The following is a 58,946-nucleotide window of genomic DNA, read 5'->3' as shown; positions in this document are numbered from 1 at the left end:
GCAGCAAAAATTATATGAAAATCAAATTTCTAGCAAGCAGGATTTAAGAATCCATTTGGTCGAAGTGAGGGCCAAACTCGATGGATCATTTTGCAAAGAAATGATCCAACCCATGTCAAATAGACTACAAGAGTTCATAAAAAGCATAGGCGGCCCATCAAGATATTAACTTTTGTTTGCATTGTTTCTTTTAAATTTATTGGGAAGTGTCCCAATACTTTTTTGAGCACGTTTTTTTCATTGATTTCTATTATTTTGAATTATAACCATAATTGCAGTAATAGGAGTTTCGTTTGAATTATTGATTTATATATATCGAAATAATACGAGGGGTGATCCAAAAAAAGTTTACAAGGCAAAGGAAAAATGCTTTATTAACAATAGATACATGATACAAATGGTAATTAAGAGACATATGTAGCGGTCACTTCTCTACATAATCACTAAACCTGTTGAGGCATTTATCACTCCGGCTGGACCAATTTGTTTAACCCGTCTTGGTAATACTCAGGTCCAAGGCTATTGAGCCAGTTCTCGGCACCTTTTTGAACATCACCCTCTGATATGAACTTTCTTTCGGATAAGTGTTTCTTCAGTGCCGGGAAAACGAAATAGTCATTGGAAGCCAAATAGGGGCTGTATGGGGTGTGGCTCCAGACCTCCCACCTAAACGTTTCCAGCAATCTCTCTGCCCGCATCAAAAGAAAGACAACATTTCGCCACCTGTTGTCTATTCATTACTTCGGCCAAGTACACTTCAACGATTTGTCTGTGAATGCCCGATGGGGGCACATTCTTGGCCGATAGAAATTGTATCACGGTTCACGCCTCTATGTGAGACCACTTCTCTAGACGTTCTACCATAACTGTCGCTCTTTCAAGTCTCGGTATTAATACAATCTGCTTGAACGACCGGTCCAGCGCCATGTGTCTAAATCTGGATAACAATATACCCATCCACAATTTCCACTTTCCAAATACTGCTGCTTGTAAACTTTTTTTTCTTTTTTTGGATCACCCCTCTTATTTACTTCTTTATTTTCGTTCCTTTTGTATATAGAAGGAAAATATTACGATAAAAATCTATGAACTTATGGTGGGCCCCAATACTTTTTTGACAGACTGTTATCGTTAAAGGTCAAGAGTCAGTAGTGTGCAGATTACCTAGGTACTCTGCACATTAACTGATTTTCTCTATTTGAGAGTTTTTTTTTTTTTTTTTTTTCCTTTTAACTAGGTAATGTGCACTTAGCGGCTTCCGTATAATTTAGTTCAAAAATTATTTCTTTCATTTAATTACCCTGGACAGAGTTTCAAAAAAAATTGCCTCCAAATCTAAATGTACCACAAATAGGTGTACTTGTCGAAAAATCCATTTGCTCCGAGACTCAAACTGTCACCAATTTTTAGATTGATCTAATAAGTAATCGTATAATATAATCACATGATTCGGAAAGCCACTTCTTTAATTGTAATAAAACGTTAAATCGTTTGATTCTTTGTATTATAGATTTTCAATTGATCGATAGTTGATTCTATCTACGTGAATCAACGTTGTTATTTGCTCCATTGTATTGCCTTTCCTGAGATGCCGAAAAAAAAAAAAAAAAAAAACATAATGTCAATTTCCTTAACTGTAATAATATTTTAAACCGTTCGATTCTTTGTATGAAGTTTTTCAATTGATTTGATAGAATCTGTTGATCGTTCGCCTGTCTTAACTTGATTTTTTTTAGATATCACAACATAAATAAACATTTAATTTAAGCGTACAGAAACATTGTCATTGTTAAAGCAAAGATCTTATTTCCACTTTAACGAGTGCCTAATAGGTAATGTGCATATTATCTAGGTAATTCGTGGATTACCACGATACTTTCAGAAATGAAACAATTTAGAGAAAAACAGTTTTTTTTAAAAATTTAATTCAAAGCTTGCATTAATATGTTGTTCTATTGCGTAACGCTCCATTTTTACTCACCCTAAACAAACAGCCATCGTATGGTTTTTTAATAGGGTTGCTAACACTTTACTGCATGAATGGTGGCAAATTCAAATTGTACGTTGATTTTAGGGCACCCTTTACTAATAATAAAAGTTTCGAGTCTTCCCTACTTCAACATAATTTTATTTCATTATAATTTCGTAATTATATTGATTAGTCTCACAAGAGTTCTATATTAGCAGTACTTTCATATCCAAAAACAATCGGATATCATAGGCAAAATAATTATGGTTGATAGCTTTTCTATAGCTGCACTAACAAGCGAGTTCCCAGCTGTGATCTGTGATGGAGGCAAACTAAAATATGTAATTCCGACGTTTTTACTTTGGATGTCCAATCAGTGTTTTGGTAGCAGAGAAGGATTAAACGATCACTGTGTTCCCCTTTTTATTTTCACAACTCTTATAATAGGATATCCTTTCAGCTCCATAAATATGTCACATTAAATATATTGCGGCCTTAATTACTAATTTAATATTCCAGTCATTACAGAATAATGATGCGGTTTAACAACAGAAATATCATTACTCTGTACTATCTATGTACAAAAAACCGTATGATATCAGATGGCATCTTATTATGAAAGCAAGCAATTACGTACAAGGTGACAAGACGCGATTTTGTAGGCACAATACCAAATTTTGACCATCTATCCTAGATTTCTTGGTCAAAAATGTTAAATGATTACTAAATGAATCAATCTGTAAAAGAAAGGCTTCTTTTGTGATTTCTTGCTTTTATTTATAAATTTTGGATTTTATTCAATTTTCCTTCATTTCAGTTTCTCTGCTGCCCCTACATCTGCAGGAGTTCAGAGTGTACCAAATTCAAGTTGAAAAATTTAATTATTTAAGTTGACGATAAAAGATTAAAAAGTACCTTCTTAAAATATCAAGAAATATTAATTAAGATCTCGGAAGACGTCAGAGAGGAAATTCTGCAGTCATCAAATAATTCACCTAGAGAATTTCACAAATTTTCATCTTACACACTTCCATGAGTAAGAAAGACACCTTTTTGGAGTTATGCCTATCCGTTTGAATATGAGAAATCAAAAACGCTTTGAACTAAGATTATGAAATTTGGTACATGATCTTTCCAAATTTCTAGATTTTTAACAAATTTCGAAAGAAGTCATTTGAAAGGAAGTTGTCAGTCAAGCGGTCTGAATAACCCGATAAATAATGTTAACCTGACAAATACAGAATAAAATAATTTTAACCCGATAAATGCAGAATAGAATAATTCTAACCCGATAAATGCAGAATAATGCTAAACACACTGGTGTGCAAAACTTAAGCAACAATGTAAATTTTAAGCAGGTAGCCATGAAATTGGAGAAAATGGGTTATTGTGATCAGTACAATGAACACACAATTCAATAGAAAGGTGATGCGTATGCAAAGGTCAGGAGTAAAGCATCACAGTGCCTTTTTATACAATATCTTCACACAGTTAAAAGGCTTTTTGCGAAAAATGTCTGATTTGTTTCGAAGCTTTGAAGTTTCGTATAGTTACGAATTCTCAACGACAATACACTATTTCAATATTTTCAGAATTTAAAGAGTTAACCAATTCATTTTATCGGGCTTTACTTCGATATTCATAGTGAATTTAAAAAGATTCTTATGAAGGGCCCATACTATCTATAATAACAAATTTCTTGAATAAGCAAAATTTTTGAAACGCCCTATTTTGTTTTTGAGCATGGTTTTTGGCGAAGGAAACCTTGTTGCTAATTTGCACCATTAGGTTTAAATTGAGAAAACAAAATCTGAGAATATCGACCTGAGAATATAGACCTAAATATCTTGCTTTTCAAATAACAACTTTAAAATCAACACATCACAATGGAAGCTAGTATTATCTATCGTACAAACAAAACACTAACTTGCTGTGAAAGAAAGAAAAAAATTTATTTATTTTTAAAATTACTTTTTATCAGCAGTCGTATTGACAATGTTGTAAATTGACTTTAAAATTTTTTTTTATTTATGTATCCTACTGAAAACAACAGGCATGAGAGCTATCTTATAATACTTTAGACGCTAAAATTGGATACGTTGTTTGAAGGCAGCACACGTTTAAAATTCCAACTAAAATTAGAAAAAATTCACACTTTTACTTTCTTTAAAACAGAAAATATTCATGAAAATAATTCTTATTAAATATTTTGTCAGTCCAGGCTTCAAATTGCCTGTAGTCAGAATAACGCATATTTGGAAATATATCTGGCTGTCTGTAGGGCTATCCGTCGGTCTGTCAGAAGAATAGAAAAAAAAAAAAGTTTTGAGCTTGGCGGATGATATTTATGTTTGATGTACGACTTTCAGAGTTCCATACCCTATTATATATATAATCAGATATTAAATGAAATCCAATCATAGGAAGTCTATCAGTCCGATTACGTGTGAACACGATAATTACAAAACAAAGAAATAGTTAAAATTTAGTACATGGGTTTGATATCGCATTTAGATCCATGTCAGATTTCGAATTCTATCCGCCAAAAGACTATCTGTAGCTGTTTTTCGGTGTATACGTTCGCTGACATGAAAGTCAACACAACTCAAAAACACAGTACATAAATATATGAAATTTGATCTAATTTTATAAATATGTCAAATTTTGATTTTTTTTTCCAGATATTTGTGCATTAGTCTTTTGCCAATGATTAACTGCAGATCACTCTCTTATATAGTTTTTGTAATTATGCATTAATGGCAAACGGTTATACTTAAATATCATTTATATATATATATATATTTATCCATACAACGCCACTTACAATTATCAAGCGCGGATTTTCAAAATAAAAATCGAAGCACTCTTGGAGTTCACAGCCAGTTTTACGCGCAAAGAATGAAACAATCCTTTATTTTAGAGTATGCAAAAAGTAACGGAAGATCTGTTGTTACCAAATTTTGAGCAAATTAAAACTTTGGTTCAAATTCTTCAAAACTTCGTGAACAATAGAAATTACCTCATTTGTTAATGGAGGCCTTCTCTGCCTCCAGTACAGCACTCCTCCACAGCACAAAAAAATACTTTCGACATTAAAGATTCCCTTCTTTTGTCAATCTGAAAAAGAAAGAGTTTTTTTTTTTAAAAAAACATAATTATAGACACATAATAAAGAGATAGAATTCAGCGAACAAAAATACGTAAGCAGATTCAAAATTAGGGAGATTATGGTGAACTCCGAATAATTTTTATTTTTTTAATGCTTTTAAAGATGTTTAATGAATCTTTAGCATGAAAACTAATTGAGGGGTGATGATACTATTTGTTGAAAGGGATTGAGAATAAACAGACGGAAAGCATAATTTTCTTTACTCTAGTTGCAGAACAGAAGAAACAAATTATAACTCAGCAATCTACACACAAGAGTCTTGTCATTGCTTAAGATATAGTTAAAATCATGAGATCGTTGATAAAAAATAATGGGGAGGGTGATATTTTTTAGATCGATTTTTTTAAAGATAACCGCCGTTGATAACTAGTCGTTAAATTCAGATCAGTACACAGGGACAGAAGTTGAATCTTTTTTTTTTTTATTCATCTCGTAATACCAGCAAAATAATTTTAAATATCAGTAGACATTCACGCATTATTTCAGAAACTTACACTGCTTAAAAAAGTAGAAAGACAGTCGTTTTCTGTAAATTTTCTTTTATATTTTTATTCCGGCTAAGAGATTCTTTTGTAGGTTTTATTTACCAATGCTTTCTTTATTTTAATGTAAAAATGAAATACATACCACTATTTATAATTAAAAATGCGAAAATATATGATTCATAGTGTGTAAAAATAGTAGAAAGACACCTACTATTTTATTTTATGTGGTGGAATGTGTACGAGTAGAAGAGTAAATATATCCTTTTTTAAATCTATTTTTCTTCAAAAAAAAGTATTTTGTGAAAAATTTCACTGATGTTTTAATTACAGAATAAATAGATGTATAACCTTAAATGATTTTCAAAAAAGAGTCAGCCCCAATACAATTTCTTTAATTAAAAATCCAAACATAAACATAATAAGAAAGAATACAAGTAGGCTTAAAAAGTTGACGCCTCGTGAAGAAAGAAAACTTGCTCTTAAGCTTAAAAAGAGTAGTGTAAGTGTTGCAAAAGCACGAAATCAAGCAGGACTTATTCATGTGTTAAAGCAAATATTATACAACTGCATTCAAAAGTCCAAAATATCCTTTTTCAAAAAAACGGAGACAACATCCAAAGTGGAGGAAACATATATTAATAATCGTTTGTCTTGGGCTAAGGAACACATGTCATAGATCACAGAATGGACTTCTGTGATATTTTCAGATGAAAAAAGTATAACTTAGACGGTCCAGACGGTTATCAATACTACTGGCATTATCTGAAGAATGCAGAACAATATTATTCAACTAGACAAATGGGAGGAGGAAGTTTGATGGCCTGGTTAGCAGTTGGTTACATGGTTATGGAGGAAGAACAAGTTTGGTCTTTCTCAATGGTAAGCAGAAGCATATATACTACATTTATGTTCTGAATTCCGAGCTTCTCCCTTGTGGCTTCGAATTAGGAGAAGAACAGTGGATGTTTCAACAATATGGAGCCTCAATCCACAACGCCAATGGAGTTAAAAATTGGTTTGCTGCAACCTATGTGCAGGTTTTACCATGGCCAGCTAAAAGCCCCGATCTGAATATAGTAGAAAATATCTGGGCAACGCTTGCTCTTCGAGTACACGCTGGTGAGATTATTTGGATAATAGCTCTCTGAGTGAGTGGTATTAAATACCGCATGGGATAATTTTTGTCAAACAGAAATCCAATCTTTGTATGATTCACTTCCAAACAGAATATTTGAAGTCATGAAAGCTAATAGAAAGCGTATTCCTTACTAAAACCGCTTATATTTTGTTCTTTTTAAAATTGTCCTACTTTTTTTAGACGGTTTCAAATGAACGAAACCATTTTTAATGTCATTGATACTTTATCATGGTAATGACACTAATATTATTTTCGGTGAATGATCTAAAAAATAATTCTTATAAAAATAATTGCATTAAAAATAACAAAAATTCTTATTTTTTAACAATTCTTATTTTTTAACAGTTTTTATTTTTTCTTCTTTAAAAAAAGTAGAAAAAATAAGAATAAATGTTATTTTTGTTCTTATTATTCTTATTTTTTAACAAAAATAAGAACAAAAATAACATTTATTCTTATTTTTTCTACTTTTTTTACACCGTATACACCCGTCCTTTTCATTATGTATTTGCACAGTTCTCTTTCTATCATCTCCTTTGAAGTTTGATCTTTATTTTGAAATTAGAAATGATTTAGCTGCAAGTTTCTCTCAAATTTTTGACATCGCAATAATTTTGCGTAATGAATCAAATACTCTCGTAAAAAATGTAGTGTTTATTAGTAGAATCACATTTATCGTTAGAGTTGTTTTTATATATATAACATCGAAAATATTCCTTGCTTTTTGTATATCTTAAACCAGATCCAAATAAAAGACAAGAGAAAAGTCGCATTTATAATACAAACTATAAAGTAATGATGAATTTTTTAAAATTCAAAATTAAATTCATATCCAATTTACACAAAAATGAAAATGCAAGCTATGTTTTAAACCAAATATTTATGCTAAAGCTAATTTAACATAAGGATATCACGCAATTTAAGGTATTCAATAAACGAAACAATCAAAATCTTTATATCTTTGATAATAACAAATTGAATTTCGTTAAAATTATGAAAATCATTGATATAAAACACATAAAAAATATAAATATTTATTAAAATAATTATCAATATTTATTAAATTTAATTAAAAATTTTATTTTTATTAAAATTTCATGGAAAAATTTATTTTAACTGAATGAAGGGACAAAAGGTATGCCTAATTCACAATTTTCCATGACACCATGAAGCTACATGTGTTTCATTTAATCTGACATTTATATGTTTATTATCTGACATCATTAAATGAATAAAAGGAATAAATTAATATCATATAAGGAATAAATTGAGATCATATAAGGAATAAATTGAGATCATATATCTTGTGTATACAACGGAAATTTTATGACGTGTCATTGCAATGAAAATAATAGCTACAATACAACGAAATCAGTTGCACAAGTTTTATTTTTTATAAAACGAGCAATCAATCAAGTATTAATAAAAATAATTTCAATTAATATTTTTAACTAAAGAAAGTGCCCATCTAGACAGACTTATCCTAGTAACACTATGTCAGATCGGATAATCACAGATTTATTAAAGTAAGTTGTAGTAGAAATATATCGCGAATATTGGCAGAGTGCTGAAGAAATAAGCTATTTTTTTCTTCACATAAAGTTATATTGATGCAACTTCACAATAACATTAGAAATTTTGATTCATTACAAATGGATTTTCTTTATTCATAAGGTACAGGAATATTCTAATAAAAACTAACCAACAAAATCGGATTGAAATAAATAGTAACCCACTAACAGAAAACAATGCAATATCGAATATAAAATCAAAAATGCTGATAAGAAAATATTAGAAATAACCTTCAATTTGGTACATTAAGGGAAACATAAAGAAATAAATATAAAATAGAAATTGCAGACATGAGCTCCTTGAGTTTTGTAAGTAATGTATGCTAAATTTATATTATAATTTAAAGGATTCAAATATAAGAAGTAGAGCATACCGGGGGTAACATATGAAAAAATCTGATAGATGTCACTGTAATCCATGTTATGTCACATGTCAGTGAAATCCATGCTCGAGAAGGTGGATCTTCCAAGGACACTACATGATATTTCTGAAAATAATGTACATATGTATTATCAAAAATACTTTATTATTTTTTTGAGAAAAAGCTGGTCAAATTTTTAATGAAATATAATTTTTTAAAAAAGGAAATGACAGTTTAAAAAATCTTTTAAAACAGTATACATAATACTGTTTTAAGTAATACTGTACATTATACTGTATTATTTAATACAGTGTTATGTACAGTATTATTTACATAATACTGTACACAATATACAGTATATATATATATATATATATATATATATATATATATATATATATGTGTGTGTGTGTGTGTGTGTGTAAGGATTATTTTATGTGAAGCAGAATGCCGTTTCGAGGACAGTAAAAAGACTTTTTAAATTTTTAAATTAATTTTAATATCCATTCTGGGGAAGCATAATTAATCACAAGCAGAACGCGGCCAAGGCACATCCGCCAAAGCGTCCGCCACTCGTCTTATATAACATAAGATATGGATAGGGAAAATATTTTTTTACAGTGCTAATATATTAAGATTCTGATAGGGATTTCTGACGCATATCAATCGCAAGCAAGGGAAACACAGGTATCTTTAAAATCAATGTGCTCAGTGGACATTTTTCTATCCCTTGACGTTGAGCGTGTGAAAGTGTTGGCGTTTAAAGATTCAGCAATTTTATAAAGCTTCTCTTGAATTAATTAAGTAGAGAAAGTGGAATTGGATCAAGAAATAAGAGAATGGGCTTACTATGCGCTAAATTAAGATAAAACTTTGTAAATTGATTAGAATTGAAATCAGAGTTTAAAATACCATTACAATTTTTCTCCCACCGAAAGGCGTGGAGGTACGTCAGGGCTCTTGACACACAGCCATACCTTACAGTGGTGTTCAAGTAAGAAAAATTAAAATTTAAAGGCATATTAAAAGTGACACCCAAGTTTCCCTTACCTTTACATTAATATAAAAATCATTTTTGTACATGATTATATGAAGCATAAAAAAGGATAAAGTGATATCTGTGGAAATATTAAATAAACTTAAATATTCAACAACAACAACAATAATAATATTAAAATGTGCAATATAAAAATGATTTTCTGAAGAAACTCAATCTATTGTCTCTTAGTCTGTAATATTGTCTCTATTTGGTGAGGAATGTCTTTAAAGAATACTTGCACACAGTGTCCTTTAAATACTAGTAGAAGGCTCACCAAAATTATCTAATTGGATGTAAAGTAATGGAATAATAAATTGAACTTATATAATAATAAAATATCAATATAGTTCTGATTTTTGCATGTAACACTTCAATCTGAAAATAATAATATGAGATTCAAAATACTTTTATCATAAACATTAATATTCAAAACAAATGACATAAAAATGTGTAATTTTCAAAGAAAAACTTTAACCCACTAGTTAGTCAACTAGTGGTGAATAGTAAAACCTTGTCCACCAATTTCTAGTAGTGGGTGAAACTTAATGACCCAAAATTAGGACATCAAGAAGGGGGACGTAATTCGTATTCTCTTTCTACCCTCATCCAGGAATATTTATTTCCAAAGTGGAGAACAACATATCCAGGATAAAAATAGAAAGAGATAGAAATTAATTGTGAGGTTGACCCTATACTCACATCTCAATAAGACTGAGGTATTTGAATTTATGTTGTGATGGCGCCTATCATATCTCATCATGAAGAAAAGAAAAACTAACTCTTACGAGTGAAGACAACGGGCCAATCAGAGTTGGGGTTTATGTGGAAAATACATGGGAAATAAAAGGATATTTTTTAATTTAAATTATTATTCATGACTTAATTTTAATTTTTCTGGTGGATAATATGTTCTTAATTTTGATACATGGACAATATCAGTAGCCTTGTTTGTTAATGCGTATGGTTTAGTTATTTCATAATTTACATCTGAAATTTTAGTTACTATTTCATATGGACCTGGAAATACTGGAGATAATTTTCTACGATTTGGGTAATTAAATTCCTCATACATTACAATGTCACCAGATTTGAATGAAGAATCTATAAATCTAGCCTCATATCTTATTTTATTTTTATCATGATATTTTAAGTATCTTTAGCTAATTCTCTGGCTTCTTCTACTGGAAGAGATAGAATTGATTTTCAGTTAAGGGAGGAGAATAAGGTAAAGTGCCAACTAACAAATATGCAGGAGGAAATTTTGTAACTGAATGGGGTGTTAAATTATATTCATTGATTACTTGTTCTAAAAGTCTAGTCCAAGGAATTTTAGTAGGAGAAGAATTGACTTTGCACTTTAATTTAGTTACTATTCACTGGTTAACATTTTCACATTTCCCATCAGTTTGTGAATGATGTGAAGATGTTAACAGATGCTTGACTCTGTAATTTCTGTGGAAATGTTTGAATTAAATGAGGTAAAAGCACCATTTCTATCAGTTAATAATTTGGAAGTAACCTGAATTTGGAAAACTTGCTTTAATATATTAATATAAGTTTCACAATTTTCATTTTTGCAAGGAAAAGCCCAAACATATCCAGTCGCATGATCAATTACTATATGAAGAAATTTTTTTTTGTTGAATTGTAATAATTAAATCCACCAACAGTATCGACAGAAAGCCATTCAAAAGGCCAATCCGTGGAGGGCACAGTCTGTAAAAAAGTGCAATATCTTGAGTAATATCGGGCCAATAATACTGAGGAGTATTTAAATTTATCATTTTTTGAGCGCCTGGATGCCCGAATTGTTCATGAGCCGTTTAAAAAAAACTTTTCTCCCAAGAGAAAAAAGTATAACTATTTTAAACAAATTTTTCTTTTTAACTACATGTACATCATTAATATTTTTATATTTAGTATTATCTAAACTGTCTAAACTTTGATATTGTTTAATCTCATAATTCCAATGAATGCACAGAATGTTTGAGATATTGAGCGGTAGGATACCTTGATAACATATCAGCTTCAAAATTATGAAGTTAAATATTTAAAGGGAACAGCTAATCAAACATGCTTAATTTTAAAGACCAACAAAATAATCTTCCCCTTAAATTTTTTACATTTTTAAGCAAAACAAGAGCAGCATGACCAGTATGAATTATGAATTTCTTCCCATGTAAATAGTAATAAAATTTATCAAGAGCATCTACTATTGCTAAACATTCCAACTCAGTTATACAATAATTTTTTTCATAAGAACGTAAAGTTATTGAATGAGAAGATATAGGATGTAATTTACCAAAACAGTCAGGCTGTTTCAGAACAGCTCCAATGGCTACCTGAGATGCATCACAAAAAACATGAAGAGGTAAATTAGGGTTATATATTTGTAACACTGGTTTAATTATCAATTTATTTTTTAATATTTCAAAAGCTTTTTGACAGTCTCCTGTCCATTGCCATGGTGTTACTTTTTTAAGAAGAGTATTTAAGGGTTTTGTAATTTTAGTATAAGAATCAATAAACTTATTATAAACATTTACAGAGCCAAGAAAACCTTGAAGTTGTTTAATTTAATGTTTTCTTTTTCACACATTTGAAAAATCTGTTTTAAATGATCATAGTGTTCCTCTAATGAGTTAGAGAAAACTACTATGTCATTAAAATAGTACGTGCAAAATTTGAAAATTTATGTTTATTCAAAATTCTACGAATAGTTCTATTAAATACTGCAGGTGCATTTTTAAAGCCAAAAGGTAAGACTTGAAATTCATATAAACCTTCAGTAGTTACAAATGCTAATTTATGTTTATCCTGTTCATGCAAGGGCATATGCCAATATCCAGATGCAAGATCCAAAGTAGAAAAAACTTTAGCAGTACTTAATTTATCTAGTAAAGGATCTATTCTAGGTAGAGGCTCTGCCTCAGATTTGCAAAGGGAATTAATTTTACGATAATCAATACAAAGTCTACTTTTTCTATTTTCATCTCTCTTTTATATGCTAATGTTACATGGGAGGAATAATTACTAGTAGATTCTTTTATTAAACCTGCATCTAAGAAATTTTTATATTTGCTTATTTATTTCAATTTCATCTGTAGCAGAGGTTCTGTAACCCCTCTGTGACACTGGTAAAGCAGATGTTAAATTTATTCTAGGGGTTGCCATTCTTATTTTACTAACATCATATTTATTTTTTGCAAAAACATGAGAATATTTTGACACCAGAGATAACACAGGTTCAGACAGTTTATTTAGTCAGAGGTGGGAAAATTTCCTCTGAGGTTTTCACTACCTTAAACATATTATCACTTGTGTTATTATTTTCAACGATATGTAAAGACATATAATTATTATTGGTATGCAAGTTAGTAATAATTTTTCCATTCTGAAATATTTTATTTTTGTCAAAATCTATAATTAATTTTTATAAAGTACAGTCTGGAAGTCCTAAATGATATATGGTAAAGGATTATCCATAATATATAATTAGATTTTCTTATTTATTTGGGCAATTTTTAAATATATGTCACAAATTTGGGTTAATTGGAATGTTCCATGTGCTTGTTTGACTCTAATAGGGTTTAAATTTTTTTCTTGTCAAGTTTGTTTACAATATCTGCAGATATAATTGAAAGAGTGGATCTTGTATCAATAACAATATTTACATTACTATGAGGGTTATAAACATTGTCAAAGTTAGCTAGACTTGGCAAAGTTGAGATGTGTCCAGACACTAATAATTGTCATTTGCCAGGGGCCTCATTAGGAGAATTTTGTCACATTCCAGGATTTTCAGAACAGCTAAGAGGATTTTCTGTGCACGGTGAAGTCAAATTGGCTGTTATTGGAACATTTGTCATAATTTGGGGTTGATGAAAATAACATACTTCGGTCCAATGATAAGCATTTAGAATACTTTTTTTGAGTACAAATTATACATGGAAAAGATGGTAAGCTTTGTTGGTAATGCAAATTATGACCATAGTAATTGAAATCATTGGGTGTAGCCTTGGTTAATTCTGATAATTCTGACTAAAATTATTGGGAGCTCGAGGAGTAAAAAAATTTTGAATCTATAATTAAAATTATGCCTAGGTGTAAAACGTGCTGGTTGCCTTACTCTGATTGCACCTGACTGGGCTTGGTTCTGAAGATTCTTCCATTTTTAATAGTTTAGTTGTTATTGTAAGCCATTCTGTAGGGGTATTAGGAGCTTTTATGCTTACCAATTGTTTCAGTTGAGTTGGCAGTCCATCAGTAAGACATACTAAAATCAGTTGTGGATTAAGGCCCAACTGTCTGCCATAATTTAATTTTTGATGAAAATAATCAACTAATTTAGCATTTTTTTATTTCAATTGTGAATTTTTGTAGAAATTTTCAATTGTGAAAAGTCAGAAAAATTAACAATAGTGGGTTGAATAAACTGTTCAGTTAATACACAACATAACTCATCAAAATTATCAATATTTAAACAACTATTTATATAATGAGTTAAAGCTGACCCTTTTAGAAATTTAGCAATATTTTTAATTTTCCACAAATCAGTTTTGTTATTTTCTTGACAAATTTTGTTAAAATATCGGAACCATGAATAAATCTTCATCCCATTTTCGGGATCAAAAGGGATTATGGAGGGTTCTTGGGCTATTTGATCATTTTCTTCTTTATCAATTTTATTTTCTGAACTTTGAGGGCTAGACACATTTTTTTTATCTGTGTCAGTCATTTTTCCAGATCTTAACAACATTAAAGTATATTTCAAATAAAAAAAAACATTATAAATTTATGCATAAAATTTTAAAAATAAATTTGAGAAAAGATTAAAAATTCAATATTTTAAATAATACTAGACAAATATAATTTGCTATAATTCTAAAATTTAAAAATGAAAATAAAAATAAAAGAAAAACACACAATATAAATCTTGATTTTCACAGTTGAGTCGCGAAACACTAAATACTTTTTTGATGAATCATCACTTTTTGAATGAATCCCAAAAATGCAATTTTGAGCACTGGAACTGGTGGCTGCGGCAGGTGACTATTATTTTAGTGATGATAATATAACAAGTAAATGATGTCGTGATCGGGATTATTCAGCACAAGTAAGGAGCCAGAAATTTTTTATGACAAGGAGCCCCAACTCCTTGAAGATAAAAGGAGCACGCACATGACGATATGGAGCACAAACACAAGGGTATCTATTGAACAGCAGAGCAGGAACGTTGGATGAGGTCACAGGTTATCCATCGACGATGCGGTAACATGACGAATTTCAGTTGGAGAAAGCGTGGGTGGCCGCACCAATACCAAACCATGTTCGATGAGCTGCGGAGACGCAATGCAACTGCCTCACCCATGGATTTAATTTTAATTCTTTTAGTTCATTTGACAATTTTTCACAGGAAACTATCCTTGCCGACTAAATAATATGTAATGTTATTTTGGTTGAAGCAGAATGCAGGTTCGAAGACAGTGAACAGTCTTTTTACATTTTAAAATTAATTTTAATATCCATTCCGACAAAGCATAATTATTTACAAGCAGACACGCGGACAAAGCACGTCCGCCACAGCGCGACACAAAAGCAGAAAAAGGGAAGAAGAGATAAATAAATTATCCCTCGTCTTATACAACATGAGATATGAATAGGGAAAATACTTTTTTACAGTGCTAACATATTATTAAGATTCTGATAGGGATTTCTGACGCATATCAATCGCAAGTAAGGGAGAGATCTTTAAAAAAGAATGTGCTTACTCGACATTTTTCTATCCCTTCACGCTGCGCGTGTGAAAGTGTTGGCGTTTAGCCGATTCAGCAATTTTTAAAGCTTCTCTTGAATTAATAAAGTAGAGAAACTGGAATTGGATCAAAAAATAAGAAAATGAACTTACTATGGGCTAAATTAAGATAAAACTTTCTAAAGTAATTAGAATTGAAATCAGAGTTTAAAATATCATTACACATATATAAATTTGATTGAGGTCGAACGACTTTGAGATGAAAGAAGGCCATTGCTCTATATTCTAAAAATTGACGATTGTACAACACAATAGTCAAGTGATGATTCCAAACAAAGTTTAAATCGAATTTTATCAAAAAAAAAAAAAAAAAAATCTGACTTTGAAAAAAATCAAGTTTTAGAACTTGAACGATTTTGAGATTTAGGAAAAAAAACTTCGTTTTCTAAATATCGGCGGAGGCATAATCTAATAGTCACGTGATTGCCCGAGAGTGGTCCTACAATGGGTCAGATGGCAGATTTACGACCATAACCGTAAAGGCATCGGGCAGTCGAAACGGGGATTAGACTGAAGCTCTCCTAAAACCATGCCTCATAATGACTATTCGCTGAAAGCAATGAGCTGCTTATCTCAATGTGTATGAACCACATTTATTTCGCTCTCAGAGTTCCAAAGTAAAACATTTATTTTTTCTAAAAAAGGTTTCTGCTGACATTCAATATAGCAAATAAATTCCGCATGTGATATCCGTTAAATGAATATAAAGTCAAAAATACTGTTATATATTTAATATTTTTTCATGAATGAAAGGATTTGATATTCACAAAATTGAATTACCTGTGGCCGGTTAGTGTGAGAATTCCGCAGACGCGAAAGAAAGCTCAGTTAATTTAAACAGATGTATGACTTATTTTTAAGTGTTTTTAAAAATAAAAGTTATATTTTAAATAAATTATCAATGATAAATTTTCCATCATAGGTTTTTAAATACAACTTAGATGATGCATAGAATTTCACCCCCCAAAAATACTTTTTTTAAATGTGTAACAGAAAATCTAAATATTAGTATAAAGTATGTATCAGTGAATTTTATACATAATCAGTACTATGGTTGGCAGTATGGTAAAGAAAAGTTTTCCGTTTATTAAAATTTCTAAGTTTTTATTATAATATGAATTTCGTTATCAGTGTAACGTAGATTTCTCCTGTAACGGAAATAATTATTATGTTCACATTAAAATTTATTTTAACTGATTCCTTTTTTTTTGTCCCTCAATAAACCAATTTTTATTTTAAAATATTTTTTAACTCTAATGCAAAAAAATAAATTGCCACATACAAAGTTTCTAATTAAAAATTTTATTTTTTCTTTATTTATCTTTTGCTAAAAATTATTTGGAAGGTGCATAAAAGAGATATGAAATCATTGATTTTATAAACTCAAAAATATAATAAATCATAAAATTGCTATAAATTTGTTTCAAAAAAGGCCGCTAATACTAATTCTCAGTATCTAAAAAAATTGAATAAAAAGGAAATTTTGAAAATAAATTAATCGATGAAAAAGGGTTTTAACTGGTTTACTGTTACAACAATATTCCAATGCGTAATGTCTACATACTATTTTTATTAAAATTTTATTTTATTTTTCAGAGAAAGTTTTTAGAAACAAACATCGATTATATTAAAAAAATCATAAAATCTCATTAATTAAAAAATATTTATTAGGAAAATAATAGTATCCCCAAATTACAATTTTAAATGTTAAAAAAATATTCTATTGTAAGTTTCTTAGCTACAAATTGATATCGTTATAGGCACAGTAGAATGCGGTGATCGCGACTCTCCAAACTGTATAGTTTTAGTTGTTAAAAGAATTTAACATTAAAGTTAATATATTATTTCGATAATATAAATAATAACTATATATTATTACCTTAATAATTTTATCTCCTCCCCCTTTTGTGTATTTTACTATTTAACAAAGTAATCCAGAAGAGAACCGCATAATCAATTTCATTCCATCAAGATAATTTTCGAAAAAATCTGTCTCCTGTTGCTTAAATGTTCAAATATACAATTTATAAATAAAAATAACGTTATAGGAATATTAGTAAAAATGATATTCTCTATGGCTTGCTTATTCTTTAAGTGTAAAAACTAAGCTGAGTCTATAAGATACTCCTAGATAACGCGCATAGTACATAAAATTAGTTTACACTAGTTTAATATATAAGTTAAATAATTCCCAAGTTTGGTTTTTGCAGATCATTAAGAAAACTTTAATAAATCTGATGAGTTAAAAACAAAATTGGAAGCTATTCGAACAAAATTAAATCAGCTGATAATATAATTTAGTTTAATTTATAAACAGAAAAGGTATACCATCTAAGAGATTCCTATACTCCAAATATCTGATTTTATTTATATCAATAAATGATAAGTATAAAAAGTTTTCTTTAACCATTTACTAAAACAGATAGAAGGTTTCATATATATCTTATGCTTAAAATGAACTAAAATGTTCATAGTATCAATCGCAACTCATATATAAACGCATTAATAAATAGTGTTATTTAATTGCTTTTTTTTTTTTCTCCCTGGAAAATGTTTTATCCGGTCAGCTCAAAATTTCCTCAGTCAATCTTTTTGAGTTCCCACAGAATTAATCGACGAAGCCATCAATCATTGTCAGACAACTCAAATTCCCACAGAGAACATCTGCTGACAGAAATCAGATTGACACCTCCGAAAGAAGGAGTGTAAAGAAGGAAAAGAAAGGGTGCCCCCTGCAGTAACGCCAGAAACAGACGTTCAGCCTTAATTTCCCATTCCCATAATTGAAGTCATAAGGGGTAAGGGAGAAATATGCGAGTGATTTGAAAAGTGAAGTACCAGCTATTCTTAGAATTATAGAATCCTTGAAATCATTCGAAACAGCATTTCATGGCAATTGGGGTTATTCACAGTTAGTGTTTGCAAGTCATTGCTTGGTCATTGGTATCAGTGATTTCTTGACTTCAGTGACTTCGCATTGAACAATATCAGTGTCCCATGAAGATAATTTCTAATTGCTTATGCCATGATATCTATTGGCATTTACTTTTTTGCCGCCATGTATTGGTAAAATACAGAAGTAAAGTAAAAATTTTTAAAAAATAACATTTTTTTATTTTAATATTTTCTGAAAATGCTTTACTCTAATAAATAAATGATTTCGAGAGAATATCTGAATTCAAACTTTAGCACAAATAAATAAATAAAGTCAATCACACTTCATACAAATTAACGATTTTTAATGTGTTTTATTATTGCGATTGACATCAGTAATATTTAACTCATTTTATGCATTATACATATGTGTGTGTGTAACATTATTTTGTTTGCAGCAGAAGGCAGGTTTGACGAGACGTTGTATTTTTAATTTCATTTTATTCTCTCTCTACCACCATCCAGGAAAGCATAATTTATTTACAAGAAGGCGCAGCGGGGCACAAAAGCAGAAGTCAGAAAGTAAGGGCGAAAGGGGAGAAACAAATGATCACTAGCCTTATATAACATGGGATTTCAAGCCACGTGCCGATGGAGTATATGTTTTGGCCTTTGACAAGGGCAAAGAAAGTATCACTTTCATTTGATACGTAGTACTGATGGCGCATTATTTTTTACAAAGAAATTAATTAAACCGAAAGTGGAATTGGATCACGAAATAAGAGAACACTTCACTTTGGGCCAAATTAAGACAAAACCTTGGAAATCAATTTGGTTTAAATTAAGAGTTTAAAATATCATTACAATTCCCCCACCTCCACCACCACAATACGTGGAAATGCATTAAGGCCCTCGACACACAGCCATACCTTACAGTGGTGTTCAAGCAAGAAATATTAAAAGTATATTGCCGAGTAAGTTTAATTTAAAAGTATATTGAAAGTGACACCTGTTTCCCTTACCTTCACATTAATAGAGAAATCATTTTGAACAAAATTATTTAAAACATAAAAAAGATAAAGTGATATCTGTGAAAATATTAGACAAATTTAAATATTCAACAACACCAAAATAATAATATTAAAATGTATAATATCAAAAATGGTTTTCTGCAGAAACTCAGTTTATTGTCTCTGACTTTGTAAGATTGTCTCCCTTTGGTGAGGAATGTTTCTAAAGAATACTTGCACACAGTGTTCTTTAATAGTAGAAGGCTCACCAAAATCATCAAATGGGATAGAAAATCATGGAATAATAAATTGAACTTACATTCATATATTTGAAATAAATCATTTGGAAATGATAATAATTGCAAAATTCAAAAATATCAAATGAAAAACTTGGAACTAAAAGTAATAAATTCAAAATTCAAAGATCTCAAACAAAACACTTGTGAATGAATGTAAAAACACAAGACTCAAAATACTCATATGATTAATCTTTAGGAAATATATAAAAATATTTGGTAACTGAAGAAAATAAAAAAATAAAAAACATTCGTATTTTGTAAAAAACATGTATTTGGACACATTGATAATAGAGGGTAGCTTAATAACTGTCAGGGGTATAACAATTTCCCCTGAGGTATTTCCTTCCCTTGTCTAATTATCATGTACCATTAATTATTAAGTATATAAGGATTTTGGTATGTTACTTTTTTCGTTCACAAGATCTGAATGCATAATTTTTAAATAATAGATTTGAAAAAATTTAAAAACACAATATTTTATAATAGAAAAATGCAATTTAAAATAAAATCAAAAGTTTAGAATATAAATCTTGAATTTAATCCGTTGAGTCAGCTGATGGTAGCTTTTTTTTTTAAACACTAATAACTTTTTTGATGAATCATAGTACAGGCTGGAACTTCTTGGAAGATTAACAGCACAAATACAAGGGAAACTTTTCAGCACTGATTAACTGGAACTTCTCTATGATGACCAGGGGCACACAAACACAAGGGTATTGAGCCGGAGCGTCGGATGAAATCAACGGTTAAGGCAGGAGTCATCATTCGTAGAATTTCAGCGACGTGGTCGGATCTGAAGACGCTATACCACGGGAGGTAACCCGACAAGGAAGCGGCCGAGCAGCACGGAACCATCTTCAGATTACGGGGAATCAAGGAGCAGTACCGTTAACATCAAATTGCCTCTCATTTCGGGGATTTAATTCTTTTCATTCATTTGAACATTTTTTTTTTCACAGGAAACTATCCTTGCCGACTAAATAATATGTAATGTTATTTTGGTTGAAGCAGAATGCAGGTTCGAAGACGTTGAAGAGACATGTTATATTTTTAAATTAATTTTAATATCCATTTCGCGAAAGCATAATTATTTACAAGCAGAGACGCGGACAAGTTACGTCCGCCACACCTCGACACAAAAGCAGAAGTAAGAAAGAAGGCGAAAAGGACCGAAACAAATGATCACTAGTCTTATATAACATGGGATTTCCGGCCACGTGCCAATTCAATACAAGTAGTGACCTTTGACACCTTTTCAAGGACACCGAAGGATCACTTTCTCTTGATACGAAGAGTGATGACGCAGTACTTTTTACACAACTTCAGTTGAATTAATTAAACCGAAAGTGGTATTGGATCAAGAAATAAGTGAATGAAATTACTATGGGCTAAATTAAGATAAAGCTTTGGAAATTAATATAATAAATAATATATATATAAAAGAGCTTAAAATATCATTACACGCACGCACACACACACATATATATATATACATAACTAATTTTATGTACTATGCGAGTTGTATAATAGACTCAGCTTGACTTAATGAATAAACAAGACATAGATAGTAGCATTTTTACTAATGCCGCTATAACAAGTCTTTATTTTTAAATTGTATATCTGAACCGTTAAGCAACAGAAGACAGATTTTTTCGAAAATATTATAAATAAAATCAAATTCATGTGGACCTCTACTATATTACATTGTTAAAGGGAAAAACAAAGGAAGGAGGATACTTTTGCGAATTATGGTTTTTAAAACCCTTTATGGTTTTGTCGAACAGTATTTTGAAATTATAGGTTTATTTATAAATATGAAAGTATTAAGGTTATTACATATAATCATTATTTATATTATCGAAATAATATATTAACTTTAGCGTTAAGTTCTTTAAACTCCTAAAACGATATAGTTTTAAGGGCCACAAACACCGCAATTTGCTATGCCAAACTTATACAAGATACAAATTTGTAAAAAAAAAATTCTATGAAACACAGCTAAGAAAATTACAATAGAAAATTTTTTTAAAAAAATGTAGCATTTATTTTAAAATTTAACATTGATAAATTGAAGATACTTTTATTTTGCAAATAAATCTAATAATTAATGAGATTTTATGATTTTTTAAAAATATAATCGATGTTTGTGTATCTTATTAAAAGTTTCTATGAAAAAATAAAATTAAGTTACAATAAAAATAACATATAGACATTACCCACGGGAATATAGTTAACTGACAGTCAAAAGACAGGTTACAACCCTTTTTCATCATTTCCTTTATTTTCAAAAATTTAGTTTTTATTCGTTTTTTTAGATACTAAAATTTAGCATAAACGGCACTTTTTAAAAAAATTTATAGCAAATGTATGAATTATTATATTTGAATCTACAAAACCAATAATTTCATTTCTTTTTTATGTACCTCTAAAATAATTTTTAGCATAAGATAAATAAACAAAGAATAAAAATAATTAATTAAAAACGTTATTGAAAAATAGCATTTTTTTTTTTCACATTAGAATTAAAAATGCCTTAAACGAAAAAATTTATTTATAGAAAAAAAAAAAGACAAGAATCAGTTAAAATAAATAATTTTAATGCGAATATTTTAAATTTTTTCCCCTAAGGAGTAATCTACATTACATTGAAAACGAAAACACTTTTCCTTATCATACTGCCAACCATAGTACTGATGATGTATAAAAATCACTGTTACATATCTTATTCCAATATTTGGATTTTCTGTTATACATTTTAAAAAAGTATTCTCATTCAGATGAATTTATATGCATCATTCAAGAAGTATTTAAAAATCTATGATGAGGACTCAACCATAATTCCTGCCAGTGTTGCTGTTGCGAAGATCCAGAATTCATATTTTTTTGTTTGGCGTAGAGAGAGTTGGAGTAGACGGTTATAGTGTTTTCATCCTTTTCTTTATACACTTCATATTGATCTCGTGAAAAGCTCATATTGCTTGGGATAAAGAGAAGAGATAGTGCGATATCGATGATCGCACACATATTTGGCGTGTTTGGCAAGTTTTCTGGATGTAATTTTCAAACGTTAACTGCCCAATTTAATTTCTCTGAAAAATGTCTGACTTTTCCCTGATATCCCTAATTTCCGGATCAATCATCACCTTAAATTTCCTTTTCTTATGCTATCAAATTTAGTTGGTTATGATTTGATCTCTCTAATCATTCGGTCTAATAATACATTCAACAGTATAAGCACATAACATAAAAAAAAAATATGGATTTCTGGAATTTAGTTTTAGATGATTCTACATCTAGAATATCATCCATTTTAATACAAACAAAAAATATATTCTAAAATTAATAGAAGGATTATCTAATCGAAATCCAAGATTTTTTAATGAACATACCGGTGCTGTTGTAAGATCTTTGCTGTAGGTGCCTTCATCAGGATCATCTTCAATCATTGCGGGCCAGCTGTAAAGTTTAAAGTATATTGATCATAGCTCTCAGATTTTCAACAACTAATTTGTTTCACAATGAAAAATAGAGGCTTTATGATAAATTCTTAGTGGCTGTACCAAAAGTCTATTCTATCGTCAAATTTTCATTTTACACTTCACCTTATAAATAATAAAAGCATAAAAAGAGAAATTCTAACGATGTCATTTAATTAGTAACTATAACATCGCAACCATAACCCATACAGAAGCAGATTCTAGCAGGATTTCATGAAATCCAATTTAATCTCCTTCTCGTAGACGAAATCATGCGGAAGTTTTAAAATACTGAAGCAAACAATATACACATCTACTCAAAAAAGAAACAACAAACGAGATACACATGCAAAACGGTGAATTAAAACACACAATTTACATACGAGACAGAAGTTGCATCGCCGAATGGAAATGGGTAACCAAAATTAGCATAAAACGCATTTCACAATAACCAGTAACACCTTAAAAAATGGGTTTACCGGATGTATGCTTCAGTTCGCAAGCAGCGATAATTCCTCAAAATCAGATATAGTAAAAATAGTTAAAGCGGAAAACATCAGTAGAAGAACAATTTGCAAGATCAGATGCGTTGGTGGGCGGGCGGTATGTTGTAAGCTGGTGCAAGACAATCTGCTGTTGCCAGAGAGCTGAATGTTCCTCGTTGTGAAATACATAGACTGTGGAACCATTATCAAAGGGATCAAAACCCCAGAAGAAGACCTATTGCAATGTATCTGACGCCGAAGGGCACTAACAGCGTGACAGCTGGTATCGCAGTTCCCAGCTGCAGCAGGAAAGCCTATGTTCCGCCAAATTGTATCGCTTAAACTGCATGAAGGCGGACTGTTAGTACGGCGACCTGTTGCTTGAATGCCTTTGTTTTCAGAGCGCGGTTGCTTTGCGCCCACGTCCTCTTTAAGGATGAACCTCGATTTAACATCCAGAACAATTCTCAAAGGACAAATATATGGCGGGAGTTAGGGACACACTATCGAACTCCAAACATTGTCGATTCTTATGTTCCGTCACAGTTGTCCGATACTGCGAAGAAATCCTACAACCTACTGTGCGCCTTTTTATAGCTGCAATAGATACTGACGCGATATTTATGGACGATAATGTTCGCCTGCATAGAGCCACAACTGAAGCGGAATTATTTAGAGTGAAAAAATTCCATAAATGGCGTGGACTGCTAGATCACCGGAGCCAACTTCCATAGAGTATATGTGTAACACGTTGAGAAGATGGATTGCAGGCAGCAGTGTGCAGCCGGGCATCCTCCATGAACTCCAACAAGCGTTGCCACTGTCAAGGATGCACTTCAGCTAAAGTATCATATTCGTTATTAGCGTTGTGTTCCCATTGTACATTTTTCCTATAAATTGAAGCTGTAATATATACATTTTCGTATCAATAAATATTGTTTGATATGTTATCCAGTAATGCCACACTTACCTCGAGTACAGCTTTCACGCATAGCTATTAAATAGTTTTTGTTTTATTCCAAGCTTTACATATGTTCCTTATTTTTTGAGCTGGAGTGTATTGTTTTTATAAATGACTTCTCTTGTGCTTCAAAAAACCAAAATGATGTTTAACAGGAAGAAATATTAAATATTGTTTTAAGAATATTTTTAAACAATGCCATTAAATTTATTTTGTGATTAATATCCACAAACCCGATTTTTTTTCCCTTGCTAAAGTAGTATCAAGAGAAAAGTCCTGGAAGTACGAAAGAAATGCAGGATAATATTATGCAAACATAGATAATTCAGTTAGCACATTAGTAACCTAAAATCACTATCCTTTTCTGCAAGAATATCAAATTTTATCAGAAATATTTCAAATATCACTTTTTGGAAACGATTGCACATTGTTCATATTAGCAAAATTTTTTTAAAGTGAGAAATGATTTTAAATAAAGAATTTTTCCGACAACTCTTAAAGAAAAATATTTTAAAAGTTACTGAATGATTATTGCTTTAATTGTCTTAAAATAAGGCCGACTTTATAGAACTAAATACAAGCTTCAGAAAAAGGCAATACTTATATTTATTTTAATTGTCCAAAATGAAGAAAAATTAGGACTAATGAAACCCATCACAATTCAAAGATTCATAATCCCCCTTCTTCAAGTACCACCTACAAACTCGTGCTATCCGCAATATGTCAGCCTTCTTTATAAATTTATTTTGGAAAAAGAAAATATAAATTACTATGGGTATCCGAAGACCTTCGCCCATACGAGGGTCCCTGGTTTGTACTTCTGCTCCAAACAACACGCTCCAGTGCTGTTCTCATGATCTAAAAGAAAAAAATATATAATCATAATTAGGAACCTTCAATACAGCAGGAAATATAGCATAGACATGTTTGAAAGCATCTGCAACTAAAATTAATGAAATTATATAATCACTTTTCATTTATAAACTTTGGAGGGATTGAAAAAGGAAAAGAAAGTTGCCGAAAGAAGAGATTTTGGCATTTTTGAAGGAAAAATAGATCATAAATAAGCACATAGAAAATGCAATTTACAAAATTACATTAATGTTCGAGCAATCGAAAGGCTTTTACAAGAAATAATAATATAGTAAACAGTTCACAGAAAATTAACAATTATATGATTAAACAACATATATATATATATATATTGTTAGCCGATTAAAAGTGTTCATCAGAAAGTGCGATGCAAATTTAAAAGTACATTGCAAGTTTCTATTATGATAATGAATATCTCGTACAATAATAACGGTATAATAGATGCATGAAGTAAATTTTAATTTCAAAATCCAATGAATAAAAGCAATTTCAGTTTTTAGCAGAGCCACAATGAATTAAAAATGCTACCTAGTTAAGGCATAGCGTTAAAGCCAAAATGATCAAGTTCAAACGTACGTTAATTGTATTACTGATGTAAGAAACATTTCCACAATCATGCCACAGTTATCTCGAATTGCTTTTCTCGTGTCATATTTTACTAACCTCTTCGCATACCATAATGTGTCTAGCATTAGCGTCGAATTATTGAATTTTTAGTTTTGAATCTGAATTTAAATGAAAGTAGTCTTAAAATTGCAAAGATCAGTTGGGAAATTGTCAATATTTTAAGTGCTTCTTATATTGTAAGAAATAAAAGGACAAATATCTCAAATGAGGCGTCTCTTCTAATTATTTAGTTAAGCAGATCAAATGTTTCAGATATAACTTTATAAACTTAGCAGGTGCAGTTTTTCTGCGTCTGTTAACTTACCGGTTTTTGAATGATGGTTGGCAGTCAAAAGAATAATAAATCGATAGCAAGACTTCCATCGAAAACAAAAATTATCTAGAGTATTGAGAACGGTTACCTAGTCAAAATTAAGAAACAAAAGAAAGAAAAATTAAGAAGTTCAGAGATGTGGAAACTTCTACCAAACTTTTCCTTTCACCGCAGTATATCTCCCAAACCTAACACCGATTAGATTCGCAGTCATTTGAATGAATGGATATGCGCAGATGTACTATATCACAATGCAAGGTAATATGAAACAAAAATAGTGAGCTCATGAGATTTGATGCAATGTTTAGTTCCCATGAAGAAATGTCTTGACTAATAGTAAAATCTAATAATTAGATTCAGCAGCAGGGACATTTGGCCTTCGATTATAGTTTTAGTATTTGCTTTTTCTATATTCCAAGTCATTTTCGATGAAATTTATTTTTGTCTCAACTCCGTACAAATCTGGAGCTAATTTGGAAGCGCTATCAGTCGGCCACCTCGGTTTCCAGTTAACTCTTCTTTTAAGTTTTGAGTGAGGAAAAAATAAATAAACCGCAAGTAACGCAAGAAGTGAAGACTAACACAATTTAAAGATAAATATGAAGAAATCTGTAATTTTTTAAAATTATCCTCACTTTTTAAATGCTCTGTTTTAAATCTAACCTGTCTGCATATGTTTCTTAATTTTTTTTCTACTAGCAATAGAAAAGAGAATTTGAATCCCCGCAAAACATTATCAAGAAGTTTAATCTTACCGGGATAGAAGAATCCAGTAATAATAAAAGAATGCGTGCATTAGTTCCTCTCATAACTGGTTGGAACTTTCATAAATATATATGAAAAAATTAAAAAAAAAAAAAAAACAAAAAAAAAAAACCGTGAAAAATCGCCCATTACTTGGCGGGATTTCTAAAATTTCCTGGCAGAATGGACATGACAATTCTAATAGACAAGATGCGAAAGCAAGCCGAATGTTGGCACGCCTTGTCTCCCACCAAAAACAACAAATGCAACACTCTTTCATACATCATTCTAATACAATTATCTTTCCCAAGACAAGTAATACGGCACAAAAGCCTTTCTGCATACACAGCATTCTTCAACACGCATTCATTCACATTTTCAACAATACTAATAGCATCGTAGATCATTATGAGTACATATTAGTTTTATATTATATAAGTAAAAGAAATTCACCTGAGAAAATGTTATCCACTACCGTCAAAAAGTGAAAGGATTAAATGCAACAATCATAGGATTTGAAGTAACATTCACTTCTATTTACGCCAATCGAAACTAAACACGTGCCGAGATTTAAAACGTGCTGAGCCGGGGCCTCCGAGAAAGCAATAAAATCGTTTCATATTTTGGATTATTTTCATCGCTGCGGCCCCGACTAAGCTTGGGCCGAAATGCTCTCTGCTGAACTCGGATAACACAACTAGCGTACTTATGAATCTTAGAGGTAGCGCCAAATAAATGGGCGAACATTTCTTTACATTACCCCCCCCCCCCCAAAAAAAAAAGATTCTACGAATTTTGAGCTAAGAAGCAAAAATATGGTTCTTCAAATTGTGAGCGAGCGCTTACCTGATATATTCTAATTCTTCCACTGAACCAAGCATAGAGTAGAATGTATTCTGATGTGGGAGTATTTAGAGGCGGGTTCTATTGCGAGTAATCGGTCTAACAGATAAAATATCTGCCCTGGATTCGGAGGAAGATACTCATGCTACAAATTAATAGATTTGCAGGTTTTGGATATGGAATTTATGGCAATGCAATTGAAGGGTACGAATTCTTTCTGAACAATATGCATAAGTAATTTCTAAAAATATTACAATAGCTTGAATAAAAAGTTATTTCATTTTATTATATATTTCATTTTAATTTTTTTAAATTTAAAACCATTGCATTAAGCAAATCTAGAAATGTATCCTTTTATAAATTAAAAATTTATGTATGCACAAGAAAATTTAAATTTTTAAATTAAATATTTAAATAAAACTTACCCTGTTTGATTCCCATCATCTGAAATAAAAAAAAAATCAAATTAGTACAATAAAAATATCACTACTATCTAATGGTAGAAGGATTTTTTTAAATGATTCAAGCACTTTATATGAATAAATGGATGGATTCAAGGAAAAGTTAAGATTTAAGAAAGCAGAATGATTAAATTTTAAAAGTCTATTACTTTATACGCATTTTACAACATTTACATAATTTACCTCGCTTGTTCAACTTAAAGTCGAAAATATATATGATATTATTCTTCTGATCCATGATAGAATCATTTCAACTTGCAGAATTCATAAAATTATCACATAAAAATTGCCAAAAGATAATTTCTAAAAATAAAAAATTAATTCCAAATATATCTTTTAAGACAGAAAAATTTTACCACATCCAAAATCCGATATATTATTTCAACATATTATTAGCATAAGGAATTTGGAAAGCAATACATACAGCATTTACGTTCTTAACATTACCATAAATATCTGAAGCAAACCAAAAAAAGATATTATTAAGAGGATTGGAGATTTTAATAAAACTGATGTGTAATGTGACATTCTGACTGCCGCTCTTTTTGTTTTACTCACAGGAGCAATAATAAGACATCTTTAAAAGAATATTACAAAACATTATAACAGCAACTGTATAATATATTTATAATATTTTTGATATTATTAATACATTAATCAAGAACACAACCATTTCAAAATGCATTCAGAAAATATATAAATAGATTTATATATCAAGCTGTACTTGGAATCGAAGCTTTTCATGTTTTTTGTTGTTGCAGCTCTGAATAATTAGAATTTCAGGACAAAGGAGAAAAGAAAATTCAACATTCTTCAAAACACGTCTCAACAGATTACAATAAGATTTTTTAATGCGATACATAAACTTGACAGCCTCTTCCAATCTAATATTTATATAGCATTCCAATTAAAACTTTATTTTCCTGTTGTATTATACTCCAGTAAAAATGATTAAGAAATAAATCAGCCTGTAAAGGGAAGACTTCTTTTATGTCTTCTTGCTTTTATCTAAATAGTTAAATATCCAAAAACAGAAAGATGGTGTTTTTATTTATAAATTTTGAATTTTATTCAAAATTATATTTGAATAAAATTCAAATTAATTATATATAAATTATTAATATATTTATAAATTTGAATTATAAATATATTAATAATTTGAATTATAATATATCAATATTATTTATAAATTTGAATTTTATTATTAAATTTTTCTTCGTTTGAGCCTGAGCTTCTCTGCTACCTGCATCTGCAGGAGCTCAGTGTACCAGATTCAAGTAGAAAAAAAATTTATTATTGGAATTGATGATAAAAGATTAAAAAGTAAAATTTTAAAATATCAAGAAATATTAATTAAGATCTCAAAAAAAGTCAAAGAAGAAATTGTGTAGTCATCAAATAATTTGAAACGGAGAACCTTTCAAATTTTCATGCTACACAATTCCATGAGTAAGAAAAGTACATTTTTGAAATTATGTCTGTCCATCTGAATATAATAACCAATCTGAATTAAGTGTATAAAATTTGGTACATCATATTTCAAATTTCTAGTTTCCTAACAAATTTTGAAAGAAATCGTTGAGAGAATGTTGTCTGTCTGAATAAATGTTGACACAAATAAATACAAAATAGAGTTAAATCGATAAATATCAGTACATGGATATAGCATCAAAACTGTAGATTATCAAATTTAGACCACCCATCAATGGTTTGCCTATCTGTACTTTCTTGTGCAAGAAATTTTCGAAATGCATGTAGGCCTTTGCAGCTAAAACTTGTGATGGAATGTAACTAATTTTTATTTATAAACTTAGGAAGATATGATAGATCAAAAATACACAAAAAAACATAATATTAAAAATTTCATTAATGTGCCAATAATCAAAATGCATACACGGGAATGAAAAATATAGTATTGTACTTGCAGAAACTAACTAATTAATCACATCAGGGTTATTATACTCATCGTCAACAGTTTCAATTCAATCTGCTGATCTTCCGTATATATGTCATTAGGATAAAAATCTTTTCTTGGATAATATTTTCAATATAAAAATTTTGAATAAAACATACAAGTCAAGACAAAAGAATTTTAAACAATATACCATTTATCGTCTAAAATTCTTATTGTCTACTTTTAAATAAGATTAAAATATAAATTGAATCACAAATTTTAAAAAAATTAAGGACTAATTTTTATTGTAAGTTAATCATTTCTTATATTAGCCCTACAAATTTTGTTCACAAATATAAAAATAGTATAAAAGTTGTCTCCATTTAAGCAATTACTTAAGCTAGCTTTTAAACATTGGTAAATCACTACTTTAAAATAAACAACAGTAATGTCAACAGGCATAATGAAATTTAAAAAAAAAAAAAAAAAATACTGGTAGAGACAGTACAAAAAAAAAATAACTTGTAATTTTCTAATCAAATGAATAATTAATGAATAATGAATCAATTGAATATTTTATAAATGAATACTTTGAAAAGTTGACAAGATGAATACTTTTTCATATCTCATATAATAAGAGTGCAAAATTTGGCTGATTTTGATAGTTGTTTCAAAGGAGATGCGAGACATGCTCATATACATATATAACCAGAAAAAATTTTATTGGTATTAAGATTATATCAGCTTCCAATACTATTTGCATAAAATTTAACTTCCTATGCTGTTTTTAATCTGCATGTGAAATTTGACTTATTATTTTTAAAGTTTTAGTTATCAAAGTCTCCAAATTAGGAATTAATTTACGAATAACCTGTACATTTTTCTCGATATTCAAGCCAGTGCAAATGTTTAGGCTTTTATGTACACTTGTCTTAAATGTATCCATTTCAATTAAATTTCCATTACAAAAGCTTCCCTTTAAGACAAAAATATCACAAGTAAAAATTTTAATCTTGAGATTGGATTGTGTGTTATATTACACTTTAATAAATAATGAAATTTCATTTGAATCTGTGCAATAGTATATAAAATCAAGAATTCATAAGTTATCTTTTTTTTAATACTTCGATTGCAGACACTTTTACAAAATTAATACTAAAAAGCAAACTTTTATACCAAACCTTTATAAATTAATAAAAATTTACTTTGGCATATTTCTTCAACTCCAGAAGTTAAAAACCAGATTACTTTCATGGATTGAATCAATATTTTAAATAAAATTAGAATTGGTATTATTCTTAGTGAATCAAAAAAGTTAAAGATTTTGTACCCCAGTGGATACAAATGATTACAGTTTAATGGATACACAATTAACAGTTTCAAATTCTTTCAATAAAATTCCCTACATGAAACAGTACCTTTTCAAAGAGCACGAGTTATTTCGTTTCACAAAAAAAAAAAAAAAAAAAAAAAAAAGGATTAAGTTCTTGCGTAAGTGTTACATTATGCAAAAACAATCTGCAGAAATTAATAATAAAAAAATAAAAAAAAACTTTTTTATGTACAACTTGAAAACACAAGCACAACAAACAGCTTCATAATATCATACCAAAACCTTCTCAATGAATCTGGGTTTGTTTCAAAGAAAACAATTATCACTTGGTTATTGAAAATTATAAAAAAAACTTTAGGTTCTTACACAAATTTAATCATATAATGGCAGCCATATGATAATATAATTAAAACATTTAAAATTAATATGCTAGCCATGGGATATATATGTAAATGAAACTTGTCATACAAATGATTCTAGAATACTCAAAAATCTATATTTCGATAAAACGAAATTGAATTATTTAAATTCCTAGCATTTGTAACACTAAATTATTAAAAATTTCAAATAAAATAAATAGCCTCGGCTAGCCAATATCATAGACTTCAGTATAAAAAAACTTGGGGGTACTTACCGCTTTAGAAGTATTGATTGTCTGAATGCAGAATGATGAGAAAATACGTACAGAAAATGTGAAAATGAAATATGAAGAGAAAATAAAGAATGAATTGAAGATACGAAGAAAACAATTGCGTATCATCATGTTTAAGATTAGCGTGCGATCCGCCGAAGATTTCGAGACGCACTGACTGGTACAAAAGAGATAAATCAATACTGCAGATGTCTGCCGAAGAGACGCTCAAGGAGAACGAACAGTCCATTATAATCGTAGGTGGGGAGAGAGAAAAAGCCGCAACTACACGCGTGGCATAGTTAGAAGCATGCAGTTGTTTCAAACGTCATATCATAAGCGTGCGAAAAAATATTTATTGGTTTGACGGGGGTTACGGATTAAACTTACAACGTTGCAGTCTTATAAAAGATTTTGTTACACTTAAAAAGCAAAATAAAAAAAACCCCAAAGATTTGGGTTGGTGAAATTCTTATAACTATAAAAGATTTTTTAATACTTGAAAAAAGAATAAGATTTGAGAGAAGTGAAAATTTATATTTTTTATATGTATAGAGAAGAGAGCGGTGGATCAATATTTTATGCATAGGATCAATCAGACTGTACAACTTAAAGAGATGAGAATCAGGTTTTCAAAATTTTTTATGAATACATACTCATTTTTCATTGAAATGAAGTAAAATTCAAACGAGGTAAATTTAAAGTAGAGGCATAGAGTTAAGGAAATATAAAAATATATATGGGATATGAAATAATTTTAGATATGGAGAGGGAAAGCGAAAGAGATTAAGATAAAAAAAAAAAAGGCATACCCAGAGCATTTTGTTATTAAATAATGACTGCTCGAAATTCCCATATCCAGTAATTATTTATGGAAAGGGATAATCTCATCCTTCCCCCAACACTACATCTCTGCAAATGAATGTAGTGCATGTTATTTATTTTGCCAATAAATGGAATGTGGGAAGGAATGTATATAATAGGCAGTACATACAACTGAATTTTGCTTTTTCATTTAGTTTTGATAAATTGGGGGTGAATAATATTTATTGGAATTATATCAAGTGATCTTTAATGTTTTATGGAAAATATGAGCTTAACACCTTACATAAATAGAACATCGTATATCATGGCATTACTTGTATTTTATCAGATGCATATTATTAGATATCACTCATAAATCCGTGAAGGTATCAAGTAGGTGTTTTCACTTTTTAAATAAAAAATAAATGTCTAAGGTTAATTAAATTAGTATTTTTTTAAACTATTTTTGTTCTATTTTCAAGTTTAAAAGATTCTATATGACATAAGTGCTTTAAATGAATATTATATTAGTGATAATATTTAATTTATCCCCATATTATATTTTATTTTATATCTACCACATATTATCATATGTGTATTAATTACTTATCTTTAAAATCTAATGAAAAGTGAGAGATAAAATGTGAACTATAGAGATGAAATGTCTTCATTGTATTTTAAATACATTTGACTTATAGAGGAATATATTTTTCAATTCATTTTGATGCTACAAACATCATTCAAAATGCACATCCCTCTTCCTTTTAGGTATCTGCCTGGTTTCAGAGGCGCATTTTTAAAAAATCCTTTGATTATCAATTTTAGTAGATTTTATTGATGATTATGAATCAAAACAATGAATAACATTAATTAGAAAAATTTGAAAATAATTTAATTAATTAAATTGAGGTATTTTAGGAAAAATTTGATGAAATTAGAGCAAAACGCAAAACACTCTACACTAAATTCAAATTCTCTAATTTAAATTATTTTTCTACATAACATAGTTATTGTACTTACAAAGGCAATGAACTAAAAGCTAAGAAAAATAAACAAATGAAAAAAAAGTTATGGGTCTTTGAGCATTTTTATGGTAAAAATACTGTAAAAATCACAGTTACTACTGGCAATCAAGTGCTAAAAATAAAAAACTATTAACATTAGATATAAACCTTAATTTCATTGCCTTCATAACACTTATGGTAATATATATACAAAATTTCAAGAAGATATATCCATTAGTTTTTGTGTAGTAAAATTTAGACAAAAAAACACATTCTTTAAAAAATGCATTTAAAGTTTTTATTAGTATACATCGAAAATAATATTTCATTTTAAACACTAAAAATTCATTACTTTTCTAGCAAATGACGTCCTTATTCTCTGTTTTATTAATTTTTTTTCTTTCTAATAGCCCATTTTATTTTTCTGAACAATTTTTTAACAGGAAAAGACATCTTTTTGCAGCAACAATTCGCTCGTTGTCGAAGCTACTGTATTGTGTTAGCATGTATAAACAATCATTGAATAACAGCATAGCTTTATTAGTCCTTAAACGCAAAGTTTTCAACTCAACAAACGTATTTTTGAGAATAATTGTCCATAATAGATTGTTCAGAATTTCATTACCATTTTGTGTTTTCCCATGAAGGCATTTTTTCAGAAGATTTTGGTCACATAATTTAATATAAGTAAGCTTAATAATATTCATAATATTTTTTTGGGAGTCCTATACTTGAGTGTTTATATTTCTGGCTTCTGAAAGTGAACGTTGGTATTTGCACCAAGAATCCTTTCCTTTTGGGCGTTGTCCATGCATTGGATTTTTTTTTTACTGGAACAAACATGAGCAAATGCAGCAAGTGTTGCACCTTGAATCTGCAATAAATTACCAACATTGGATGTTATTGCAACGCCATAATAGTTTTGTAATTTATTTATGACATTGTCTGTAAGCTTTCCATTACCACCCAAGACGTTTAAGAGATTTTTTAAAGCTCTCAATTGAGTAACCACTCGCTTTTGAACATGCCCTACATATTCACATTTCACAACAGAACCTTTAGTGAATTTTAATCAGTGAATATTAATGATATTAAAGCGCCAAAACTGACTTCCGGTTATTTCCTTGCTACTTTTGGTTTCGTTTTTGTTAATGTTGATTTAAAGAAACAGCTACATCTTCTGATATAATAATCATAGAAACAAAACAAACACAGATTTGGAAACGTAAATAACTGGTCTTTCAAAGGAAACAATAAAAAAAATATTGTGGTATTTAGTCAAAAACTGACTTGACAATTCAGGCAGATACCTTTATTGAAAAATTGTATTGTAATAAAAACAGGAAAGATATCATCTTATTATATATATATATATATATATATATATATATATATATACTTGTTAGAGAAAGAACTATCTCAATTTTTTCTTATTTTTTTAATAATATTTTGATAAATACAAGTCGGTATTTATGAAAAAAAAAGTTATCTTCTAAATTAAATCGTTTGCAGAGATGAGTTGTTGGCATTTCCTTTGGGTTACTGCTCTTATTTGCAAATTCATTAATTGTAGCTTTCCACCAAATATTATTCAACGTATTAATTCCTTTTTAAATAACAAAACATTCCATGTCAAGTTAACAACACACTCTCAGACAAGCATATCATCCAATCAGAATCTACAGAGGATCTTTAAATGTCCCAGTATTACATCATATTTTCTCAAACAACTCCTCTAAACTAAGCTGGCAATCTTTTCAGTTGACACTGTAATATTCTCCTCCAATAAAAAAATGCAAACTTGCATTTATTAAATAAAATAAACATTTACATCAGTTCTGTGAATTGCCCCAGATTTGGAAAATCAAAATTAATATAGACAAATTCATTGCAATAATATTCAAGCAAATGTATCCAACCACTTATGAAGATTTTAACATTAAAATTCAAGACACTAATATCCTCTGAATCCAATAAATTTAAGTGTCTTGGATCTATTCTTGAAAACAAACTCACCCGGCTTCCACCGATTAAACGTCAAAAACGAATTTAATATAGCAAAGACTTGCTTTTCCATTAATTGCAAGAAATAGTAAAGTTTCAACTTTACTATTTCTTAACTTTCATCTATAATTCTTATCTCAACCCCGTCATTACTTATGCTTTGCCAGTCACTTTTGTATTGCGCTTAATCCTGTATCAGTAAATTCGCTCAACTTCAAAATTTTACTATTACACAAATAATTGATGCTTCTGTCTGCTTTAGAAACAACCAAATTTGTAATGAATTAAACCATCCACCTCTTATTAAATGCATGCACAGGACCTCGCAATAAATTTTCACAATAGCATTTATATTCATAATCTTGAAATACTCATGAATTTGGCGCAGCACAATTCTGATAGCCTTCTAATAGGAAAAGGTCCAGAGCTGTACGTTCTGTTCGGTTCGAATAACCATCCTTCTACTAAGCAATTTTGCCGTTGCTTTCTATCCAAAAAGTCAAGCATTCAATACTCAAAAACAACAATTTTCAGAAAAATCACCATTTTTTCGTTTAAAAATTCCAAATTTTTTTCTAAAAGTGTAAACATAACAACTTTAGTTATTATTTGTTTAAATTTAACTTTTATTTAGCATTTATAAATTTTTAAGGTCCCATTTTCAGTCTTAGTGTTAAAAATCACAGAGAAGCCTTTGCACAAGACAATTTATTATTATTATTATTATTCTACATTCTTTTGCGAAAGGAGAAAAGAAAAAAAAATTCTTATAAACTTAATTCATCTTGACTTTCATTGGTACTAATTTTAAAAAAAATTAAATTTAAATTCTGTACATGGATTGTAATCTTAAATAAATGAAATAATGTAAAAGAACAAGATTTCCAGTCAATGTGCATGCCCAGTCTGACTCATCATGCTCCAGTTAAGCATCCTGTATGTACAACAAATCTCAGTCTTAAAATTATTCTATAAATAATTATTGAGCACATAATAGTATATTTGAATTACTAACCATTACAGGGTGCGGCAAAAAACTCGAATAAAGTTAATACATATAGAATAGATGTTAACTAATTTCTTTTTAATTTGTGTTCATTTCTTTTTTATGTCTCTTCAATTCTTCAATTATAAGACATTTTTAAATATATCTCTTAGTTTACGGCTTTTTTACACTGTCAAGGAAAGGATTTGCAATTTCAGAATTGTTTAATCAAGGAAAACGACATTGCGAAATCGTTCGTATGCTTAATGTGCATCGGCAAACAGTGTTTAATGCAATCTGTCGTTTCAAAGAGCTTGGCAATGATGCTTCAAGTACAGGAAGGGGATAAAAATATATGGTGAACACTTTCAATAACCGTAAGACAATCAAAGAGCGAATTCAACGAAATCCGAGGGTTTCCAATTAGAAAGATCCCTCGTGAAATGAGAATAAGTGACTGATCAGTCAGCGCTGGGAGAGATTCCTTTTCAGTCATGAGAATCTCTTTACCGTCCAACAAACTCAAAACCTCTGGGTTTTTGTGGATGAGGATGTTAAAATAAGTCAAAAAATGTCCCAGCGGGACCTTCTAGAAGCTTTTGTACGCTGCCAAGCGCAGCCACTTTGAAACAAATAAATTTATTTGTTAGTAAATGTCTACTTTTATTATTATTTGTTATATTTTGTTGATTTGTTTATTTTAAATAAAGTTATATTAAAAATTGTTTGTTGGAGATATTCTGCCACCCTGTATTAATAACCAAATTCACTATAAAGAAAAAGCTTTTTTTTCCCCCTTTAGTTCTAGCGGATTTTAGCTCATCTTCTTCAAAACTGTTTCCAACTATGTTGCTCATTTGAAAGATTACGATATTCAAATTCTGCTTGCCCGTTTATTTTTACATTTTCTAGAATGCTAATACTGACGGAATTACAAAATCTGAAAACATGATTGGATGGTGGCACTCAACCCAGTGCACAAACTTTTAAAACTCTTCATTATCATGCCATGTTCATGAATGTCTTTAAAAAAGATTTAGTCCGAAATTCGTTTCCCATTGTAGGAACTAGGCAAAACTTCATTACTAAAAAATTTACCGATTAAAAAATTTAATTTAACTAATATTTTTCAGAAATTAAATTTAAACCCATTGTTCACCCATCATAATAATAATTATTTAATTCAGCCATACTCATGTCCACCAACTTTGATGATTTTCCTTTTATCACAGAGAAATCACTGTTATTATTTATACCTGCACAATGAATATAGAGCATCCTTTTTGGTCTATATTTAGTGTGAAAGGTTGTGAAATTAATTTATTGTTGAATCTAGTCAAAATTTCATTTTACGATATTTCAATAATTCTCCCACTAGGAGCAGAATCGGCCTTCTCTATAAAGGGGCGTGGGTGCATTAAGCCATTTGGGGCCTTAATTTTTTGTGAAGTAAAAAAAAAAAAATATAAACATGAACATATATTATTATTACTTGTTTATTTAATACGCGATTTTTTTTTTTTTTTTTTTTTTGCTAATACATCAACTACCTCGAATAAGTTACAATTTTTTGCAATTTCTTTTTCGATATTTAATATAAAGATATAATAAATATCGATAAGTGCATTTAAGCGTTCTGAATACTTGCTTGATCGAAGATAATTCTTTATTACTTTTAATTTGATGAAAGAGCGCTAAGCACTTGCTATTGTAACTGGCAAAGTAAAGAAAAGCTTTAACTCAGTTAATACGTTTAGAAATAACTCATAATAATTATTATTTAGTATGTATTGCAATATGTCTTATGCGTTATTTACATCGCTTTCATTCAAAATCAAATCCCATAGCAAACACATTTCCTGGTTTAGGTTTTCATCTACAACTTTGTTATAAAACTTTACCAAGTTTTTGGAACATTTCTCTAGTTCATGCTTTTCTTAATTTTTTTATATATAATTATATGTGAAATCAGAAATAATATTTGATATACTTTTAAATCTATCTTCTATTTGTATAATAACAGTATCAATTACAGTGTTAAAAAAGTAACACCAAAATTCCTCATCCGGCTTTTTTATAACTTCGTCTTCTTCTAATTCGGAGTATAATCTTTTCCTTTTTCGAATTCGTTTTGCAGGAAAATGTTCCGAAATATTCAAATTACGTGCTAGCACTTTTTCTTCCTCTAAAAAGGTGTTAAATTTTGTTCTTAAATTTTAGATTTTAGTTTTAATTTTATTGACAAAATTGAAAGCCGAGTCAAAAACAAATGTTTTTGCTTGAAATAGTTTATTGATAGTGTTAATTTTGGACAATATTGCAAACCATACTATTAAACATAAAAATAAATGTTAATTCCTGTACTGCATCCAATAAACTTTTAGCTTCGGCTACCGCTGTATTATCGTTACTTACATCAATAAATTCTTCTAGGGCATTGCAAGTTTATTCAAACTGTGTATACACAGCTTTAACCGAATCTATTTTGGCTTCCCAATAAGTGTCACATATTGGTTTAAGAGTGTGTCTAAATGCTTTTGTAGAATTTCTCAATTTTTGTAGATGAAGAAAATAAACAATATAACTATTGAAATATCTCCAAAAAATTTTTACAATATATACTGCTAGAAGCGGCATCACAAATTAATAAGTGGGATAGGCAAGATACATAATTGCTTACAGGTTTAGAGAAAATATTCTACACTGTACAACTTTATATTTCCCTTTCATATTTTCCCGTTGTCGTATGCTTGTCCTCTCAATTCATAATATCTAAATCAATCTCACTTAATCTTTCCAATAGAGTTTCAGCTAGTCCTTCTCCAGTCACATCAGTTACTTCAATAAACCCTATAAATGACTCATTTATAGTTAACCTTTCCTCTTTAAAATTTACATACCTAAAAATGATTGAAGTTTGTTCTTTATGGGGAATATCAGGAATACAATCCATTTGGATATTATAGTACATGACTGCCTTTTACATTGTGTTTAGTTTTGTTAATGATTTCATTTCCTAACGCAGAAATAATATGTTCTTGTGATCTATGTACTAAAGGATGCACAATTCAACTTTTAGAATTTATTATTTTGTTTGTACGATCCATTAGCACAGGATCGTATTCGCTTAATAATTCGATTAAACTTTAAAAATTTCCATTATTAGGCGTACCTATTATTTCGTGGGTTCTTCGAAGTGGAAGATATAACTACACGTTAAAAATAGAATCACATTTACAATTCTTTGAAATAGTAATTTGAGTCGTGCCGCTTCCTTACTTAAATTAACTTGATTTGTTTTATCAATAGTGGAACATAAATTTAGACGTTTTAGTAATTCTTTCTAAACAATAAACGAATTAAACTGACAATTAAAACGCTCATGATCTTGAATTACAGTTGACAGCTTTCTCTAATTATTATAGTCACATATAAATAGTATAGTTTGTCATTTCCTCTTCTTTTGGAAAACCGTATACAACAAAAACAAAATATTGAGTCTTGCGTTTTTGAATAAATTAACCTGCTGCGAAGTTGGATTTTACCATTTGGGATTTTTTAAAAAGAAGTACGTAGTGGAAAACGATCCATCTTCAGCATTTTTAGCAAAAACTCCATTGTGTTGTACAGATCCGATTTTAACAGAAAACATTCTAAATTTATCCGTCATAATATTTGGTCATAAACCAGGATCATTTATACTCTCTTGACCATACTTGTTATTGTCATTATTTTCTGATTCGGTCATATTTGTATAAACACACGGCTTTTCAACAAATTTCACTGTTTCAACATTTTCATTGCAAGATTGTGTACTTTGAGCGGAACTTTCTTCCCCACTTGAAGTTTGAATTGTAACTTCTGAAGTCGATCAGTTTCGTAGCCCGAATTATTTAGTAGCCAAGAAAACAGATCTACTTGTGAATTCTTGAAGTTTAGCTTTTCTTCTTTTGTCTTTTCTGTTTTTGTTTTTTTAAACATCCAGAGGGATATTTCCTTATCATGGACATGGCTATATCTAACAGTATTAAGCAGTTTATAGAATGAATGTCAAATGATTATTAAATTACTATATGTTATACTATACGCTATTACCTAGTAGGTAAGATCACAACTAGATCTGTTTTCTGGGCTATGAAATAATTTTGGCTAAGAAATTGCTTCGACTTCAGAAGTTACAATTCAAACTTCAACTGGGGAAGAAAGTTCCGCTCAAAGTACACAATTCTGCAATAAAAATGTTGAAACAGTGAAATTTGTTGAAAAGCTGTGTGTTTATATAAATTTGGATACAAAATCGGATCGGATTTTAAATTTACTTATATTAATAATATTTTGCACACTTGCGCAAGACTACAATATATACTGTAAACTTCGTATATTTCCAAATCTATCGACTGCTCCATTTAAACTTCTTCCTTAATTCATTTCATTCCGGTCGTGGCCGGTAAAGAAGTAATGCAGCGTGCATTGTTAGGCATTGTTCGTTTAATTTATATTCGTTTTACTTTTTGTTTGCACAACTTAATATAAACAAACATATACAGACGCACGCATAAAAAAAAATATTACATTAGAATGGGGAAAAAAGTAAACAGCTGATGATTTACAAGTCCATTTGAACCCAGCTTGAGCCCCGAATTCTGGTCGCCGCTTTCTACCAAGAAGTCGCACCTCTCTGTTTTAATATGTCTGAAGGGGATTTCCTTATTCATAAACGAACCCCCCCCCCCTTTTTTTATAAGTATCACTGCGATCATTGCCTAATAACGGTGTCAGTCGACGTTCAGCCAGCCACGTGGAAACAAACTTGCATCTTTCAGTACATGTAAACGCTATTATTGTTCAGAACGATATTTTAATTCTTAATCACGGTGGGGCCCCGGTGCATAGCATCCGCCGCACCCCTTCCCAGATGGTTGTCCCTGACTAGGAGCAGAAAAGAAATCTATTCTTTGTCTTTATTATATCGAACACTTTTAAAGACTGATAAAGGCTAAATCTAGAAACAAAATTAATAAACAAAACTTTACACATCATGAAAAGATCCATGAATGCAGCAATACAGAAATATTGAAATTATTACTATAAAATTTCATTAACCTGCTTTCATGGTTATGCAAATATCTATAGCTATCAATTCAAAAAGATTAAAAATAAAATAGAAAGTTAATTTTTTTTTTTTTTTTTATAGTTACCAGATGGAAACGTGCACCAATATGCTATTTTGATTATAGTCTTAATACCGAAAAATTTAGAAGACATATTTATAAATATAGCAAATGGCAACTATTTTGGGACTTGGAAGCTTTCGTTTGCAAAATTTTAAATAATATAGTTGAAACGCGCAACATTTGAAGGCAATTTAAGGTTATTATTTTTGTCTTATTAAGAATTTGTTCGGTTCTGGTTACTGAACTAATGACTCATTTTTCAAAAATAACCCTTTTAACAGACTCGCTGGATTAATTTATTCGAAAGAGAAAGAATTAATGCATATAAAATACTTGCTTAATAAATAAAAATATTGCAGATTTTTTCCAAAATTTCAATCATTGTTTTAATGACCGTGTAGAAAAAGAGTAAAATCCTATTACTTCAGGCAATCAAAATTGTTATAATAGCAAAGAAATTATCTTGAAATAAATATAAAACTGCTTCTAAATCCAACTCAAACTACATTTCTATTTCTTATTATTAATTTCACGTATAAATAGAATATATGCACTTTTTTATTATATCATGAACATTTATTAATAATTTATATTTCCTGAATTTTCCAGCAAATATTTTTTTTTTTAAATAAGGACTACAAAGCGTAAAATAAAAAAAATATTTCACATTTCTTTCAAAGCAGGTTTAGTTTTAGCTGTACAAATTGCAGTATCTGTCAAAGTTTCTCAATTGCTTCGAATGAATTGCTTCGAACAAAGTTTTTATCCCTGTCTTGAACCTTCATAAAAGTTGGAGATATTTGATCAAATTGAATTGAAGAGATAAAAACATTTACGTTTCTCTCTGACAAAAATTTATGAGGGGTAGTCTTCCCTTTTCTGTGGGTCAGTTTATTTTACCCGATGGTATGACTTTTCTGTACTGATCATAAAACAGTCGATCAATACACTTTTGAAAGCCGGTTCTGTTACTGCTAAAAATTTCTTCTAGAAGAGGTGATACTAATTGCCTTTGACGACCAACTGCTCGTTTTCCATACTAAAAGTAAAAATTTAGCCATTTGAATTACCTTTGATCACCTGCATTTTATCAAGAGAAACGAAATAATATTTAAAGCATTCTTGTGCAATAAATATGGAGCGAACTGACTCATATTAGCTATGCATGCAAAGAGACGAAATTAATTGGCGAATAATACTGACGTAATCTGTCTGGTTGTTAACGCTGATTACTGCTTTATAGTTTTATTTTACTATAACTCTCAAAATGGGGTGGTAGGGAGAACAGATTATCATTGTTGATTTATCTAGAAATCAAGAGCTTTCTGTGAAATAGAAATTGGTTAAATCTACCTGGTGGTTGAGGTTGGGTGACTGGCCATGTTCTTTTTTCCTTATTATTTTAGCCATAGATTGTTGATAAAATGGCATCGTTTTTTAAAATCATATATATGTCTCAGAAACTTCTGGAATATCACGGCTTTCGAAGTTATTTTGCAATCTGAATTTTTTTTTCACTCCGTATTTATAGAGTTCCAAAATTCGATAACTTCTTTACAGATACTGTTCAATGAACGGCGAACTAAAGAAGTAGAATGTTTTTATTTAAGAAAAAATTTCTTTTACTTCATTGATTATGAAAATGCAAAAATCACAAATCATTTTTAAAACTAGCCAAATAGCTAATTTAAATCACAATTCATTTATTTTTAATAATATAAGAATATATATATGTTCATTTCGACTCAATTCACACAATGAAATTTCATAAAAGTACGAACATTACAGCCAGATTCAAGCATAAAATTTCTTATATTGGATGTAACATGAAAGCTAATTTTTAAAATTATTTTTCAGCTTAAGCTCAATCAAAATGCTCCATATATGTGTCGTGAACATAAACTTTATTTTCAATATATCCGTTTGTATAACTTCTACGGAAGTATATCTATAAAATTTCCACAAATGTATGTTTTAATTAAGGTCATCTTCAAGTGTTAAATCATGTATTTTCTAAGAATGCTTGTCCTCAAAATTCCCATTTCGCACATCGATAAGAAATGCAACAATGCGTATTTTAGAAGTCTCTCTTAATTAGACTTCAATTCGAGTTCACGTTCAATTGAATTAGCCAACAGAATAATTAAAAAGGCTTTTAAATATCAGAAAGGAACTGGAGGCAACTAGTGTATTTTTCACATTTTATTTCAGACACAGCTAGCGCATTTACACAGAAAAGCGCACAAAAGACAAAGCAACACAACTAGGGTTTGCAATACCGGTATACCGGGATATCGAATACCGGTATTTTGAGCCATTTGTACAATTTTGTAATACCGGTACTCACAAGTTTAAATACCGTTTTTTCGGTATTTACTAGAAATTGTTTAATTGTCTCCATTATATATTCAGGGATCGCCAACACAGCAAAATAGTATACGTTTTTGTTTTTATGTCTCCCTAACGGGCGAAATTAATTAGACTGCAAATACAAAGTTGCATCGTACAATCAAGAGAAGTGATAAAATAATGTTCGACAACGGATTTTAAACACTCCGCGCTTTTGCGCATGCGTTAGGATGGGTTCAATTCGACAAAATAGGGGTGAGAGGAAAGATGAAAGGAGGAGATGTTTACATTTAATAAAGAAGTTTCGTGGTTTTATGAGACGTAAACATTACAGATAGTCAGTAATACAGAATGTCTTACGGTATTTACATAATTATAATGATTTTAAAAATGAAAATGAAAAAGAAGAAAAGAGACGAACCAATTCAAATCTGATCAAGTTTATAGTAAATTTTCTTAAACTTTTTTACCCACAAACATATCCACATTCAGAAGAATTCGGTACAGTTATCGAAGATTATGACACTAATGTCGATACTAAAAAAAAAAAAAAAAAAAAAAAAAAAAAACGAAATACAATACAGAAATCAGCTATATCCAAAACCATCCGAAGAGAAATCGATTTATTCGAAGATGAGATATTTACAGGTAAATACTTGGAAAAAGTATATCGATGGTTGCTAACAGTACCACCAACTAGCGTAGATGCCGAAAAAGCGTTTTCGAGAGCTAGTAATTTTTGCACAAAATTACGTTCCAGGCTTAATGACAGTACAAATGGTGCATTATGTGTTTTAGATCACATTTCAAAAATTTGTAATAGTACCAGAGACTGAATAGTGACATTTACACTTTTTTGTGATTTCAATAAATAAAATTTTCATTTACTTTTTTGTGATTCTTTATATACTGTTATAATTTATAAGTTACAAATTATTTTTTTGTGATATTTACACTCTCTAATAAAACTGGCAAATAAAACAAAAAAACATCTTGTTTTCTTTCTTTTTCTAAAATTTCTACTACCGATATTAAAACCGGTATCCCGGTATTAAGATCTAAAAATTACCGCATACCGGTATTGAACTTTTGGTCCGATATTGCAATCCCTAATCACAACATGCACAACAAGACTACCTGATTATAAACAAACCCAGAGGGGGACCCAGCGCCCTCGGGTGGAAAACCTTGGACTTCTAGGGGTGTAAATAAAGATTTAACCCCCCCCCCGTATGACCAAGGGGTTCATTCAAATTAAATATTTAAAAAGCCTTCCACATTGCAACATTTCTTATTTTCTCACATATCTAATTTTAACATAAATTAAAATTTCTGTAAATTAACATAATTTAAATCAATATTTATGTTGCGATGTTATGAAAATTTCATTTTAACTAAATATTCAAATGTTTAAATAATTTTAACATTTTGCATTTAATACATCAGGTATAAATGCAACATTTATTTAAGACAGACTATTAGTGACAAAAATTCAATACTTCATGAAAATAGTTTACATACTCACAAAATTATCATAATAAAATTAAATACAAGCTTAGGATAAATATCTTCACATTTGCATTTAAATTCCAAATCTCAATATATGCTCCTAAAAAACATAATGACATTAATAATACTATTCAAATTAATCATTCATAAATTTCGAGGTTGTATAGCAATTGAATAGGCCTTTTAATAACAGATGTATTCGTTTTAACTTGAAAAGATCTAACTTTACCATCTCTACCAGGAAATACAGCAATAATTTCCAAAAATGCCTAGGAAATTTGTCATCATTAATTAATACAATATCATCAACTTTAAATTCTTTAACTTTGCCTGTTGGTTCCACTTAATGAGTAAATCTTAACATTAAAAGATATTCTTTAAGCCATTTTTTCCAGAAATGATTTATTAATCTTTCACTAAAATTAAACCTTTTAATTACCATTTTCCTATGGGGTCCATTCATCTGACGTAAAAGTCACATGTCATGTACTTCTGGCACATGGCATTTAAGTTTTATCCGCCCCTCTTTCGTCGATAAGTCTGCCATTAACGTTCTCCACCATGTATGAAGCGGATTTTTTATTTACATTTCAAGTTATAATTTTTGAGTCATTTTCTTTCCTCTTATTATGTGTTAACAGAGGAAATACTGGTGTACTGATGGATGCATGCTTTAATGCGAAACACAAGAGTGACTGTCATGATAAAATGTTTTCTTATTTTCCTTTCAACAATCCTGACTTGGGTTGATAGCTTTGGTATAGATTTTTTCAAGCCTTCGAAGTCTGTGATATGCTCCAATCATTTTGAAGAATTCATTCAGTGTGTGTCCATTTATTAAATATAGTTGTTCCAGTAATTTGTTAGAAAAACTCTTCGAAGAAAAAGAATCGGTACGCGATTTGCCGTCAAAAACAATCAAACAAAATCGTGAGTGCATTTCTAATTTATTCACATTTGATGAAATTTCTGTTAATTTTGAATATGCTTAAAAGGTTTTAAAATGTTTACACGAATATTACTTTGCATTTTTTTACAAAATCTTATCTAAATTTAATTAATGTAAGTAAACAAACTCCTGTTGCAAAAATAACAACTGCTATAATGCTAAACTTAGGTGGAAGTGAATATTACTAGTTTTCTAATTACATTTCCAGATTTGTGACGGATTCAAATTGAATTTACATCAAACAACTTTTCTATTGTTAAAAATGAAATGTCAATAGTTTATTGTATTTAAACTGAAATTGACTGTTATCATAATATCCTGTTATAACACTGTGCACCTCAGTGATTTCTGTTTTAATAAATAAAGGTCTTTTCATTGAAAATCAATTTCCATATCAGCATTTATTATATAATTTTTATTCCCAACTTCGTCGCTACATGCATGTTTCACTTTTATTTCTATTTCTTTATCCTATCAATTTTGAATTATGAAATTCTGTGAAAGCATAAAAGTGTTTCTTTCAACTCCTCTTTATATCCTATTTAACTTCTCTCTCTCTCTCTCTCCCTGTGTGTGTGTGTATATATATGTGTATATATCATGACCTTATTCTTGTTTATTAAATTTACTGTATTATATGTTTTTGTTTTATTTTATGATATTCATTCAATGTAATTTTTATCAATGTAACTTTAGCATTTAAAAAAATTCATAAATGTTCTGCTTTAAAAGTATATTGTTCAACATTATGTTTTTATTAGTGATAAAAAAAACTGTTCTTTAGTATCTAGGATGTTTCTGTTGAATAAAATTGATTTCATTATTTACATTGCCATTCTTGTCATACTGTGTTTATATTATTTCTAACTGTCTAGAAAAATAAATGTTGACAAACAGTAAATAGTTTTTTTTTTAGTTTTTTGAATTATTGATTACATTGAAACATACATTTGATCATATTTTTTTCAAATAATTATCATATATATTTTATCTCTCTCTCTCTCTCTCTCTCTCTCTCTATATATATATATATATATATATATATATATATATTTGTTTTGTGTAAATAAAAATTATGAAAGCGTGATTTTGTTTGTTTTCCTTAAATGATTTCTACAAATTAAAATGAAACTATTTATTCATAAGTTGCATAGATTTAAAAAAAGGTATCCATGCCTTTTAAATTTCATAATTTGAAATTGTAAACATAATTTATTCAATATATACTAATTTGAGTTTCATGTTCTTTCCTCTGGGCAAACTGAAAACATCGAAGTCTCAATATTTATAAAAGTACTTACATAAGAACAAAAATATAATAATTTTATTAGTAAGCTTCAAAATATTAACTTATCTAAGACTAATAATTATTTTTAAAAAGAACTAACTAGGTTAACTATATTCATAAGATTCAACATTCAATAATATTTAAATAATATGTGAAAAAGAACATATGTAATTTTTCAAAAACACTGCCATAGTCATTTGTCAAAATGTATCCTTCGAATAAAAAAAAGGGGGTGGGGGAGGATATGAGAAAGGAAAGAATAAAGCGGAACCAAACGAATTAAAAAGCGATGTTAAAATATTATTCAAAAACAATAATTCCATTGAAAGTACTAATTAAAATTTTAATATAAGAAATAAAATTATATAACTAAGAAAATTTGGAGAAAATAATTCAAAATAATATCTTTTAAAAAAATCAGAAGTTTTTAATAATTGATCGGCTAGCGTAATATTTACTAAACAATGGTTTCGTCAACGTTATCGGCAGACATCACGACATGCGCAGAAAGGTTGAAAATTGAACAGAAGCGGTTTGTTTGGTACCTGACACGTGATCGTGAATTGACCCCATTACTTAAATTAGTGTCAATAGTAAGCCTGGCAGGAGGTAAACTATTAACTCTTCCTCCCAATAACAAATGAGCTGGAGTAAGAGGTACAGGTTCCTGAAAATCAAAAAAACACAAAAGTCAAAGGACGAGAATCAAGCACACCTTCAATTTCAATAATTAAAGTCTCTAATTCTTCTGGAGACAAAGTGGTTTTGCCTAAAGTTTTTCGAAGGGCAAGTTTCACAGATCTAATAAATCTTTCATAGAAACCACCCCACCATGCAGCGTCCTCAACGATAAAGCGCCACTGGGATTTGTGGGAGGTATAAAAGTCTTTCACCATTGGATAACTGATGACACTCCACAAATGTTTTAGTTCTAAAATCAGTTCTTTTGAAAGTTTGAGCATTATCTGACCAAATCTCAGAACCTAGCCCTCGACGAGCGATAAACCGTCTAAGTGCTAGGAGAAAAGTTTCAGTTGTCAGATTGTTAACCAGTTCTAAGTAGACAGCTCGGGTTACACTGCACGTAAACAAAACGATGTAGTTTTTGTTGTCACAGTTCTTAATGTAGAGGGATCCTCCGAAATCTATTCCTACAAAAGAAAATGGAGTTAACTACTCCATTCGCGCAACTGGCAGAGGTGTAGTAACTTGAACACCTGGGTGAAGAGTTGAATCTTTTACATAAAACCCATCCTTTTAGAAGATTGTTTTTCTCTAATTAACCAATATTTTTCGCGGATTTCCGTGAGAGTTTCAGATATCCCTCCATGGAACACTTTTCTATGTGAGTTTAAAACTAACAAAATAACAAAAGGATTCTTTGCAGGCATAAGAATTGGATGTTTTTGTAGGTAAGTAAATTTCGATTTCTGGAGTCTCTCACCAGCGTGAATTATCCCATCAGAATCAAGAAAGGGATTTAATTCCAAAATCTTGGAAGTTTTCAACACTGATTTTCCTTGCTTTAAATAAGCAATTTTTTCAACAAAAACTTCTCCTTGTACTGATTTTATCCAATATTTTTCGACACCATCAAGTTCTTCAGCATTTATTTCGTCATATCGTTTAATACTATTTCTAACATTGTGTATGAAGCGAAGTATAAAGTATAAAACCATAGTAGTAACTTCAGAGACAAGTAGTAATAGGCATAATGTAAAAAAATAAGAGAGTTGAAGCGAAGTCCTGAAATGTTAAAGCATGATTAAGCATGAAATGTAAAGCTGATTAAAAAGATAATCAGTGGATTTTTCACCTTTCGTACCCGTATGTGAGATTCAATATATCTGCGTATTTGTATACATCCATAACAGCGGATTTGTATACTTTCCATTTATTTGTAATTGTTTTGCTTGACAAATTTATGTCGAATGTCTCTTTCAATGAACATTTCCGTGATGTATTGACAACGACTGACTTAATTTCTCCTGAAATAAAGCACTTATATGGTTTATGGTAAGATCATTCGAAAGCCGATGTTAAGGACAAGTTTTAGGTAAATTTAGCAAATTATAGCTTGTACGGTGTTTTTGGAATTCAGAATTAAACATTTTGGCGATATTTTGATTTTGAATTTCGCCAACGTTTCACGCTTATTACTCAGCTTGAAATACATACTTTTCATGAAACTAGTGCCATCTTTACTCATACTTTGCATGAAAATGTGCTTAAAATGTTTTAATTTGGAGTTTTCATAATTTTGTTCAAAATCATTACTGTAGGAAATGAGACTATATCAAATATTTTCTGTTGCGCATTGGCAGCAGCTGTAAATAGTTAGATTTTGAGAAGAATAAAGTAATGTCTTTTGCTACTTTCAGTCTAATTTTATACCGACAAAATCACACATTTTGGTGCGGAAACATACTCGGGTTAAGTCTACTAAACTTGTTTGTTAAAACTTTCGATACGAACCCGAATTATAATGCCAATCGTTAAAGAGAAACTTGATTTACTTAAACGTAAACGATCAACAATTCGAGCCGCCATTACGAAACTGATAACGAAACTGAATGATTCAACTAGTAAAAAAATTGATTTAGAATATAGCGTTGAACGCTTACAAGACAAAATAAACGAACTAGCCTTGGCAGATGATAAAATCCACGATGAGGAATATAATGAAAACATAATAGAGTGCGAAAAATACACAGAAAATGCTCATTTAGCGATGTTTACTTATAAAAAGAAAGCAAATACGAACACCAATTTTTTCTCGCCAAGATTGCCAATATCTGACAGTATAAATAATGCGCTACCGCCAATAGCTGACGGCATAAATTACGCATCTGCGTCTTCAAACATTACAGTAAACCTACCTACAGTAAAAATAAATACGTTTTGCGGTGACAGTGAAGAATTTCACAGTTTTTGGGAGCGTTTTGAAAATTGCATCGACAAGAATGAATGTTTATCGCTTATTGACAAACATGTTTTTTTACGAGGATATTCAGATGGAGAGGCAAAACGACTAGTTGATGGAATAAATATAATTGCCGATACATATACAACAACAAAGGATATTTTAAAATCGAAATATGGCAATAAGGATAAAATAATACAAACTCATTTCGATTATTTAGAAAATCTAACGCTCATTAAAAACCCATCTCCATCAGCATTAAATGAGTTATATATCGATTGTAACAGACGAATGCGAGCGTTGGATGCCTTAGGCGAAAACACACAATCATACGGAAGAATTTTGCCTCAAAAAATACTCCGTGCTTTTCCACATGATATATGTCGCAATTGGGTGGTATACGCCAAACGTGAAAACTTGGCTGAAGGTGACATTACAAAATTGATGAAATTTTTAGCCGCAGAAGTTGAGGGTGCAGTTACTGCAAATAATATTAAAGGCTTACTAGTTTCAGAATATTCTATAAATTCCTCTTTAGAAAATTTCAATGTGCGTTCTAAACCAGTTATTAAAGGTAAAAAAATTCACCTTTTTGCCCTTTCTGCGAAACTGCCGAACACTGGCTTCAACATTGCAACTCTGTGACGGATATAGATGCACGCATACAGAAATTGAAGGCTACCAACAGATGTTTCCTGTGTACTAACCATGGTCACGCCCCCAAAAAATTGCTATCGTAAAGACAAATATTGCTGTCCCAAATGCAAGAAAAACACCATGTATCAATATGTAAAATTCCAACTGAGGAGCAATCTGCGACTGCACTTACAATCAAAATTGATATACTTAAGTCCAATTTTGTTCATTTGCAATGTGCGCGAGTTTTCATAACGAGGTCCAACTGGGATTGCAAAACTTACACGTTGCCTTTTGGATGGTGGAAGTCAATGTAGTTTCGTCTCTTCTGAACTTGTAAACAATTTAAAACTCCCAGTTATTTCAAAGTTCAATTTCATTTATCAAGTATCTGGGACAAATCTAAAGTCAACATTATTGCATTCGAAAGCCTCAACAAGTATGCATCACATCCGCCTCCACCAACTGACGTGTCACACTTCGCGAAAAACAAACGACTGAAGCTTGTGGACCTAGATGATTCACTGTTGAACTTACCAATTGAGATTTTAATGGGTGCAGATTTCTACTGGAATGTCGTGAATTCTGAACCTCCAGTCAAGCTGTCGGATTCTCTGACATTGGTCCCATCAATTTTTGGGTGTATACTTAGTGGACCTCGATCACACGTAACAGTTTCCTTCATTCCTACAGTTCATAATATTAATGTAGATACTTCAACTCAAGCATTGGACGATGTGGTACGCAAATTCTGGAACTTAGAAAGAATACAACCAATAGAGAATACAACCAATTAGAATACAACCAATTCAAGATTAAAAAAAAAAAACTCCTGCAACTCTGAACTCTTGACAAACTTTCATCAATCTTTTGAAATCATCGATGGTAGACGAGCAGTAAAATTACCATGGAAACCAGAAGTTCAACTTTCATCAAACAATTATGAAGTCGCAATTCGACGTTTTAATTCTTTAACAAGAAAACTACACACAGACGCAGTTTTAAAACAAGAATATTCTAAACACATGCAAGATTACATTGATAAAAAACAAGTTGAAATTGTATCACATGAAGCACACAATAAAGAATGTTTATTTTACTTACCCCATCATGCAGTAAAGAAAATTGCAAATGAAGAAACCAAGTGTCGTATAGCTTTCGATGCATCTTCCCATTCTCCACGTCATCCATCATTAAACGACGCTCTTGAAATTGGACCAAATCTACTTCCCGATATCATGGCTACGTTATTGAGATTTCGTCTTTCAAAAATAGCAATTACTTGTGACGGAAGCCAAGCATTTCTACAGCTGATACTATCAGACGAAGACAGAGACGCAACACGATTTCTTTGGTACAAGACAACATATACTCCTGTTGGAAAGCTCTGCATAGAAGATGAAATTGTAATTTACCGATTCACACGTCTTCTATCGGACTCATTTCAAGTCCATTTTTATTATCAGCTTCTCTTTGTGAATTGGCTACAATGTACAAGCAAACGTATCCTACTGCAACTGAGCACATAAAGAATAACATCTATATGGATGATTTTATCATGAGAACATCTACAGATACTGAAGCTTCAATTCTATATCAAGAAATGCAGCAACTTACATCACGTATTAGCCTACCATTAACCAAATGGACTACAAATTCTAAGATTTTGAAAGAGATGTGAAAAAAAGAAAACATTCCGTTTAAAAATATTACGCAGGTCTTAGAGGTTAAATTGGATACTGACAGAGATGTTTTTGGAATTGATGTGCAGGAAAAGATTGTTCGAGCATTTAAAGAACCAGTAACAAAGCGTTTATTACTGAAGTTGATTTCAAAGTTTTACGATACTCTAGACCTATTTGCTCCAGTTACAGTTATTGTGAAGATATTATTCCAAGATACGTGGCTTAGTGGTATTAAGTGGGATGAATTATTACCTCCAGCTGTAGCACAACAGTGGCACAGGTGGCTAAATGAGTTACAATGTCTGAATGATATACACATCCCAAGATGGATTGGTCCTTCATATGCCGTTACCATACATGTGTTTTGAGACACTTCTGCCCGTGCATATGGTGCTTGTTCGTACGCTCGTGACACAGTTGACAATTCTACGAAAGTCAATCGTATTTGTTGTCGAAATAAATTAGCTCCAGTCAAAAAGGTCACCCTTCCGCGACTTGAATTGTTAGCCGCACTACTAGGAGCTCGCTTACTTCAATACTTTTGCAGAGAAACGAACATGAATTCTTACACAGCCATACTATGGAGTGACTCTACTGTAGCTCTAAGCTGGATAAAGAGAGATCCTAAGCGTTGGAAAACATTCGTTTGCAACAGAACAACGGAAATTCTTCAATACACTACTCCGGCACAATGGCGCCACTGCCCCGGTACAGACAATCCTGCGTATCATCTAACCCGTGGTACTTTCCCATCACAATTATCGACTTTGGAGTCTTGGTGGCACTGCCCGAAATGGCTGACACAGAATCCGGAAATCTGGCCTATCAACGATTTGTCATCACATACACAGTCGTTAGTCGAAGCGGAATTACGAAAAATGGAGTTTAATTTTTCCTACGTTGCAACTTTAGAATTATTGACTTTACGAATTATTGATTTTTACGATGCAACTTTAGAATTATTGAATTTATAACTTTATCCATTGTAACTATATCTCATTATAGTTCTTACACAAAATATCTTCGTGTGGTTTCCTGGATTCTACGTTTTGTACGAAACTGCAAGTCTCAGCCACATATTGCTCATGAATTGAATTGTAACGAAATAGAAAAAGCCTAGGAATGTTGCATCTAAACTGCACAGTATCAATGCTTCCCGGCTAAAATAGATGCCTTAAAAGGTGGACGCACCTTGCCAAAAAAATCAAATATTTTCCTGTTTCAATCCCTTTCTCAAAGATGGCTACTTGCGTCTCGGAGGAAGACTTAAATTTTCTGACATTCCTTCTGATACTCAACACCCTTTATTACTTTATGGAAACCACCCTTTTGCCCATCTTTTGATCCAGCATACCCCCATACGTCTCCATCATTTAGGTGTACGTATAGTCCTCTTCGACTTACGCTCTACCTTTTGGATACCAAAAGGATATCAAGCTATAAAGCAAGTTCTTCACAAATGCCTACCTTGCAAACTGTCCATGGTGAAATATGAAAAACATATTGAAGCTCCTCTGCTTTCTGAAAGGGTTGTGCCGTCTGCTTCATTAACTACCACAGGAATTGATTTTGCTGGACCTGTGAATATCCGCTGTTTGAAATTAAGAGACACAGCCTACGTAGCACTATTTACTTGTGCAACAACACGTTCATTACACATTTAACTTGTACCAGATCTAACCACTGACAAATTTATCCTATCTCTTCAACGATTTGTTGGCCGCAGAGGACTGAAACACACAATCTATACTGACAATGCTACTACTTTTCATGCAGCAAATAAGGAACTGGTCCTGTTATGGCAAGCTTTGTCATCAACTAAGATTCAACAAAATTATGCCCAAAATGGTATAACTTGGAAAATTTATCGCCCCACGAGCGGCTTGGTGGGGAGGCTGGTGGGAACGTCTGATAGGGATGTCTGCGAAAGGTACTCGGACGAGCACTTTTAGACGAAGAAAGTCTGACAACTGTCCTTGTTGGAATAGAAGCCGCTCTCAACAGCAGACCATTAGTCTACGAAGAGGGAAAAGACGACAGCTCCGCAGCCTTAACACCAGCTCATTTCTTGACAGGACGGAAACTAACGACTATACAGAATACTGGTGCACAATTCAGTACTTACCAGACGAAAATATATCCTTTTGAACTACCGTTTAATGTGTTGCACAATTGTTTAATTATATGAAAATAATTAGAACGGCGAGCCAAATTACTCACTTCAATTCCAGAAATCCAAATAATCCAGAAACTAAGATCATCATCAACCCTGCACCATTTTGTTCTCCAAGCTAAGGACGAAGATGCTTTCAAACTTATTCTGACGTTATATGATTGGCATACACCTTTGAAATAAAAATTTCCTGATAGCGAGAAATTCATTTGAACAAAACTTATCAATTTGGATAAGTGCAAATCCTTACATTATTTTTCTAGCCTATTATTCCGATTTCATCAAGGCAAAATCTCTTCATTTTTCAAAACTTTAGTACAAATCTAATAGCAACTACTAGATAGAGTACAACGAATTTAAGACTGAAATGAAGAGAGTATGAAATAAAACAACTATCACAAAAAGAAAAAAAAATATTTAGTAGATCGCCACCTAATTTCATTATGGAATAACAATGAAAACATGCATTGTCGCTCTTGTTTAATGCAATGATTTAAAAACAGGTGCATGAAATGCGCAAGGAAATTCTACAGCTTATGTTTTCGAGTATTATTTTATAACGAGTTTATACTATTGCTTCTAAAATACAGAAATTATCGCCTAACAAAATTAATTGATGCTTGATGTGTACTGGAATAATGTTGAGGACTAATGTGCATCTGGCTATAAAAGCTTTCATTTAATAAAAGAAAGTTTAGACAATTCTTTTAATGTACTTTAACTATCCTGATCAACTAATCCAAATCATCCCGCTGAGGACTAAATCCAACTGATAATAATATAAATTTATGAATAAAGACAGATTTAAAACTGTAGTAACTAACGTAACATTATCTCTCTTATATTAAAATGTCGCATGACAAGAAACAGCTCACAACAGAAAACTACGATACAGCAGCTAGAAACATTCAATGCATACAATTTTTTGTGACAACAATTTGAAAGGAGATCTAGCTAACCTATTCAAGTATTTCACATCAATATAATGCTTTGAAAAACATGAAGTGCGACATTTTGATATAAAAGTGACAATGTGTATTCTTTTTAAAAATAGCAGAAAACAACAACAATTGTTGTCTGAAATGATATTGATCATTGCGTTAGATAAGGTTTGCATATGCTATCAAAAACTTTCATTGCAGTTTTTTTTTTTTTAACCTTTCTGTATAAACCATATCTGGAATGCCTTATCTTGGCATAATTTCGGATACTTATTTTGTCTGGTAAATTTTGGTGGTAAAATCGTCTCGTTGTTGTTTTTGCTTTCAACACGTCAATCAATTTTGTATTTTATGGTACGAGTGAAATCACAAGGTGGTTTGTAAATGCTTTTTTTTTTTCACATAAAGGCTCTATTTTCTTTCTAAAAAGTTTTACAACTGGTGCAAAGTTTACGTAATTTAGCAATCACGATTAATCAAATGCGACACTTTTCCAGTATCACTTTTAATGAATCAAACTTAATTATTGACGGAAGGTTGTTCATTTTGAGGTCCATAACAATTGCAGTTGCATTTCCTGTCGAATGGAGCAATCATCCGAATGCACACTGACAATTCGCATAGTTGCGAACTAGAGAGAGAGTTTTCAGTTGAAGGTTCATTCTCATCCTCTATAGTTCAGTATTAAGAAGCTTGTCTTAGAATGCCCTGTTCTCGCTTCATAATGAAATGTTAATATGACTGAACTAAAATTTTGTGCTTAAAATTCCGGAATAAAGATAAATTTCCATAATGCATCTGCTTTCTCAATACATTAAGATGAAGGGCACCACAATTATCTTGGATAATTTAAAGATATTTCTCAAACCCTTTTACTCATTGTAAATTGATATTAAATCTATCATTTAACAACCAGTTGGCATTTTAATTTCGTCTAACATAAGAAGAAACATAAGGCATTGCTTCAAAGATGCAATGCGAGCCATCTTTTTCGTAGATTCGTACAAAATATTATTATAAAAAGTATAACAAAAGTAGTTTTACATTCATTCAATCAAGAATTAATTTGATTGATCAATTAATTTACTTTTACATATTAAGGAATTTGATCTATTTTTTAATTTCAGAATAAAATTTCCAGAACAGTTAGTCGAATTATACTGACCTTTCCATTTTACTATGTTATTTCACTTATAACTTTATAGAATGAAACAATTCCACTCAGATCACGGAATAAACACCATATGAAACTTTGTACACTCCTGTCCATACATTAAGCGGGACTCTAAAATACACGCGGAAATCAAACTCTAAAATACATATCACTCGTAAAATGACTACACACATCTTCAAAAATCATAGGCAAATTGCAGAAAGCCGACACCGATAGTACGTCACATTGATGAGAGTGTAAGAGAGTGATGTACAAGGAATACAGGCAAAGAAGTAAAATTGTTCGCAAGCACTTTATAAGTCTTCCAGTGCAATAACCGCCTAGTTATGACACAAAGGACGCATTTGGACGATTTTTTATGTTATAGAATTATCGGCCGTCTGGAATGTGGACTTATCCAGCTGGAAGTATCCGAGGAACTTGGAATCGCCCAGAGTGTCATCTCCAGGCTTTGACAATGATTCCAAGATGATGGTAATGTGAGTAGATGTGACAGTACAGGTCGCCCCCGAGGTATACAACGCCGAATGAAGACCGGTATTTGTCAGTTACTGCCAAAAGAAACAGACGGAGCACAGCATCAGACCTGTTTCGTCAGCTCTCTTCAGTCACTGGTACGACAGTTTCAATACAGACCGTGTACAGATGATTTGGGCAGATTGGTCTATATGCTCGCAGGCCTGTCAGATGTGTTCCACTTACTGCAACTCACTGTCGCCTGCGGTTAGCCTGGAGTACAGAGCATGCATTGTGGACACTGAAACAGTGGGCTTGTGTGATGTTTTTCAACGAGTCCAGGTTTAGCTTGCAGTCTGATTCTCGCCGGACTTTCATATAGAGAGCGCCAGGTACCCGTTACCACCAACAGAACATCATTGAACGACACCGTTACGGTGGTGCAGGATTGCTCGTTTGAGGAAGAATTATTCTGGGTTACAGAACTGATCTGCATGTTCAAATTGGAACCATGACAGGT

At 30.6% G+C, this 58,946-nt stretch overlaps 1 protein-coding gene across 1 annotated transcript; it reads right to left on the bottom strand.

The window, feature by feature from the left end:
* Positions 1–4,996: 4,996 nt before the first annotated feature.
* On the bottom strand, positions 4,997–32,545 carry LOC129959404 (uncharacterized). The gene is made up of 6 exons (XM_056072222.1): positions 32,376–32,545; positions 28,479–28,497; positions 25,424–25,511; positions 23,121–23,187; positions 8,707–8,820; positions 4,997–5,086 (listed from the first exon to the last, which is right to left on the bottom strand). The coding sequence occupies exons 1-6, from the start codon at positions 32,502–32,504 to the stop codon at positions 4,997–4,999; spliced, it is 507 nt and encodes a 168-aa protein (XP_055928197.1). The 5' UTR covers positions 32,505–32,545.
* Between the last annotated feature and the right edge of the window lie 26,401 nt (positions 32,546–58,946).

Source organism: Argiope bruennichi, chromosome X1 (assembly GCF_947563725.1).
Source record: "Argiope bruennichi chromosome X1, qqArgBrue1.1, whole genome shotgun sequence".
Taxonomy (NCBI): Eukaryota; Metazoa; Arthropoda; class Arachnida; order Araneae; family Araneidae; genus Argiope; species Argiope bruennichi.
The sequence above is the reverse complement of the archived record's forward strand: the minus strand, read 5'-3'. Positions and strand labels throughout refer to the sequence as shown.

Coding starts and splice junctions, on each gene's coding strand:
- LOC129959404 (XM_056072222.1), bottom strand. CDS start 32,504: ATGATGATACGCAATTGTTTTCTTCGTATCTTCAATTCATTCTTTATT. Junction 23,188..25,423: donor AAGGTCTTCGGATACCCATA/GTAATTTATATT, acceptor TAAACTTTACAG/CTGGCCCGCAATGATTGAAG. Junction 8,821..23,120: donor AAGATCTTACAACAGCACCG/GTATGTTCATTA, acceptor CATTATTTTCAG/AAATATCATGTAGTGTCCTT.